The 72,089-nt window shown below is 34.2% G+C and overlaps 1 long non-coding RNA gene across 1 annotated transcript; it reads right to left on the reverse strand.

The window, feature by feature from the left end:
* Positions 1-17,535: 17,535 nt before the first annotated feature.
* LOC116550708 lies at positions 17,536-30,245 on the reverse strand. The gene is made up of 3 exons (XR_004268539.1): positions 30,167-30,245; positions 29,656-29,662; positions 17,536-17,546 (listed from the first exon to the last, which is right to left on the reverse strand). It is a non-coding gene; the product is annotated as an uncharacterized LOC116550708 (long non-coding RNA).
* Positions 30,246-72,089: the final 41,844 nt, after the last annotated feature.

The raw sequence follows: 72,089 nt of genomic DNA on the forward strand, positions 1-72,089 counted from the left end.
AGAGTGGATGGCGATGACTCCACGAGGAAGAGAGGATGGGGAAAGAGGAGGGTGACTGCCACTCAGGGTCACTCAGAGTGACCATTCCTTACCTCTAATAATCTCTCTTAACAACTTGTCATCATCAAGTATTCTGACTCTTCCAACAACTGGTTTTGTCTTAATTTTTTATTTTTTATTGCTGCTTTAAGTATTGTATGTTTTAGATTTCTGTTGGGGTTTGTCCTATTTTCTTCTCAGAGTGAGGTGTCAGTAGCAAACCAGATCTCACCAAAGCCCCCGTGCTTCCACCGCACCGTGGCTGTGGCTTCCATCACACCGGGATATCACAGTGTCCTAGTTTAGAATTCACATATTTAATGATACATTTTGACAGTGCTGCATCATATTTTTTTAAATTCAGGTATAAAATTACAAATAAATGCTCGACAAGGGCTGAAAAAGTCTGCTTAACATTAAAGCCAATTTAATTAGAGAAACAAAGTTTTCTGAAGAAAAGCAGTCTTAATTAAATCTGAAGTTTCCTTTTTAGAACATGTTCTACATTCAAAATCCTTTAAAAAACAAGTCCTTTTTCAGTATAAATAAATTTTTACTAGTTTTCCCTTTTCCTTCTTTTTCTTGTTCTGAATCGGTTGTCAATGCCTTTAAGGCATAGTTTGCCTCAAAGAACATCAGAGACAAGTATATTCATCCTTTTCTGTATTCACTAAAAAGAGAATTTTATTCAAAATGAGATATCAGTAATGATTTCTGTATGGCTATGTTGTTTCAGAGAGACCTTCTTCAAAATCACCACAGAGACATACTATTCTAATATTGATTGGTCATTGTCTTGTCTGTCTGCTGAATTAAGAATTTATCTGATTTATTCACTAGTGTTTGTTGAGTTTCTACATACCCAACACTGAACTAAATACTATAGAAGAATCAATAGAGAAATCAGACTTAACTCCAGTCTTTGAATTATTCACAAGTCTCCACTTGCTGGATCTTCCAACCCAATATTCTTCATCAATAGAAATTTTTTCCACCAGTGGCATGGGCTGGAGGGTCTGAGTTGTTTTCTTTCATGTCCATTCAAAGTCATTTTATCACAGTCAAGGTTAGTTATTTAAAATTAAGGGATAAAGATGAACCCTTTTAGGTTCTTGTAGTTCGAACAATCACATAATTTATCCTGGAAACCAGGACACTGAGAATAAAGAAGGCAATAATAAAAACTATCCCATAAAAATAGCCATAAACTAGGATTATCCTAGGCAAACTAGGACATATGGTGATTTGACTTGTACGTGGCATATTTTTAAAAAAAATCTGGAGAAGGTATTTTTCACAACCTAATATAGTTTACTATACTAACCCTTGTGCCAGTATTGTTAAATCTAAAATAAATAGGTAAAGGAGTAAGTCCTCTAAGCAGTATTCAGAAATTATAACAGCCAAGAATTGTCCAGTTGGCCAGTGTAAGGCAAAGTTCCTTCAAATGTATAATGTTTTTAGACAACTATTGTTAATCACCTACTTGTTTCTCCATTTATTTAGATATCCTTATGCCACCCCCGTGTAAGCCTGTGCATGCCAAAAAGTACTCTTTATTTTGTACTTTTAATAACTGTAAGTCTTTATTCAAAATCTGGGAAATCTTTGTTGTAAAAAGAAAATACCATGAAGCAAACAGCAACATTTTCACCTGCAATTACATTAATCAAGGTCTATTTAAAGCAAGAGCAGGGGCTGCTATTAGGTATTTTATGTGAACTATGGTTCGTATTCTGGAATATTAACCTATTACCAACCTTCTGCTGCCTAAATGACCCTGACTGTGACATAATCACTCTAATGCGGGCTTCCAATCACCTGTCCATAAATTCTAGTTCCCTTTAGCTAAAGTGATGTCATGGCCTTGCTTTCTCAAACAGATTTGATGCTTATTTCTCAGAGTTTGACTTTCTTGAAAAACAGATTTTTTGTCCCAATGGTGTGGAACCCACCAGAATTTTGCAGCCAAATATTGGTTCTTTGGTCAGGCACTTCAAATTTTCAGTTTGTAAAATATACATCACACCAGTAAAAATTAATTAAAAGCATGGTTTTCCTATAACTTTAATCTGAAATTATAAAAGGAAACTGAATTACAATAAAGCTCACAATATTTGAAAATGTGTTCTACAGGTGCCAAGATAGCCAACTGCATACAGCCAGGAAGAGCATCTTCCACCAAGAGACCAGAACGTCAGGAGACTAGCACAATCTGAGCAGATCAGATCTTTGGAAGGGAGGCACTGACAATAGATGTGGAGAGAGTGCAGACCCTGGGCTGCAGGAGGAGGAGCTGGGAACCCTGCACGGGGATGGGAACAATAAGACCCAGCTGTATCCCCCAGTGACTCCTGGGCAAGAAGTAAATTAAATAGGAGTGGTTCCCTCTTGCTACACACTGCCGGAATCCTAATTGCATGGGACTCAATGATCCCCAAAGACATTTGACGTGACACAGAGAGCTATCTAGAGAGGTAACGGGGATTGGATTCCAGCCTGTGCTGAGCTCAGATGGTTTGGTGTGGGAAGAATGCTGCAGTGGAGCATGGCCAGGGCACCGATCCCCCAAGGTTTGCCATGCTCCTCTAGGTGGCTTTGGCCCTTGTTAATTGTCAGGCCTGGACAGAGCAGGGCGTCTGGCCCTGAGATGGGGACAGTCAGATCTGCGAGTACTCCTGTCTGCTGCTGTCTCCCAAGGTCCCTGCCTGGCCACATATGCTTGCAGTGCAGCCTCAGATGCGCAACCAAGATGGTTCCCAACAGTCACCATCATAGCTCCTTCATTGAGAGATGACACTTAACCCTTCAAGAACATCTGCAGATGGTCCCCCCGCTATATGCACTCACTAAACCACAACCGATTTACACCACAGCCTCCACCCACCTCTTTGCTGTCATGTACTCACCGACAGCCCACACTGCTTTGGTAGTGCTCATGCACGGGTGGACCTTACCACCCTTCCTCCACCAGCACACATGCTCCTGCCATGAACAGACACTTCCATCTGACCTCTGCTGGTGCACACGTACATGTGGAAACTGCCTCCCCTGCCCCTACAAATGCTCTCCCACTGCCAATGTGCATGCACCCCATCATGCTCCCACTGTTGCTAGTATGTGTGCACAAGTGTCCACCCCATTGCCGCTGCTTCAGTTAAATGCTTTGGTTTACACCCCTAATTGGAGTGTTGTTGTCAGCAGACTGCAAACAAATTGTCCTCATCCAGAACAATAGGTGCTTAACCTCAAGGGACCAGAGAGCAAAGCCTTGGGCTTAGTGCCAGCCACCCAGGACTAGAACACACAACCCAGAAATGCTAAGCTAAGTCTTGGCTACCTGAAAACTTCCAGAAATGAAGCCAGTTGAATGAATTCACCTTATACAACTGTCAAACCCTCAATGACATCGAAGAATATAAAAGCAAAAAACCACATTCAAAGGACAGAAACTTCAACAATTAAAGGAACATCAGCGCAGATAGATGAGAAATGACCAGCATGGGAACTCTGGCAACTGAAAAAGCCAGAGTATCTTCTCACTCCAAACAACCACACTAGTTTCCCAGCAATGGTTTTTAACCAGACTGAAATGGCTAGCATAACAGACATAAAATTAACAATCTGTATTGGAACAATGTCTTCAAAATTCAGGAGAAAGTCAAAACTGAATTCAAACAACTTAGGAATCCAATAAAATAGTGCAAGAGCTGAAAGATGAAATAATTGTTTTAAGAAAGAATCAATCTGAGCAGATAGAGCTGAACAACTCACTGCAAGAATTTCACAATACAGTCAGAAGTACTAAAAATACAATCCTCTAAGCTGAGGTTTATTTTTAAGAAGTTTTATCTATTTGTCAGGATTGATATTTTATGACTTTAAAAAAAAAAACAAACACTTCCCAATTAACAAAGAGAATTACATTTTTAAAATTCTAAAACTCATTTCATCTTTCTGTTCCCCTATTGTCATTTGGGCCCTTTTATAAATAAAAGGTACATTATGGAAACTTGATGATATACTTTTCCTATATCAAAATATTTTGCCATTTTGTTATCTTGGATTACATAATTGCTTATTCATTTTTATAAGTTATTCTAATAAAGATGAAGATAATAAAGGAAGTACTGGTAGAATTATCTAGTAGAATGATACAAGAGTGAAATAAATGATTAACTTGGAATTATTCTTCAACTTTTTTTACTACATTGCCCAAAATATTTTATCATTCTTTGAAAAGGTCTAAGAGAAGTCTGGTGCCACTTTCTTTTTAGCATATTTGTTTATTTGTGTGTTTTAAGTTTTCATTGAAAATTGGTTATTAAAAATATTGTCTACCTATTATGGCACTGAGTAAAACATTGACAAAAGAAGACATTTAAAGGTTATTAGACAAATGAGAAAATTAATGCTGAGTAAGGGAGCAGCACTCAAGAGTCTAATAAAGATGATGAAGTTGAAATTGAAATCTCAGACTATGTATCTTCAGAGGGCCACAAATTACATGAATTTTTTTAGACTCCATGATTAATCAGTTAACAATAGTTTCTAAACACACAAAAGAGAAATACAATTTTCTCATGCAGTGTTTTATTCAACAGAAAGTACTTCATCAGGCAAGTTTTAGAATAAGTACTTAACTTGTGTTTTTTGGCATAAAGGATAAGTAACTATATACATATATTCGGATGTCTGCTTATCACAATATTCATATGCTTTACAAGTTAACAAAGGCTCAGGCTGATGTACATGCAAAGATAATTGAAAGGAAATTGATGAAATTGAAATGGAAAATAATTCATTGGCTTTGTTAACTCTAGTGCTTATAAATCTGAAAATTAAAATGTTTTAAAACTATGTAGGATAGTTGATCACCATTTTCACTTTAAAATAATTAAAAGCTGTCAAACTATTCAAAGGTCCTGTATTTTGATAAATGCAAGAAAAAAATCAAGGGCAATGACTAACTAGAACTTGTTTGAGATTCTTTTAAAACTTGGAATCAATATTTACAAGATTGGTATGTTCCAGGTTAATGCATGTAAGCTGGTGAATTGTTAGATGGGCATTCAAAGGATGTTATGGATTTGGGTACCTACCTTCAAAATCAGAAAAAATATGATCTTGAAACCATTATTTGCTATGTTTAAAAACTTATTAAAGTTTCTGCTAAAGCTGTTACCTGTTTTTCACTACATCTTCATGTGTACATTTATAACATGTTCAAAAATGAACTAAAACATATTTATTATTAAAAGTGGTTAATTGAACTTAGAAGGTAAGTGATGATGATTGATTATTCTGGCATGCTAGTGTTACCTTGTTTTAAGCAGGCCCGTAATGCTTGAGCATGTATGCATTTGATGATAAATCAGAACTGTAATTTTTATTCTCCTGATTTCTCCCTCCCTGAAAATATTAAATAGAGAAATATGTGATTATAACATTCAGGCACGGTAGATCGTGTGTACTAGAATATTTTGAGAGCTTAGGTAATGCGACAGGGCATTCACAGTACAGACTTAGTAACTTGAAGTGTGCAGGAAATTCCTCCTTGGTGAATTAATTATTGAAATATTTACATCATTTAATGTGATTGTGATTATGGCAGTGAATAAAGTTAAAATGTTTGGCATTAATATATGCATATACAGTAAAGACTTGAGACGTGTAAGTAGCAATATTTGAGTCAACAGTCTGCTGTCTGAACTAACGCATATCTTGCAGTATGCAGTCTATAGCTCTCATTCTTTTCACTCTTACAGCGACAACAGCTTTCCAGAGAAGATGCTTAAGCAAGGGTCCATTATAACTTTTGGCAGGATTTACTGTGAAACGAAGACAGCATAAGAAAATAGGGAACTGGATTTTTATTTTTTCCATGCTACCAGTAATGATATGTGTGAACAAATCAATCTCCCTTCTCTCTCTCTCTCTCTCTCTCTCTCTCTCTCTCTCTCTCTCTCTCTCTCTCTTTAGATGAAGGACTGTGATATGACCTCTAAATTCCCTTCCATCCTAGATATCTCTATATCAATATCTTAGATGACGTTTGTACCACCCAGGGATTCAATTTGGATTCCTAGTCCTTTCTAGCTCAAATCTGACCTAAATTGTACTCAGTAATTACAGAAATCACTGGAGTTGGCTGCTCTACAACTTGAGCGGCTTCGCTCATGCTTGCTCTATTCCAATTCCTTTCACTTCTCTTTCTATGAAATGACTGACTAATGTGAATATTCCCTTAATGTGTACAAATAGAACCAAATCAGATTGGTTCACTACTATAACTCTGGAGACCAGTACAACTTCAAGCATACAATGAAGATAATAAATATTGATCAAATAATATGAACGAAGGAACGAGTAAATGTAACAAGAGAATATTTGGCCTTTTATTTTATCTTGTTTTCTTCTGTGCCAGAGGAAAAAAGAGTTTCCAGAAATTCAGGTAGCACAGTAAAATATCAACTTCTAGGGTTTTTTGACAACATGTAAATATTACTCCTTTTTCCCTGCAAACTAAATCTATTTCTCATGCTTTCTTGTTTGCTTTCATACCCACACACAAACATTCGGATTTTCTTGATTTCTGACTCCAATAGAATCAGGTCAGCAGTAAGGATGGAGGCAATAAATCTCTTTATCTCCGTTGACTTTTATGGAACTGACATCTCTTAAAATATTTTTCTTGACTTTGGTGCTTTTTATATGACTGATTAGGCAGTAGGGCACAACAGTCAATTGAATCTCCTGGAATCTAATATTAAAAGCAAAACAGGAAAGACCCAAGGGGCAAGAGAATAAGTGAAGAGAACTAAAGAAGGTTCAATAATTCCTTTCCAAAAAATCAGAAATTGCATGTAAGTGTTAGCTTTTTTGTCTGCCCAAGTAACTGTTGTTGTGGCTCTGACATTCTTTGTTTTCCATCAAGACAGCATTCCACTGTTTCATGTTAGTAGGAGATTCAATTCCTAAGAACTGATTGTTGATAAATGTCTTACAAAGTAAAATGTACATACCTAATGCCAAGTAGGAAATAAAACATTTCTCCATTGTGGTGGAATAGGCAAGTTATCTAAGATAATGGAATATATGGAACAAAAATGTAAGCTCCAGAAAATTTTATTTGTGTTTTAGGATAAAGTTTTTTTTATTTGGGCATACTGACATTAGCCAAAATGAATCAGGAGTAAAAGCTGCAACAATCTACAGAAGAATATCATGAGTACTGTTTCTTTCAACTCCTAGTAAGTAGGGATATAGATGACATCAACAACAGTGATTGAATTATATTCAGGTGCTCAAAGGTATAAGTAAAACTTAAAAAGCCATACAGAGATTTTTGCTAACATATCATGTCACTTAGCTATATTTTAATAAATAATTTCCCAAGTAACTTTATTAAATCCCTTGGACAATATGAGGAGAAAAACCAAAACAAAACAATACAAAAAACTATGACAATAAGGAAAACTACTTCTCCCACAAGAAAATAACTATTTTCTCTAATTTTAAGAGCAAGTCAATATTGTACAACAATATAAATACTGTGTACTATAAGAAAGCATGCTATATCTTACTGGGAGACAATATCTAATAGCTTCTAATTTCTTATCCTATTCATGCAGTCCTTTACTCTGTAGCCTGTAGAGAGAGCTTACAGTGGAGGCTCTTAGAACAGCTAAGAGCTTCTTGTTTATTTGCCCTGAAAGGCCCCAAAAGGCTTGGAGAATAAGTATTAAATTTCAATTTCTGTATTTTTTATAGCAACAGTTTTCCAGAAATAACCAGTAGTTAACAGGAAGAGAGGTCATCAAGAAACATGACTGCAGGATAAAAAAATATTTAATTAGTCTTTTATTTTTATTCTATAACGTTTTCAATATTGCAAAATTTGCACAGTTTACATTTACCCAAAGAACTGCACAGGTTAAAGTAACTTAAAAGGTTTTATGTAAACATAGTCAAAACAAAATTCAATAGCTCTGGAGATTTGTCATTCTACTTATTCTTAGGTTGTCATAGAAATGAGTCTTCCTGGTAGAATATTTTCCCTCTCAGGTCTTTTGATAGAAAAGAAATGATATTTAATATTTGGTAATTCCCACAGTAATGAGAATTTCGTGATGAAAATTGTGTTTCTGATGTTTGAGCCACTTTCCTCTGGGTTAATTTTGTGATATGGCTCCATAATTGGTATTGAAGTATGTAAAAGAAGCTGGGCATAGTGGCTTATGCCTGTAATCTCAACACTTTGGGAGGCCGAGGCGGGCGGATCACCTGAGGTCAGGAGTTCAAGACCAGTCTGAGCAACGTGGAGAATCCCAGTCTCTACTGAAAATACAAAATTATCTGGACATGGTGGCACATGCCTGTAATCTCAACTACTTTGGAGGCTGAGGCAGGAGAATCACTTTAACCTGGGAGATGGAGGTTGCAGGAAGCTGAGATCATACCATTATACTCTAGCCTGGGCAACAGAAACAAAACTGAAACTCAAAATAACATACATACATGCATACATAATAAATATGTAAAGGAAGAATTTTGCCTAGAGGACCTCAGGATGGAAGTGGTCCGGGAAGACACATCCAGCTTTATATCTGTCCTTTGTGGTCAGCAATGCTTTAGGGTAGAACTTAAATCGTCTCAAGGATCCCAGTATGTACTGTATTCTGATTTGCTTTGACATAGATTCAGTTCCCTACTTTCCACTGGAAACCTTAAGTCAAGTTTTTAATCTCATAAATCACAATTAATTCACCAATAAAGAGAGATTTATAATGGAGAATCTTCATTCTCACTTTCTGTTCCAAAAATTATTAGATTCTTTGACTATACATATGTGACCTAGAAGTTAGAATACTGATACACAAGTTAAACTCAGAACTACAGTTAAAAGATTGTGTGGGCTGCTGCCACCCTTTTCTCATCCCATTTTCTCTCTTTCAAGTTTAATAAAGAAACGAGATTGGAAACAGACTACATGCAAAATTCTAAACTGGTCAATATTTGATTGCAAAATCCAGCAGCAAAAATACAGAAATTATTTGAAATCTAGACCATTATCTGAAAATCATTTGTTCAAATGCCTCTCTTTACTCAGTCTCTACTTTTCTGTTCTGTTCTTTAAATTGCATATTACTATCCCATTTTTTAGATTATTTGTAAAAAATAGCTTATGATAAAATGATAATGGTGATATTACATGTGGGCAGCCATTACAATGAGCTCTATCACCGCTTTTTGGGCATTTATTTGCATTTATATTTCCTTCAAAATGCAAGGTCCTATGAGAAACAATGGCAGTGTTTGCCAAACTATGAACTATAATCTTGAGGGAGGAAGGTCTATATAGTTTCAATTGCTAATGTTGACTTTTTTCTTAACTTGGAATATATATGTTAATGTTAAGATACAGGTAAGTAATATTACATTTGCTTCCAAAGTAGTTTTGAGAATTAGCTAATAAATATAAATAGCAAATTATGTTTAGAGATCATATTAAGCCAGTGAAAATAACAACTATCATTATTGGATTAATATGTTCCCTAAACATACTTGTTAACAGTTAAACAAAATTTTATTAACGCTCTTATAGCAATAGAATTTTATAAAGTTTCACACTGCCAAAGTGATTCTTACTGTCTATGTTACAGTACATATTATGGGAGTAAATATTCCACTGCCTTCTTCTGATAGATGTACTATTTTCTGCCAGGTTCTTCCCCTAGCATTGCTCATGATTGTTGTTAATTTTAGCCTGGTGGCAATTAAGAATCCTAGTTTCTTACCATCTGCAGAAGAGTTATTCATTAGGTAGGACACCATGAGAAACAGATAAGTGTCTAAGGATAGATAATTGAAAGTCACTGCAATTCCCCTTAAATACTTTGCCCACCTGTCAGGCTCTTTGGCATAACAAAATTATTTTTCTGTCAATTTTCAGTTTTTCAATAGCTCCAGAGATTCTGAGAGAATATCAACCTTTTTAATTGTTGTAAAAGAAGTCCCAGAACATCAGAGCTTTCTGTGTCTCAGGGCAAATTATTAGTTTGCTAAATATAAATAAAAACCCAATTTGCCTGATGCTTTGGAATATCTTAAAGTAAATATGCAAATTGGAAAATCTACTTCTCCAGAGCTTAGACCAAGTTTAAAAGAAAATTTTTTTAAAAAAGTAGAGGCAGTAAACCTAAAGTCATTTTAATAAGTTCTTTGTCCTCTGGTCCTCCTCCTATTCATATCAACCCTCTCTTTGCTTTCCTTTCTCCTTCAACCTTTCTCTTTTCGAAGTTCACAGCTTTGAAACACACTATTATTATCTTATCTCTTGTCTTTCCTTTCCTGCAGCTTCTTTCTATTACCTTTTTGTTAGCTATCTGGGAGAAGGTGTGTTTGCGGGTGACCTCTGAGTGGGTTTTGACTTCAGGAATATACTTTTGTTTCCTTAGCCTGGTGATCCAGGGAAGAGCGTCTGAAAACTTCATAGGTGAATATGGATAAAGTTTGGGTTCATAGACAATTTTGTCTCTTTTGATACATGTGCCAGGATATGTATACATTATTCTCCTATGACCTCTTACAACTGATAATAATTTCCCACTCTTGCACTTAGATGAAGTATGAAATAAAAATACATAAATAAAATCTTAAACTATTATCTCAAAATTCCGGCCTAACATTTTTTTTTTTTTTTTTTTTTGGAGATGGAGTTTCACTCTTGTTACCCAGGCTGGAGTGCAATGGCGTGATCCTGGCTCACTGCAACCTCCGCCTCCTGGGTTCAAGCAATTCTCCTGCCTCAGTCTCCTGAGTAGCTGGGACTACATGTGTGCGCCACCATGCCCAGCTAATTTTTTTGTATTTTTAGTAGAGACGGGGTTTCACCATGTTGATCAGGATGGTCTCGATCTCTTGACCTCATGATTCACCCGCCTTGGCCTCCCAAAGTGCTGGGAGCATAACATTTTATTAAAAAAAAAAAATACTGTGTTTGTTCTTTCTTCTAACTTCCCTCACTTTAAATCAAATAATATATTTTACCTTGTCAGATTGTTGATATAGCATATTTTTCTCTGGACATTCAGAACAGAGAAGAGGCCTCTAAAAGTGGCCAGGGCAGCCTTGCACAGTGGTGTGCCTCGCCGTCTTGCCCCATTTATCCAGGTCCTGTGCTTCACCAATTTTGATCACATTAACTTCATAGCACTGAACTTTCATATTAACCTTCTGGCTAAATATGTGTATTATTCCAGGTATACCCATACTGTACTTTCACAACTATTACTTGACTGAATTTAAATTCAACTTAAACTAAATATATTTGTAATATTCCTGTTAAACTTAATCTTGTTTGGACAAAGTTTTCTAGCCTATTGAGGTAGATTTGCATGTGATACTTTCATCTATCATCTCTCCCAACTATATGTCATTAAAAATGTGATGATTATACCTTCTGTTTCTTATTCTCATCATAAAGCTTTTCTGTAGAGAACAGGACCAAAGGCAGAATCTTTCATCAAACTGGAAGGTCTGTAATCAAGTTGACATCAATCAATATGCTCTATGTACTCTTCTGCCAGTTATAAATTTATTCCTGATCCTCAAGGATATTAATAAAGTTGTGTCAAATATCTCACCAAAATTAAAATATACTATACGGCATTTTCCAAATCAATAATACCAGCAAACCTGCTAAAAAGCAAGCTAGTCAATTTTGATGCAACTTGTTGGTGATAAATTCTTGCTGATTTTTAATTAATTTTATTTTCTAAATGTTCATAAGCTTTGTTTAATAATTCTTCATATTTCAGCATTTCATGTGACTATTATTTTAATCATTTCCACGTTAGAGATGTTTAACACAGTCTTTTACAACCTAGTTTTACGTGAAAAGAAATCTCCAATCTTATAACTGTAGGCACTAGGAGAGGGAAACTATATTATAATTAGATTTCTTGAAGTGCATCTATTCTGTTAAGTGTGGATGAGTGAACAAGTTTATTACAATACAATGGGTATATTAAAAATTATTAGTCAGGTTTTTTTTTCCCTTAGATAGAATTATTAAATCAGTCAAATGACTGCTATCTCCTGAATGCTGCACCGTAGAGAATGCAAGGCAAAAGTATGGCTTTTATACATAAAAGCATAAAAGATGTAAAATCTAGATGACAAGACCAAAGTAACATATTAGTAATAAGAATGAATATGTAAAGAATATTTTACATTCTTGCTATTTATTTGGTGGGGGACATAAATGAAAGCTATATTAAGGAAATTAAGTAATTTATTCCATCTTGTAACTTATAACTTAAGTTACTAAACAAGCTTGTTTAGTAATTTAAAATTTATATCCATGTACTTTATCTCATTTGATCAAAAGGATATATCGGGGAGAGAAGACATACTTGTAGTATAAGGCCTAAAATAGAAGTTCAGCATTATATACTGCCTTGATGCCTGGAGAGCCTCAAAAGCCAAGTTCTTTTCTCCGCTCTGCTCCTGCGTAGATACAGGTACCTTAGCCAATCAAAGTTCCTTTTCAAACAGACAAGATAAGTTTCTTGCTTATTCCAAAGTAGCAGTTTCACTTCCCTGCCAGTCCGTGGAAATATTCAGACAAGCCAATCACATCCTTCTTCAGGAACCAGGAAACAGCTCACCCTCTTGATGCTACAGTGCTGGCCTTTTTCAGCCTCTGTTTGTTCACCCTGTTTCTGAGTACAACCTCCATGTGGCATTGCTTGGCATGTGATCCCCTCCCACAGGCTGTAAGTATCTGTGACTAGTAAACTGCTGTCAAACTCATCTGTCCAAGTTGGCTATTATGTGTTCAGCCATTCCCATAACCCTAGGGCAGGAATCTTCCTTCACCAATGGGGTAAATAGGAGGTATTTGATATGGTTTTGCTGTGACTCCACCAAAATCTTGAATTGTAGTTCCCATAATTCCCATGTGTCATGGGAGGAACCCAGTGAAAGGTAATTGAATCATGGGGGCAGGCCTTTGCCATGCTGTTCTCATGATAGTGAATAAGCGTCACAAGCTCTGATGGTTTTATAAAGAGCAGCTTCCCTACACATGCTCTCATGTAAAAGGTGACTTTGCTCCTCCTTTGCCTTCAGCCATGATTGTGAGGCCTCCTCAGCCATGTGGAACTGTAAGTCCATTAAACCTTTTTTCCTTTATCAATTGGCCAGTCTCAGGTATGTCTTTATTAGCAGCCTGAGAACAAATGAATACGGTGTTTAAAACACAAAACTAGTTCTTGAAGAATGTAGGAATTAGCCAGAACTAAATAGTAGGAAGGGATTTAAAGTGAAAGCACATAAAAAACAAAAGAATGGAGGCAGGTAGACATGACTATGGCGTATCTGGGGAACAAGCCTGTTCTGGCTAGAGGAGAAAGCATTTTTCAGAGATAATACATTTAAATAGAGATCATGAGCTATATCAATCATTCAAAGGAACTTGATTCAATATGGTTTAAAGTAATGAGCTTTTGCAAAAGGAAGTGTTCTGATGGAAATGATATTTGAGGAAGATTAGAATTGAGAAAGTCATAAATCTTAGGGTTAAAGTTACAGTCCAGTGTACCTTGCAGTGCTTGTATCTACTGTCCCAGATTTCTACCAAGGGATCACCAGTATCATCTAAAATCGGATATGTACCCTGACTGCCTCTTGAGACATCCCATACCACCTTTGGTTACCTGTGATGGTTAATACTGTCAACTTGATTGGATTGAAGCATGCAAAGTATTGTTCCTGGGTGTGTCTGTGAGTGTGTTGCCAAAGGAGATTAACATTACAGTCAGTGGACTGGGAAAGGCGGACCCACCCTTAATATGTGTGGGCACAATCTAATCAGCTACTGTCTCAGCCAGAATAAAAGCAGGCAGGAAAACATGAAAAGACTAGGCTGGCTTAGCCTCCAAGCCTACATCGTTCTCCTTTTCTGGATGCTTCCTGCCCTTGAACATCAGTCTCCAAGTTCTTCAGCTTTGGGATCGGCTTTCTTGCTCCTCAGTTTGCAGGCAGCCTACTGTGGGACCCTACTTTGTGTTAGTGTGAGTTAGTAGTCCTTAATAAACTCCCCTTTGTGTGTGTGTGTATATATATATATATATATATATATATATATATATGTATATACACACATCTATACTGTTAATTCTGTCCCTCTAGAGAACCCTGACTAATTCAGTACCTCTAACTTATAGAACATTTTAACTTGAAATTAATGTTTGTACATGTTAATCCTGTCATAACAATTGAAGCCCAGAGATGCATGTTTAAGTGTTTTCCTTCCCATGGGGTATTTTTAAAATAAATTGTTTCTGTACTGCAACTGAGACTGAAATTGGCCAACTAGATTGCCCAGTATCATTGAGAAGTAAGCTGCAAAGCAGATTTCAAACTCAGTTTCTCAAATTAGAGTCTTTCCACAACACTACTGCTGTCATCAACAAAAAACAGAGAAGTTAAAATGTGTATCTATGTATTATTTTACCTTTTGCAATTGAGAAATCATGATCTAACTATAGGATGAGAAGTTTTAAAGAAAGTGATTATACATAGTGGCTGTTTGTGAGTGTGTGTGTGTGTGTGTATTTGGTTTCTTTCACTTAGTGTTGAGATATATATATATATATATATAATTGCATTTTAGGTTGTGGGGTACATGTGAAGAACATGCAGGATTGTTGCATAGTTACATACATGGCAATGTGGTTTGCTGTCTTCCTCCCCATCACCTATATCTGACATTTCTCCCCATGCTATCCGTCCACAACTCCCCACACCCTCTGCTATCCCCCCCAATTCCCCCGATAGACCCCAGTGTGTGATGTTCCCCTCCCTGTGTCCATGTGTTCTCATTGTTCAATACCCACCTATGACTGAGAACATGCGGTGTTTGATTTTCTGCTCCTGTGTCAGTTTGCTGAGAATGATGGTTTCCAGTTTCACCCATGTCCCTACAAAGGACACGAACTCTTCATTTTTTATGTCTGTGTATTATTCCATAGTGTATATGTGCCACATTTTCCCTGTCCAGTCTATCATCGATGGGCATTTGGGTTGGTTCCAAGTTTTTGCTATTGTTAACAGTGCTGCGATGAACATACATGTTTATGTGTCCTTATAATAAAATGATTTATAATCCTTTGGATATATACCCAGTAATGGGATTGCTGGGTCTCTTTTACATACACATGCTCATATCATTTTCTTGTCTTTAGAGTTGTTAGATTTTTAATATCTTGGACATATATAAAATAATAAAATTAAATAGCTGCTTTTTAAATGCAATTAAAGAAAGTTTCTTTTTTTTTTTTTTTTTTTTCTGGAGACGGAGTTTCGCTCTTGTTACCCAGGCTGGAGTGCAATGGCGCGATCTCGGCTCACCGCAACCTCCGTCTCCTGGGTTCAAGCAATTCTCCTGCCTCAGCCTCCTGAGTAGCTGGGACTACAGGCACGCGCCACCATGCCCAGCTAATTTTTTGTATTTTTAGTAGAGACGGGGTTTCACCATGTTGACCAGGATGGTCTCGATCTCTTGACCTCATGATCCACCCGCCTCGGCCTCCCAAAGTGCTGGGATTACAGGCTTGAGCCACTGCGCCCGGCCAAGAAAGTTTCTTTTCTTTTTCTTTTGAAATTACTATTACAGAAAGTCCTCTGAAAAGATGGGTGTTCTTAAACAAAGGGAATTTACTGGAAGCAATGACTCCATAAAGCACCCTGGTATTAGTTAAGTGCTCACATGGACTATATGCATTCAAAGTTTTCAAATATTTTTGATTCCTGAACTGTAGAAACTGATGTTTTATAATTGTTTTCTAAAAGTGAGCAGTATAATTATATGACAATACAGGTAAAAATCCGGAGCTGTAGCTATGGCACATGAGACTTGGTGGTGGTGGTATATTTTGTGAGATTTTTTTGTTAGTGTTATTTTGGTGTGAATAAACATAGACATTGTCATAAATCAGCCACCCCGACATATGAAAAGGCATATACCGTTTTTGTTTTCATTTGAAAAATTGCTTTATAGGTTGAGGTGTCAAAAACATTTTGGTACGTATTCAAGTGTAATTTATCTGTTTTCTTTCTGTCTATACTAGAATCATAAAGTTGAATATCACATTAAAGTCTGCATTAGTTATTCAGGTGATATGATTTCTTTTTTATACAGAAATGCCCTAGAGCATTAAATCTTTTCTGTATTCATTCTGGCAACTAGAAAAAGAACTTTGTAGTGGTTGCTTGAAAATGAAAACTGCTGGGAATGGAGGGAGAGGAGATGTGTGCACTTCTTTGTCCTTAGTCTCAGCTTGTGGGGCACACAATTCTACCATGAAGAATGAGTTCTGTGGGATTTTTATGCCTTTATTATAGAAAATAAAAGTTTGAACTTGGGGATATTTCCCCTTTTTTTATGACATTGTAATGTTCTGAACAGATAAATTCCAAACTATAAGAAGCAATCTAAAACCTTTGAAACATAAAGACTGAAAGTAACAATAAGTTACAAACAAAAGGAGCTTTGTAAACTCGGCAGTAGGAAGTCAGTTCATCACATTACCTTTCATATTTCTCTTCAAAGCAGGCAAACCTTCCCAGTCTGAGTATGTTGTTAATAAAATATAGCACCAATTCCCCTGACAATTTATTGAACTATGCTTGCCTTCTGTTATTACCAAAAGACTTTTCAAGAAACCTGAAACTCAGGTGCAGCGTGCCCATAGTGGAGGGGGTACAAGTCGGGGAGTTGACATAAAGGGAAATATGTGGGAACTAAATGAAAGCTCTGAACAAGGACATAAAGAATTTCACATAAGTTAATATTGCTCACATGTGCAAATCATAGGTCTAATAGGACATGCTAGGCTATAGGACATTCTAGGCTAGCTGCTCAGTCCAACCTAGTGTACCATTCTTATGATTGTTGGCAAAAATGGTATTAAGGGAGGTTTCAGATTTACCTCTGGAGACAGGAGAAGCAATGGGTTACAGCATAAAGAGATCTAGAGGGAAGGGATGCATGGTGTCACGGCATTGAATAGTAGGTTTTAACTAACAATTATCAATAGCTTTAGAAATGACTAGAAAGTATCTTTGACAATGCATCTGCATTCAAACAATGCATAAGATCATGATGAAGATAAGACTTATCACAGTGGTTTAACTGGAGATGAATACCAGCAGTGCAGCTAAAGCAGGAAAGGAGACGAGAGACAGCATCTACAGGTGACAGATTATTCACCTAATTTTTTAGGAATAGAAAGCATACATGTTTGAATTCCAAAATTTAACATAATGAGATTTACATTTAAAGTGTCACAGTAGTTTAGAGTATAAGGCTGCAAGAATAGGAGGGAGACAAGTGAGAAGGCGACTCCAATATTCATTTGAAGAATGTGGTGGCATGCATTAGAGGTGTTGCGGTGGATGAAGTCAAGTAACAGATTTAGGATAAATTTGAAGGTGTACTGAACATGATTGTCTGATGGATGGACATGTGACATGAGAAAATGGAGAGGCCAATATAATTTCAACTTTTTATCTATGCAGCTGGGTGAGTAAATAGAGTCATCTTATAAAAAGTTGGCGATCAATAAGAGGATATGAGTTAGGAGGAAGAAAACTAAAACATTTTGTTTTAGATATGTAAAATTGAGATGAGAATTGGAAATCCAAGAGAAGATGTAAGGAGGTTGAAATATGAATATAACATTATTCAATAGGTAGAAACTAGAAAGCGAAATCTGGTTTTATCAGTAGAAAGATATTTAGAATAATAAGGCTGTATGATGGCAGCTAGAGAGTGAGTATAGACAGAGACAGCAGGAGAGAGAGAGAGACAAACAGGGAGAGAGAGTGGGAGAGAGAGCGAGAGAGTGTATGTGTTTCAGGGGGTGGTTTCCTGACTAAGCCCTTAACGTAGAAACATTTATGGTGAAGACCTTACCTGTGAGTCAAAATCCTGCCATAAAAATCTCTGCCACAACCATGAACATTGTTACATTTCCCTAGCACCAGTCTGATAATCCTACTGCTCCTACCTCCTAACTTTCAGTGGTATATTTTGTTTTCTTAACTAAAGCAAATTTTACTCAACTGACAGTCCAAGGATTTTTTTTTTTTCTGAAACAAACAAAAACCAAATGCAAAACCAAAATGAACAGCCAGTTCTTGCTCAGGCAAAGCTTCATAAATAAACGTAGAGTATTTGTGTGTGTGCAGACTTGGTAGACTAGTGATGTGACCTTTCTAAGACATATCCATGTCTTAGAAACCATGTCACCCACAGGAATTTCAGTAACATCCAGGGCCCTGTGATTGACTTCAGAAACAATAAGCGGCTTAATATTATTTCCTTACTACCCACTCTACATGAGAAGATTGGGGACAATGGGAAAAGAGAAAGCGATGTATCTTCCAATACCTTGATTGTACAGAAATGATGCATTTCATATGAGTGGTTGATAGAGTTACTCTCTTTTCAGCCTCTGAATAGCTTTGCCTGTGTGTCCCATATTGAGAAGCCTTCTGTGAGCAATGTCAGTGATACCTGCCCAGCGTGCTGTGCTGTAGCTGTTTGGCCTACAAAATCTGCTCCCCAGAGTAAGTGCTATAGACATCTGATCATGAAATATAAGAATACCTGGCTTCAAGAATTTCACCACTTTCCTATTGTGAAGTGTATTTTGTGGTTCTGCATTTCTGTATTCTAGGGACTGGAACACCTAGGAAATTGTTCTGGTTTTCTATTCCTATATCACAAAATGCCACAAAACCTAGCTACTTAAATAACCACCATTTTTTTAAATTCAGCACAACTGAGGTTCAGGAATTTGGGAAGGCTTTTCTAGGTGGTGCTTTTCTCCACATGGCATAAACAGGTGTCATGGGGCAAGTGTGAACAGTACAGGTCACAGATTGAGAGACACTGAACCAAGAGCGAGAACTGAGTTTAATGATGGGGATTCTATACGTTAAGTTGATGTTATAAAGAGATGAGACTTCTGAGAACCTTGAGAGGCGTTACTTCCCATTTGGGAGGGAAATATAAAAATCATTAGCGGCCAGAGGGTGAATTTCGGTAGTCATTTAATATCACTTCCAATGATCCCTACCTCCTGATATTTCTGCCTCTTCTCTAATAAACAGAATGCAGCACCAGTTGGGAATGTCATTTTCCATGATTAGGTTTTAAAAGACTTCTGTCTTGCTAGTAAGCTCTCTGTATTTCTTTCTTAGCGTGTGTGTTTTGATAAAGAAATCTGCCTTGCTGGAGAAGCCCAAGTGGCAATAAACCAAGGGCAGCCTGTGGCCAATAGCCAGCAAGCAATTGAGGCTTTCAGTTCAATGACCCGTGAAGAATGGAACCCTGCCATTAACCACGTGATATTGGAAGCAAATCTTTACCCAGTTGAGATTTGAGATGGCCAAAACCCGGCCAACAACTTGTTTGCAGCCTGTGAGAGACCCTGGAGAAGAGATTCAAGATAAATTTGTCAGATTCTTGATGAAGAGAAATTATGAATAACAAATGTGTTTTTTTAAGTTGTTAAGGTTTGAGATAATTTTATATGCAGCTAAAGACAACTCATGCAGAGCCATTACTCTCTTCCATTTTTCTTCTCTCTGACTAGTGGTTTAATTTGTATTGTAGCTTGGCTTCTTCATAAGATGGAGGTCACTGTCTATATCTTATAGCTTTTGGCATCAGAGAAAGACAGACATTCTTTCTCTAACTGACTGGAATGAACATTTATATCGGTAAATCAAGTCATATCATTGACCTTAAAATCCTCACATTCAATGGCTTCGCATTATACTTAGAATAAAATACAAACTTTTCACAGGTAAAGACTTCATGGGAGCTATTGCTTCTTTCAACCCCCTCTACTGTATCTAGCGTACTACCCTCCCCCACTCTCTCCTGACCACATTCTGTTCACTCTTGTCTTATTATTACAATTTTTTTTTGAACATGCACACTCAGCTATGTTCAGCTCCACTGGGTTATTTTAACTTCTACATCTTAGCTTCAGTTGTTCTTCTCACTGGTTTTTGCTTTCATGGATCTTTTCCTTCTTCTAGTCTCGACAGAAACATTGCTTCCTTAAAGAGCCCTTCCCACATTCAGGCTAAAGAAGAACCAAGTTCTGTGGCAACCTGTGTACATTTGTCTGATTAAAATTTCCTCATAAAATTTAATTGCTATGTCGCATCATCTTAGTTGCACACAAAACTAACAAAGCTACTAATAGCCCTCTCCCATTAAACTATAAATTGCATGAGACACAGACCTAATCTTCTATATTTCATTGCTATAAATTCAGGATTTGTCAAATAAATAATGAGTTAGCCATTAATTAATTATAAGTGATATATAACCAATGTTATACAATGTTATACTTACAATAAAGGGGATTATTTCTTTATTTGCACACAAGGCTTTTAGAGAAACCAATATAAGATTGGTGGTGGCAGGCCGGGCGCGGTGGCTCAAGCCTGTAATCCCAGTACTTTGGGAGGCCGAGGCGGGTGGATCACGAGGTCAAGAGATCGAGACCATCCTGGTCAACATGGTGAAACTCCGTCTCTACTAAAAATACAAAAATTCAGCTGGGCATGGTGGTGTGTGCCTGTAATCCCAGCTACTCGGGAGGCTGAGGCAGGAGAATTGCCTGAACCCAGGAGGCAGAGGTTGCGGTGAGCCAAGATCGTGCCAGTGCACTCCAGCCTGGGTAACAAGAGTGAAACTCCGTCTCAAAAAAAAAAAAAAAAAAGATTGGTGGTGGCTTGTAATAGAGATTTGTTAAAGACAATTGATGGAGAGAAACTTTTTCTGAAATACAACTTTCATGGAGCTCATAGGAATTGCATTTGTGTTGGATACAGTTTCTTTTGAACAATGCTAAGGGCATACCAACCGAATGTCATTTTGCAATGTATGTCCAAGGAAGAAGATCATAAGTTAACTTTTGGACCGTGAACATCAAAGGGCCTTGGAGACATCTACATGTATATAACAAATGAACATTAGATATTAGATTTCTTCGTGCAATGTAACATGTTTTTATGTTTTTGTTGGTGGTGGTGTTCTTGTTTTGAGGTGGAATCTGCCTCTGTCACTCAGGCTGGTGTGCAGTGGCACGATCTTGGCTCACTGCAACCTCCGCTTCCCAGGTTCAAGTAATTCTCTTGCCTCAGTCTCCCAAATAGCTGGGACTACAGGCACGCACCACCATGCCTAGCTAATTTTTTTTTTCCCATTTATTTATTTTATTGCATTTTAGGTTTTGGGGTACATGTGAAGAACATGCAAAATTGTTGCATAGGAACACACATGGCAGTGTGATTTGCTGCCTTCCTCCCCATCACCTACATCTGGCATTTCTCCCCTTGCTATCTCTCCCCAGCTTCCCACCCCCCACCCTCCCTCCCCTATTTCCCCCCAACTGACCCCAGTGTGTAGTGCTCCCCTCCCTGTGTCCATGTGTTTTTAGTAGAGACAGGGTTTCGCCATACTGGCCAGGATGGTCTCGATCTCTTGACCTTGTGGTCCACCTGCCTTGGCCTCCCAAAGTGCTGGGATTAGAAGCATGAGCCACCACACCAGACCGTGTCTGTGTTTTATGTAGAGAATAAAACTGAAACCATGGAATGGATTGCGTCTCCTAAAGAGACAGTATAGGGAAATCAAAAATAGATTAAGGTTAAACTTTAATACACTCCATTATGTAAAGGCCTGGGAATAGGATAGGCGTCAATAAAAAACACAGAAGAGAGGCCAGACATATTGGAGGCAAATCATAAACAAATGCTAAAGAAAATAATATTTCCATAAGAAGGTAACAGCTACATATATCCACAGTTAAGTTGTCAGATAAGGTCAGGATACAATTTGTCATTTATTTTAAAGTCATCAAGATCATTCAAAACCTAATGAAAGAAATTTCCGTGAAATGGTAGGCTAAAGCCAAACTGCAATGAGTTGAAGAGAGAACAGAAAAGTCAGAACTAAAATTGTAAACCTGAAAAAAAAATAGGAAAGCTGAGATCAATTTGATGATGATGACAATATTATTTACATTATCCATATGAGCATTTTGCATATCCTTTCCTGGAGAAGGAAAGTCTGGCTATTTTGTCTAATCTCCATATGGTGAAAGCAAATTCAGCCTTTGATGTATATTTTCATCTGAATTATTTTCTTTGGTTGCATTTATTGCCCTTTGTTTGCCAACATCTGTTTCCTCTTGTTTTATTCTTTAATAATAGGCCAAGAGTAACGGAAATCAATCAGTAGTTGACACTGAATTGAAATAAACCTGAAAGTAATATTCCAGATTCAGATTTTATAACATCTATTGTGTCCCTCTGAAGAAGTTACTCACCTGTTTAATAAGCTTGTTTTACAGACTCTCTAAGCATTCTTCAATTCCCCAAATTCCATGTGACTATTTTAAGGGCACATTTTGCTTACAGCTGTTGTGAGTAATTTGCATTTTTAGTTGTGAAATATGGGCATAGATAAACAATTAACCAAATTTCTAGGGAGCTTCTTAATTTAATTATTAGAAGTCTACCCATTATTTGTTTTCCACAGAAAAGTAATCAACAAATGTTACATTTTCTACACAGATTTCAATGTTCTGCAAATAAGTTGGCATTCTATCCAAGTACACATCACAAGCATATAAAAACAATTAATTCAAATAAAACCGAAAAAGGTCATACTGCCTTTTATAAAAAATATTATATAGTTGTTATTGCATTTTAGTGTATTTAAGGCTCTCAGTTCCTACATTCAGAGTACTATAAAAGCTGTCATTTTATTTTCCAGAAACAAAACCCCCCACAAAGTTATCCTATATTCAGCTAGGGAATTTAGCCTGCATTATTAGTTTCATAAGAAAAATGATTTTTCTCTGTAAAGTATAGAGACTTTTGTGAAAATACAGTTTATTTATTTATTTTTTCTGGTAAACTACAATTTGAATTTTCCATCAGCATTTCAAAATAAGTTTGTCAGTATGATAGAAGAAAGACAATGCAGCCACCCACTCTCACTGATCCCTGCTGTGCTTTCCAAATGATGCTTTTGGCATTTGTACTTTGCTGTAGCAAATAAATAAAATAAAACTAAAGTTCAAGCAAGGTCTAATTCTATAATATTATCTAACTGTTAAGTGAGCAACATAAGGCTGAGACACATCTAAATTAATATTTTGGCACTTGCCTTATAATTTATCCCCTAAACTCAATGATATTATCTAGATGGTATATTTTAGAATAGATATTATTATTACATTTATGAACACAAATACAAGTTCACTCACATGAATTCTGAAGAAAATAAGGTGCCTTAAAAAATAAACCAAAACAAGAAAACATGCTAAAAATAAATATGGATGTTGTTATCTCTATGGCAACCTTAAAAAATTATTTTTGGTATACTAGTGCTATAGCAGACTTGCTATAATTCAATAATTTACTATGAGAAAGGTAAAATGTAGTTTTGGTGAATATTTACCCATGCTACCCAATTTTACCAACATAGCCTGAACAATTTTAACAACTGACTTTAGATCACACAGTTTTCTTTGAGCAAGCACATTCAGAACTAGCATCAAATCTGACTCTTCACTCATCAATATCATGTAACACATATCAATACTAATTGATCATCTGAATCTCATTTTTATTCCTCAGAACACAAATGTCAGAATGCCAGTCTCTTGCATTCTATTCAGTAGCCCTGTAGAGTGACAAAGTCACCTCTGTTTATGACATATAGACAGCTTAGGAAAGAACTGTTTAATATTCGAGCTTGTTTAATGTGGTCACAATAGGTCACAGGATGTTAATCTTATTTGGTGAAATAGATTTTGTTTAGGATAGTTTCATCTGTCCTTAGGGCATGTTATACATGGCATAGAATTCTCATTTCATCACTTGACAGTCAATAATTTCCTATTCTTACAGCTTTTCCTTAGCACACATATTGCTGCTAAGAAGCCTGATCCTCATTAGAAAAATCTTAGTGTGTCATAGATACATTTTATAAACGTGTGTTTACCTTTTCCTGAATATTAGCATTTCCAATGAGAAAAGTATTAAACATGTCTGGCTGATCTTTTCCTGAAATCCCAAACTATAGATGTCTAGGCACCCTTTCATAGAAAGTAGAAGGTGAAAATGTTCTTTGAACTTTGCCTTTAGTTTTCCCTATCAAATGGCCCGATTCTAACTCTGGTTCAACATTTAATATAAGGTTGATGTTGGTCTTCTCAACCTTTAGAACTATAAGAAACATTGTTTATTTGTTTGTTTGTGTACAAGCTACCCACTCTATGGTATTTTTATAGCAGTTTTGTTATAGGAAGAAAGGGCAAGGCAGCTCTAATATGACCGTGTGTGTGTGTGTGTGTGTGTGTGTGTGTGTGTGTGTGTGTGTGATTACTTAAGAGCACAGTTTTTATGTCACAAAGCCATAGGCTTGTATCTTGTCTCTGATAATGTCTAGTTTGATATTTCACTCACATTGTTTAGATTCTCTAAAGTTTCATTTCCCAATCTGTAAAATTACAATATTTATTTTAAACATTATTTTAAACATTAAACGTGAGGAATCATATGACATTGTCAACATACTTCTTAGGATATATGTCTGATTAAAACAATGATTAATTGATCAATGAGATTCCATTATTGTATGAATCAATCCGAAAGTTGAGAAAAAAATGAGTATATTAGAAGAATACTTTGATAAATAAATAAAGAGAAAGAGAAGGCTGTGGAGAAACACATAGGAATCATGGAATCCACAGACATTTCTTAATATTTTCCAGAATAATGGCAATCTCTTTTGAATATTTCATCTGCCATTCATGTACATATTATTCTGCCCAAGAGTCAAGCTTCTGAGAGGAAGGGTATGATTGGTCCACTTGGGTCATACGTAATCTGCAAGGGAAAAGGGAAGGTGCATGCAGACTGATACATCTCTGATATACAGTTCCATAAATTATACATGGAGTGTGAAAATTACTACACAAAAGAAGAAAATATTTTTTTAAGGAACAGGGATATGAGAGACTGGTTGGAAAATAGATATCTACTATATTTATCCCTTGTTTGTTTAAAAATAAAAAGAATACATTCACATGCAAATAACTTTTTCTCACTATGATTTTTAAAAGCTCCCACTCTCCCCAATTTATATAATCGTTTTATTGTACTTGCATGTGTACACATGCACACACACACACACACACACACACACTGCTTATCTTATTTCTACAAAGTGATAGCCTAAATCCATTGACAATTCCTTTACCTTGGATGATGCCTTGTGTGATTTACTTATGGTATGCCATAATATGATGTAATCGTCTATAAACTATGGACATAAATTTACCTACCTAACACTTTATATATTAGTGGAAGAAAGATTAGTTGAAAATCAGTGACACCTATGCTTTAAAATATATTTGGAATATGAAATAAAGGAATTGAATCTTTTTTCTGCAATTAGTTCGCAAGCTATAACTGATTTTTTTTCCATATGGTGTAGATCAACACAATCATTAAACCACTTTTGGGTGTCAGCTTCTTCCAGAGTAGGAAAAAAAATAAAAACCCACCCAACAAACATTCAAACAACCAACTAACAAACAAAATTCACTTATCAGATGACCTAGTAACTAGGTTTTGGGTTATGATTTAATTTCTACCAATTGTAGCACTTGTGTGAAATGCTATCTTGCATGAAATTTAAAAGATAAAATTGAGTTGAAAATGCCTTTCTACTTGTTCTCCTGACATGTTGTTCACGTCAGTCATGAAGATGCTGGGTTTTCTAATGTCAGCATGCAAAGGGGTGGTTCATGTGTCCTTGGATTGACTGCCCTCGTGGATTCAGCCGTTGACATTGCTGTTGCATCAATAACTGCAGGAATGATATTAGTTTCTGTTTATCTAAATTGAAGTTAAGAATCCTATCTTCCTGAATATAATTATCTCAAATGCTGTTTCTTGATTTCCCCACCTTGCTGATTGTGGCAAATGAAGCAACTTTCTAAGCCTGGTCTATAAGGTTATTTCGCTTTTTCACTGAGAGTACGGACAAAACCTTTTCAAGGTAATCTTAGTAATCTAACTATAACTCTGGAGGTTGTACAGAAAAGACAGCATTCTAGTCACCTGGATTCCAACTGTACTTTTCTGGGTTTCTGTCTAATAGCAGTTATCTTATTGTTCTTTATTACTGTTTTATTACTATGAAATACCCCGTCTGTATTAGTCCATTCTCATGCTGCTAATAAAGACATACCTGACACTTTATAAAGAGAAGAGGTTCAATTAATTCACAGGTAAGCATGACTGGGAGGCCTCAAGGAACTTACAAGCATGGCAGAAGAGGAAGTAAACACGTCTTTCTTGACATGGTGGCAGCAAGGAGAAGAATGAGAGCCCAGTGAAGGGGGAAGCCTTTTATAAAACCATCATATCTTATGAGAACAAATTCACTATGATGAGAACCGGATGGGAGAACTGCCCACATGATTAAAGTATCTCCGCCTGGTTCCTCCCATGACATGTGGGGATTATGAGAACTACAGTTCTAAATGAGATTTGGGTGGGGACACAGCCAAACCATATCACCAACCAACACTGAAACATCTTTTTCTCCCTAATTTTTAGTGTTGTGCATAGCATGTAGTGACCAGCTGCTAGATTCTTAACCATTTGAACTATTGTTGAGTCCACTAGTAGAAAGTGTTTATCTCTTGGACAATACAAATGTAAAAATGTATAGAATCCAAAGTCCTTGGAAAAATTAAAAATGTTATGGAAGTACGTATTTGAGTATAAACCTGAAGTCATCACCAACACCAAACACTGGTTCTGGGACCCATACATTCTATCTAAAGAGAAATTTTATTGTTAATTGTAATTTGATTCAAATCACAATCTATAGATTTGTGTCATTACACAAGTCAGTAAAATTAACTAATATGGTTTGGCTGTGTCCCCACTCAAATTTAATCTTGAACTGTTGCTCCCATAATCCTGTGTCGTGAGAGGGTAATTGAATCATGGGACAGTTACCCCTGTGCTACTGTTCTTGTGATAGTGAGTTCTCACAAGATCTGATGGTTTTATAAGGGGAGTTTCCTCCTTCTGCTTGGTGCTTCTCATTGCTGCTGCCATGTGAAGGACATGTTTGCTTTCCCTTCCACCAACAATGTAAGTTTCCTGAGCCCTCCCCAGCCATGATGAACTGTGAGTCAGTTAAACCTCTTTTCTTTATAATTGCCCAGTCTCAGGTATGTTTTATTTGTGAGAACAGACTAATGGATTAACTATTTTTAGATGATAAAGTAGAAAGTACTAGAGAATCCAAAGGGCATAAGGGTGTTGCTTTAGTTTTTTCCATTGGAAAAGCTAGCTGAGTAAAGTCAAAATTATATAAGAAAACAGGATAGTATATGAGGTTACCTGGTAAATTCATTAGTAGACGTGATAACAAAAGCATTTAGAGAAAGATGGAGCACATCATTACCAGAATAAGGTCTATCTTAGGAAGGAAAACTAACTTCAACTTTTAACAGAAAAGGTATTAACATTTAGGATGGTTGCTTGCCTTCAGAATGGTCTCTTGAAGACATGGTGCCATATTGAGACTGGAAGTTTTTTGTTGTTGTTGTTTTTACCTATTTTTCACTGCTGGAAATATACACTGTAAATCAGAGTAGTCAGGTCAGTCCCAGTGAGTAGAAATCCCTTAAAAGCCTACATCTCTGCCATCTTGGACATTTTTACGAGCTCATAAAACATGCACTGAGCTGGATGGCAAGAGTACTGATTTTTTCATTCATGGAGAAGATCATATTATCCATTTGATTATTAAGAATCTCTGATATAGAGGTGATTCTTAATAGGCTTTTAAAAGGAACATGAATATCCTTATTCTCTGAGCCCATTCCAAAGGGGTACATTTCTCATCCACTCCTTCTTCTGGCAAACAAAATGAGGCCCAGTACAATAATTTGTTTACACTCTATTTTTACTTCTCTCCTTATTCTAGATAAATTAAATGCCAAGAAGTTCTGGATAATAAGATTCTATAATTGGGAAGTAACTTGGATTTCTCAGAGTGAGAATTGGGTCACAAACGTTTTTGAGGTTCTGTTTGACCTGAAATGTAAGTATGTAAAAACTGGAAATTCCAGCTAAGTTAAGTGAGGATGAGATATGAGCAAACAATCTCAACGATGAGCATATGTCTCATTAATTTTGGTGGAGATAGATTTCCTGATGGCTTTCTAAATTTAATTCATAGTTTCACAAAACACCTCAAGAAGATATTTCTTTTGCAATGCAGACATTAATTCTAGAAGGGGTAAGGGTGGAGAGAGAAGCTACTCAAGTGAAATTTTTCTTTGAGGTATAAAAAATTATATTCACACAAAGAAACTCACAAAACACAAGTGACAGATGGTTAAAAAATCAGCACAATAACTAGATCTATTTCAATGATTTATATAATGTATTTTTAACAGATTGTGATGAAATATAAATAAAATTGGTGACAAAATTTTAAATAGATTTCCACTTACCTTAGAAAATATAACAAACATGTACAATTGACCCTCTGTATCCACTGGTTGTGAAACCTCAGATTCAGCCAACTGTGAATAAAAATACCTTAAAAATAAAATTACAAACCAATAAAAATAATACAAATAAGAAACAATACAGCATAACAATTATACATGTAGCATTTACATTGTATTCGGTATCATGAGTTTCTAGAGGTGATTTAGAGTACATATATGGGAGGATGTGGGTAGGTTATATTCAAATGTGATGCCATTTTATAAAAGAGGCTTTGGCATCTATGGACTTTGGTATCTGTTGGGGGTTCCTGGAATCAATCCCCTGCAGAAACTGAGGAACTACTGTAATGTGAAATTTGTTGGATTTAGTAGTAAATAACTGTACATTTGAACTTAGTGCACATTCTTGGTTCTGATCATGTTAATGTCAGTTGGACAGGGAATTTTAGACTAGTTTAGAGTGTCTCTTTATCCTTAAAAGTGAAAGTATGTTTATTTCCTTCAAACAAAAAATTTCCTTGCCACCTAGTCAATGAAAAAAAAGAATATTTTATAAATCAATGTGTGTCTTATATTCTTTACTTAAAGAGGCATTTCTGCAGGCTCCATAAGATCTTTAGTGGGAAAGGATTTTATAGCCATCATGAATAAATATTTGTAGTTGAGAGTTGTATAACTTGCAGTGTAACTTAAATCTCTTGAGGTCTTTGTCTGAAGCCCCCACAGTGGGCTTTCAGACTCTGTCTGAAAGTCATACAGTGACTTTGTTTCATTTGGCCATTTGAAGTTTATTTTCAATGACCCAATATGTCTTTGATGGATTGTAAGCAAGTATGTTATATCATTCCAATCAAACTTCTTAAGATTTAACAGGGAAGGGGGAAGGCCTAACATGAACACTGGCCTGCCCAAACTTTGATCTTTAAGCTTAGTTTTTGTTAATTTTCAGCAGCAATACACACTGGCTGTTGTCTTAGTTGTTGGGTACTGAGGTACTTCACAACGAGTAAGGTAGTATTTGTCATTATAAATTAAACGATTGAAGTGAATATTTAAATATATTATATATACTTTGTTATTCTTATGAATTGTTTTAAGGTTTGGATTTAGCACACACAAAACACTTTGCAAACTCTTTAACTTCTAATTAAGAAGACTTCTGATGGGGTACCGAATAGAAGCTAGAACATACCCCCATCTCTACCAATTTTCATGCCTAAAACCTCAAACACATGGCATTGAAATTAAGATATATTTCATAGAGAAGATATAACTGAAAAAAAAAGAGAAAAGGAGAGAGGAAGTGGACCACCATTTCATTTTCTGTGAGATTGTTAAGACTGTTCTGGCAGGGATTTTCCAAATTTTGATCAATTATTTATTTGTTCTATTTGAAAGTACATATATTCTACATGAAAATATGCAACGAATACATCAAGTCTTATTTATATATACCCAAACTTACCTACCTCTAATTCAAAAAGGCCTGAAACAGAGGGTGGACATCCTCCACAGGTAACTTATAGGCCATTAAAGAGGAATATCTGTCAGGAAGAAGAGTGAGATTTATCACAAAATTTCAGTGTGATAACACTGAGAAGGAATTAATAGACAAAGTGAAATATTTTTTCAAAGCGTTCTTTAAATAAAAATGCCTGATTTGATAGAGCACGAAAAAACAAGATATATGTAGGAGGTTGACTATGGAAAGGAAAATAAAGCTGTCACTCACTACTTACTTACTTTTAGGTTTTAGGTATTTTAATTCTTGCTTTGTCTTTTAAGATATGAAGAAAACAAGATGAAATAACTATAACCAAATTTCTTAAGTCACATTGCTATTTATTAGAGATTGTGTTGGAGGCTTTGAAATATAGTATGTCATTAAATCTGTAAAATAATCAAATGTGGTGAAGACACACTTCTATTTTGAAATAATGAGGCTCCAAAAACCACGTCTTAAAAGACAAGTATGTGATAAATTCTGAAGAGCATATAGCACATATATAATATAGAATAATAATAATAAACATGACAACTCAAATGAAATAATGCATATAACATTTTTAATAGTCCCCTCCCTTGCTGTGGTTCTAATACAAATGTACATAAAGCAGAGGGTAAATTGTCTAGAAGCAAGTTTTGGTTTCCCTGCATCCACAGCTTAGTTTGTTCATTAGCTAAACAAATTATTCATACAAGTATACATAAAGAATAGGAAATAGGAATTGACTTATGACTAGTAACAAAATTGAATCCGTAATCAGAATTTTCTTTACAAAAAGGCCTGGATCAGATAGCTTCAGTGAATTTTATGAAATATCCCAAAAACAATCAAGTGAGTAACTTCTCACACTCTTCTATAAAAACTAAAGAGGAGGGAATGCTTTCTAATTCATTCCATGAAATTACACTGGTACCAAAGCCAGATGAGGACACCAAATAAACAAGAATGACCACAGACCAATATCTCTTATAAATATTGATGGAAACATCTTCAGCAAAATATTAACAAAACAAATTCAGCAGAATATTAAAAGAATTGTATATCAAGACCAAGTGGGATTTATCCCTGGAATGCAAGCATAATTCAACAAACAAACATCAATCAGTATAAAATACCACATTAGCAGAATAAAAGAAAATAAATCAAAACATGTGATCATCTCAGTTGATGTAGAAAAAGCATCTAGTAAATTTTGACACATTTTTTTAATAATAGAAACTTAACAAACTAGAAATAGAAAGACTCTTTCTTAACATAATAAATGTTATATATGAGAAAAACCCACAGCTAATAACATATACCATGATGAAGGACTGAAAACTTTTCATCTATGTCCAAGACTAATACAAGAATGCCTGATTTCTCCATTTCTATATAATCTAGTATTGGAAGTTCTAGTCAGACCAATTAGCAATAAAAAGAAATAAAAGACATCCAAATTGGACAGGAAGAAGTAAAATTATCTATGCTGGCAGGTGATATAATCCTACATATATATAAAACTCTAAAAATTTCACACGCACACACACACACTCAAGCTGCTGAAACTTACACACAAATTCAGCAAAGTAGCAGAATATAAAGTGAACATATAAAATTCAGTGATATTTCTATACATTAACAATAAAGAATTTATAAAGGATATTAAGAAAACAATTATATTTACAATAACATCAAAAAGAATAAAACTCAGAAATAGACAAGAAGGTAAAGGATTGGTTTATTGTGAATTACAAAATATTGCTGAAAGAATTTTTTAAACCATAAATACATGTAAAGATATACACTGTCCATAGACTGAAAGAATTAATATTGTTCAGATTTCAATATGACCCAAAGAGATCTACAAATTCAGTGCAATACCTTTTAAAGTCCAAGTGTATTTTTGCTGAAATAGAAAAAACACTATCCTAAAATTAATATGGAATCTCATATAAATTTAAATAGTCAAATACAATCTTAGGAAAAAAAGAAAATTGGAAGACTCTCATGCCGTAATTCTAAAACTTGCTTTAAATCTACAAAATCAAAACAATGTAGTATTTGCATAAATATAAACATAGAGCAACAGAATAGAATAAAGCCCAGAAATAAACTCTCACATATATGGTCAAATGATCTTTGACAATGACAAGACAATTCAATGGGGAAAACAACTTTGTCAACAAATGTTTCTAGGAAAACTGGATATCCACATGGAAAATAATGGAACACTTACCTTACATTATATGAAAAAATTAACTTGAAATGTAAAAAAAATCTAAATATAAGAAATTTAACTGCAAAACTATTAGAATATATAGGATAAAATCTTCACGATGCTAAATTTGGCAATGATTTGTTGGATATGGCCAAAGGTACAGGCAACAAAGAAAAGAATAGAATAAAATAGACTTCATCAAAACGAAAAGTTTTTGTAACATCAGGCTCAAAACCCATAATAATAGTAAGAGTGAAAAGGCAATTCACAAAAAAGAAAATACTGTGTATAATAAATTTGAAAACAGATTAATATCTAGACTATGTGAAGAACTCCTAAAACTCAACAACTGAAAATGAAATAAACAACCCAATGAAAAATAAGCAAAATACTTAAATATAGATTTTTCCAAAGAAGATATACAGATAGCCAATGGACACATAAAAAGATCCACCCAAATGCCCATCGACGACAGACTGGATAGGAAAAATTTGGCACATATACACCATGGAATATTATGCAGCCATCAAAAACGATGAGTTTGGGTCCTTTGTAGGGACATGGATGAACCTGGAAACCATCATTCTCAGCAAATTGACACAAGAGCAGAAAATCAAACACCACATGTTCTCACTCATAGGCGAGTGTTGAACAATGAGAACACATGGACACAGGGAGGGGAGCACTACACACTGGGGTCAGTTGGGGGGAAAAAGGGGAGGGACGGTGGGGGGTGGGAAGCTGGGGAGAGATAGCAAGGGGAGAAATGCCAGATGTAGGTGATGGGGAGGAAGGCAGCAAATCACACTGCCACGTGTGTTCCTATGCAACAATTTTGCATGTTCTTCACATGTACCCCAAAACCTAAAATGCAATAAAATAAATAAATGGGGGAAAAAAAAAGATCCACATCACTAATTAATGTCACTTGTTACTAGGGAAATGTCAATCAAAAGCATAGTGAGATACTACTTCATACCCATTGGAATGGCTATTATACAAACAGAACAATATATTGGAAAGGATGTGGAAATACTGGAACCTTGTGCACACTTTTGGGAATTTAAAGGGGTGAAACTACTGTGAAAAATCATATGGTGTTTCTTCCAAGGATTAAACCTGAAATTACCATACGGTTCAGCAATTTCAATTCCAGGTAACCATCCAAAATAATTTAAAGCTATGCCTCCAACAAATTTTTGTCTACCCATGCTTGTAGTGGCATTTTTTCCCCCATTTATTTATTTTATTGCATTTTAGGTTTTGGGGTACATGTGAAGAACATGCAAAATTGTTGCATAGGAACACACGTGGCAGTGTGATTTGCTGCCTTCCTCCCCATCACCTACATCTGGCATTTCTCCCCCTGCTATCCCTCCCCAGCTCCCCACTCCCCACCGTCCCTCCCCTATTTCCCCCAAACTGACCCCAGTGTGTAGTGCTCCCCTCCCTGTGTCCATGTGTTCTCATCGTTCAACACCCTCCTATGAGCGAGAACATGCGGTGTTTGATCTTCTGCTCCTCTGTCAGTTTGCTGAGAATGATGGTTTCCAGGTTCATCCATGTACCCACAAAGGACCCAAACTCACCCAAATGCCCATCGACGATAGACTGGATAGGGAAAATGTGGCACATATACACTATAGTGGCATTTTTTATAATGCTCAAAAGATGGAAACAACCCAAATATCTATACAAAAATGAATGGATAAACAAGAGATGGTATGTACATACAATGGCATATTATTCAGCTTTTTAAAAGAATTAAATTCTAATACATCCTACAACATGGATGAACTTTTCAAATGTTATTTTAAGAGAAATATGCCAGATATAAAGACAAATATTTATTATTCCACTTATATATAGAATAATCAAATTTGTAGAAACAGAAATAGAATAGTGTTTACCAGGGATTGTAGGGAGAAAAATTACTGTTTAATGGGAAGAATGACAATTTGGAATAAGGAAAGTGTTCTGAAATTGACGGTGATCATAGTAGCACAATAATGTGAATATATTAAATGCTATTCATTGTACACATAGAAATTGTACATTAGTACATTTTGCTATGTATATTTCACAAAACTTTTTGAAAAAGTATGGGAAATACAGTCTAATCTTTGTCTGCAGTGTTGATAAAGGAAACAGAAACATTTGCTAATATTTGTTGAGATATCTAGATACTGTCTGTGTTCTTTATATAATTTTTTTCATATAATACACATAAGTCTATGCTATATATTTTGAACACTTTTTTTAGTGTAAGATGATGTTATGACTCACACTTTGACCCACAGTTACATTTTATGTAATTAGCAAATTCAAGATTTAATAAAATGTTTCTGTCTCCAATATTTATGCTCATTTTAAGCACCCTTTGACAATCTTAAAGGGATATATATTTTCCCATGTTCAAACAATAAAAGAGTTTTCTTTAACTGAAATGTTCCTTTTACAGGTAAAATGGTTATGGTCATAATAAATTAGTGTTATTATGACCTCCTGAATTGTAACAAGCAAATACATAATCACAGTTTATTTATGTTTTCAGTTTTATGTCTATCCCATGTTCCAAGTAATTTTACAAAATTTCTCAATTACAAAACTAAAATAAAATGAGCATACTTAAATTTATTTTAATTACATGTATTCAAAGGTCATTGTTATTATAACAGATACAAGAATACTATAGGTAATATGAGTTATTTAATTTAGCACTTCATGTCTCCTAGAAGCATATACAATGCAAGCTTAGAAAGTCGTAGAGGAAAGCCTTTTTGATAAATACATTACTTGTATAAACAGATATCATAAGTTAACCAACTGAATACATGAGCAGTGATTGAGCAAAGACTCATCACTTATAATTCTTAAATAGATCACAAATTATAATCCACTGGAAAATACATATTTACTAAATACTGATTAACGTGGATTTCTAAGCGGAGATATTAGAATGTGATCCACATATAAAGCTGTAGAAGCTTATGTATTTTCATTGTAAATTACTTTCTAATAAAGTTACTTAGCATGAATAGCCTATTTCCTTAGAAGGTCATGTCAAAATAGAATATCAGTGAAGAGAGGATATTTCTCAAAAGGTAAAAAAGGTAACCTAGAAGCTGACATTTAAGAATAATTTTCTTGAGGAAATGATGTTTTCTATCTCTACTAGGACCTTTAATTTTCAAATGTGTGTGATTCAATATTTCTCTCAAATTGGCAGATGGATCAGACAGATATTTGCTGCACGTTTTCATTTTTCACGCAAGGGATTCAGTAACACATAAGGATTGTACCTCTTTTTGAAAATAAGTAAAAATAACCTCTATACAGTATTCCATACTTTTAAGTTATATGCTATTTTTTATTTTCAAGTATATTTTAAATATAACTAAATATGCATTCTCACATAGCAGCTGCTGAAAAAATTTTATAACAACTTAGGATAAATATTAATTAATTATATTCATCCAAACTACCATCAACCCACCGATTGAGCAATAGAGCAAAATTGTTCTTCCCCTTGGTTTTAAACTATGATAAATAATAAAAACAAAACGAAAGGAGATCATTTCAATTACTCCCTCCAGAACAGCAGTAGTGTAATTCTTGTTTTGTTACCTCATCGTACTGGAGACCAAGTTTACATTTAAATGCTAAATTCGACATTTCTAGTTAGAAAACATTTCTATTTAATTTAAGTGACTGAATTAGTGGGAGGGGATGAAAAAATTTAGAAATAAATATGCAAAAACAACAATCAAAAATTTCATTGAGATACAAAGCATAATTTTAACTGATTAGATGTCAAGAACTATATTTAGATATCACAGACTATTTTTTCCTCCTTAGTAGAGAGGTTCTCATAACAAAATACTGATACTGTAAAGTATTTATTATTAGATAAATTATTTCACAAACAAAACCTTCACTAGACGAGGTTTTCTTTTAACAGCTTAGGTCTTTTGGCAATTCAAATATTGTTCACATGTAGAATTGGCTCTTTATTTGAAATTTTGTAATAAAAGTAAGAAAACGTCAAATGAATTTAGCGAGGAACAAAGGAACATAAAGGAACAAAGCAGTTGGTAAATGCAAGGGCAGCAGAGTGTCTTCCCTGGGAAGCAGAGAAGACAAAGTATATGAGAAATTGAAGGCAATAAGGGATACAGGCTGTGATAAGGTAGCTCATTAATGGCTAACAAAGAGGTCGCCAGCAAATACAAAATAAATGAGATGAATGACACAATATGTAGGTTGGTGAAGAAAATAAAAGTTTGCTTATATATTGATTGTGTTATTCAACTGCTAAATTTTAAACTGCTAAAGGGTATATTGTGATATTTGAGAAAATATGAGCAGTTTAAAGTGGTGTTTATATCAGACACATCATAGAATGGGATCTCTGTGTCAAATAGTAAATCACCCTGTTTCTTGTATGTATACTAATACTCTTTTTAATTGCTGAAACAAATTTTTAAATACCATAAATACATTATCCCTTTTGTAAATACTATAGCTATTGTTACTAGAATGAGACGACTAACAGCAGAAAAATAAATTATGCATCCTTTTTCACAGTATATATTCTTCTTAGATTGATATGTAAATGTTTTCCCACTATTAAAGCTACTCAAAACATGCCTATTATGTGCTTATATTTACATAAATTTATAAAGCATCATATTGATTAAAAATGTTATCATTGTTTGGTTCTAATAAAAGTAACGGTACATGCTACTAGTCTTAGAGATAGAAGCTGAAGTACACTGGTGAACTCTTGGTGAGTCTTTCCTTCATTTTACACATTGCTAGAGTTGTTTTGGACATTAATTTTACAACAAGGAATTGGATGTGTGTTCAATATGTAATAGCTTTAAGAGTTTGATACCTTCGCTTAATACAAAGAAGTTAAGGGATCAGAAGTGTGATATATATCCAGGATATACCTAGCGATGTCTGTGCATCTCTGTCATTCTTGGTCAGAGGCAAATAATAGGACGTGGGGAAATTGCTATAATCCTTTCTGAGGTTGTGGTATGGCACATTTACAGGTCTGCATGAACAGTTGGATGCTTTCTCAGTTCATCATTCATGAGTTGTTTCACCAGCCCTGTCAACAGTTATTCCTCTAAGGAGCAATCATCCACATCTTGCAATCCTTGAGGGCTACAAAGTCATCTTGAACTAGCAGTTAGATTGACGCTGCTGGCTGGAGCCTCAAAATGGCACTTGTTTTGTAACACAGCAGTTGCCAGACAAAAATAGGGTCCAGTAGTAATTGCGGAGCACCAAATGTTTGGCATAGGAGTAGTCCCTAGCTTAAGCACTTGCCGTATGGCATTTCCCTGGATTTTTTGAATATTAATGCTTATCATGAAGCATAAAAGATATACATCTTAATGAGCAAAACTGAAGAAGTATTCTAATATTCTTGAACTGACAAGCTGGAGACTGAGATGGGCTCCACACAGATGACTTTTTTTTTTTTTAATGGGAATATAATAGCCTCTGGAGATACTGATCAGGACAGATAGATGTTTCTTCAGGTCTGCATAGACACAAGAGATTTATGATATGAATCTATTAGAATATATTTCATCTGCTCCTTAAATCTGGAAAAAAGAAGTGCCCTTGATTTGAAGAGAAAAGTTTTAAAAAGCACATCAATGTGAAATAGATGATTTGGACATTTTGCTGACACTCAGGAAATTTTTGTTTGGAAAGAAACGTTCTTCTTGCTTCTAACTTGATAGCCAGACTTGGATTGAGTGACATGGAATATTAACTCAGGAAATATAATTTGAAGCTAATATTTAATTTCAAGGCCTTTATGCACTCTCTTTTCTTCCTCTATGTAAGGGTATTATTAACTAAAGTCTTTATTTTAATTCATACAAAGTACATGAACTCTCATCAATTATTGATAACACAGTAAAGAAAAATCATTAAATATTTTCATAATTGTGGTTTTGTAACTATAATTAGGCTCTGTCATTTTTACAAAAAAATATAAAGTAGCTATAATTGTTATCAGTAGTTTTTTGCTTTTGCTCATCCTAGAGCAATTATGTATTATTTTAAACATAAAATATATGTAACAAATTTCTAAATTATGACACATAATAAAAATAGATATTAATAGAACCAAAGTCATTACTGATTTCCAATTTCATTGCCATGCCTCTCATTGTAGTTGAAACTAATCTGAATATTTTAAAATTCAGGATTTTGTTTGTATGCTTTATGTGTATAACTACTGCATGTATTCATTCTTACAGAATGTATTATTAATTTTACTTCTTTGGAGCATTTAAAAGTGTTTTCACATTTTATGTAGTTTGATACTTTGATTTTATGTTTCATTATTCAACATTCTTAAGTTTCATCCTTGTTATTGCTACAACTTTTTTTCATTTAATGCCAATATCTTACAATATGTCATGCAAATATATTATGATTTATTTATGTTTTCCAATATTTTGGGGTTGTTTCCATTTTTTTGCTCATACAAATAATGCTGCTGTAAATATTCTTGTACATGTTTTCTAGAGCAAATTTGCATAAGTTTGTCTAAGCCTATAAGTGCTGTTGCTAGTTTAAGAATTTACTTGTATGACTCTGTAAAATAATGGCGTTTGTTTCTTATATGGTTATATCAATTCATCCCACTAGCAGTATATCTAACTTGATAGCCAGTCTTGGATCAGGTGAAATGGGATATTGACTCCATCATGTGTGGAATTGTTAAATAATGGCAGTCATATGAATGTAAAACCCTTCACTATACTCTTAGTTTGCATATACCTAATTAGTAATGCCAGGTCAGCATTTATTCATTAGCTTTTCTTGTTTGGTTCTTGTTTAGAGACAATCTGTAAGACTTAATGTTTCATACATTGAAAAATATACTTGATAATAATACCTTTTAAACTACATGTGCTGTAAATATCTTCTCCAAATTTTTGTTTTCCCTTTTCACATTTTTTGGTGAACATATATTCAAATTTTAATATATTTCAATTAGTAAATACTTATCGTTATGGGATATTATTTCTATCCCAAAGTTAATAAGAAATTCTTTCATCTCATCTTTTAAAGGTTGTATCATTATTATTTTATACTTGTTTATTTGAAGTAGATTGCCGTGGAACTTGTAAACTAGGGACACAATTTTATTTCTCTCTTTTTTTTCTTTTTAATGCATAATCAGTTGTCTCAGTGTCACTAATTAAACAGTCTTTCCTTTTCACCAATCATTTATTAATGACTAGAGTGAGTCTTCTATAATATGTTAAATGTCCTTTAATTCATGGAGTTATGTATTTATTTTGGAGCTGTTTTTTTCGAATTCCTAATCTAACACAATATTAATTTAAACAATTTAGTCTTTTAAAACATCTTGATATATGATAAAAGAGGATCCCTTAAAATTGCTTCTTTTCCTCAGGAGTCTTTTGGCTAATCCTGTGCCTTGCAAATCCAAAAAGATTTACAAACATCTGTTGAAAATGTTTTGAGTAATTTCATTGAACCTATAGTCAATTTGGAGAAACATGACTGAATAGATCTTTTTGATCCACAAATACTATATATTTTTATTTATTTGTGTCTTTTTAAATGTCTTACAATCATGTTTAATTTTTTGCAAACACACATTACTATAATTTAGGTTATCTAGAGATGACATGTTTTAACTACCTTGGTGAATGATGTCCAATATTTTTCTTTAGAATATATTTTCCAAGTATTGCCTTAGTTCTCCAGAAATGCAATTAATATCTTACATTACTATTATATGCAGCAACTTTCTTAATATCTGTTTTTATGACAACAATTCTAATAAATATGATTTTAGATTTTCTATGCAACCATATAATCCCTGCATAATGATGATTTTATTTCTTCTATTTTAATCCATATACATTATAGTTCTCATGTCTTATTGTATTGAACAAGTCTACAAAGAATTTAAAAAAATTACAGGCACAGTGGTGCTTACCTGTAATCCTAACTATTTGGGAGACTGGAGCAGGAGGAGCATTTGAGCCCAGGGTTTTGAGGCTGCAGTGAGCTATGCTAGTGTGACTGCACTCCAGCCTAGGTGACAGGGTGAGACCATGTCTCTATTTTTAAAAACTGAATTAAGAACTAAATAAATCTGCATTTACTAAATTAATTATTCCTTTGGCCCCTTAATGTGATGATCACACTTACTTTTTTAAAATTTTTCTTAGAAAGTACCCTTGCAACTCTGTGATAAACCAAGCATAGACATGCTGTAGTACATTTTGCTAGATTCAGTTAACTAAAATTTTGTTAACTAAATATAGAATTTTTGCATCTATATTTAGAAAGAGAATTGATCTTCAGTTTACCTTTCTCATTATATCCTTGCCTGGAGTTGATAACAAGGTTACACTAACTTCACATAATAACTTGCACTGTATTCCTTCATTTTAATTCTTTAGTAAAATTTACGTAAGACTTAATCTTTTTTTAAAGTTATAATTTATTCAGAAAACATTTAGGTCCAAGAATTTTACTTTTTGAAACATTTAAAAAAACAATTCAATCGACTTTTTTTTTTCAGGAATATTTGAATTTCATTTCTTTTTAATTGCGATACCATTGAATTTCTAAGAATTTCCATTTTTCAAAACAGCAGATGACTTGTTTTCACTTTGTTTATCAAGGCCTGATACACACACACATACTTATTTAAAAATTTCTATAGAGACTTTTTGATCTATTAAATATTAATAATTAGAAGACAGTTTCTAAGTATACATATTTACATTATTAGTAAATTTAATTACTACATAATTCATTTATATTTTATTCATTATCTAACTGACAGACTTTTTGAAATTTTGTTAATATCTATCTCATTCATAACCTAGTATTTGACCAACTTTGTGAGTGGACTTCCTTCTTGAGGAAAAATATTTTTAAATAGTTTCAGAGTGATAAATATATATATATATATATATATATATATATAAATCTAGCATAATTATTATACACAAATCTATATATAACTACCAGATGATAATTATATATATAATACTGTGTACATAGCATATAGTATAGTACTATCTATATAGTATTATATACATACTAATATTTTTGTGATTTTAACTTCTCAGTGTTTGAGAGAAGAAAGTCAAAATCTTTCATTAAGGTAGTGGTTGTCCATTTTTCCCTGCAGTTTTATCAACTTCTGCTTAATATATTTTGAGATGATTGAAGCAGAGGCTACCGGTTGTCCCCCGCAGTCTGTTCTCTACTTCAGTAGTGACAGGAGCTGTACAGATTACTATTGCCAGCCTCCTTTGCACTTAACACCTGATGTTATCACTAAGATATGGCTAATGGCCAATGGAATATAAGCAGTGTAATATGGTATCTTTTGGAAGTGATTAAAAGATAGTTGGCAGAGATCTTTTGTCTTCTTTATTGTCCCTTCCAGCTTACAGCATAGGACACAAAATTCCACCTTCTTAGACCATGATGATGAAAACTATACCGAAGTGTGACCAATGAATGAGGTATGAGAAGTCTAATCCCTGAAGAATTGAGGTGCAAATTTCTCTCACCAGCATTGGATAGTTTGCTGTTCTACTTTAAATAAACAAGAGGAAAATAAACTACTTAGCCATTAGTACTTAAGTTTTAGAACACCTGGCTTTGTCTAATCCTAACACTGCTATTTTAATAGCTGTAAACAAATATAGAACTGCCATAGGATTCCCTTTAATTAAACATTTATCATTACGTAGTGACCCTCACCTCACCTTCCTTTATATGTATTTGCACTAAATTCTTCCTTTCTGATATTAATATAGCCACCCTGGTTTCTTGTTCTAATCTGCATTTAAACAATTTCTTTATGTTTTCTGTATACTGCTTGTAAGTAACATATTGTGGAATGTTGTTTGATTTTCCACAAACAATCTATGTTTTTGTTTAACTGACAAGTATGGTCCTTTTCATGATTGATACATTTTAACACACTTCTATTTTATTTAGGTTTCTATGCTTTTTCTACCTTTTTATGACCAGGTTTCCTCCTTCCTTTCCTTTTATACATCAATGAAATGTTTCTGTTATCCACTATTTTTCATTGATTTTTACTTCATAAAATATGAAAGTTTTGAGTTCTGGCTCTTATTTTCAATTCATCCTTTAGTATTGACCTGAACCATCTGAATGATTGAAAGACCTCTGAACTCTTTCAAACTGATCAACCCTAGTCTGTTTCACAGACTAGATTTTATTATTTTAATTCCTTTTTAGTCTAACATTTTTTACATTATTTTTATTTTATTATTGTATAAAAATAACTTATTTTGATTTTCATATATTCATACCTTTTTTTGTGGCTTAAGCAACATAAATCTATTATCTCACAATCAGAACTTAGAAGTAGGAACCACATGTCAGCAAGTTGTTTCCTTCTGAGGGCTTCCGGGAAGAATCTGCTCTAGGCTTCTAGGTGTGTATATGGCATCTTCATGTTCATCTAAAACGCCTGTATTTTCAGGTCTTTACTACACTGCTTTTTTCACTGCTCTTTCTTGCAACACAGACCATCCTGGAATTTTTTTCCTTCCTGAAATATATCATTTAGAAATTTATTTGGGTAAGAAATATTTGTAGGAAAATGAACCCTAATTTATTGCAAAATATCATTATTTTAGTTTCATTATTAGTAGATAGTTTTGCTGTGCCAGGGAATCTAGGTTGATAGCTGTTTGTTTTTGTTTTTGTTTTTGTTTTCCTATCATTCTGAAGAAATCACTCCACTGTCTTTGGCTTCCATTGCTGCTGTCGACAGCTTTGCTGCTGATCTGTTTGTCTGTGATGCCATCTTTATTGCTACTACTGGGCTCTTTTTTCCATCAAATGTCTCTTGTAATTTTATTATTATATATTATAATGTTTCATAGAGATTATGGCCTCAGCAAGTTTATATCTCATCAATTCTAAGATTCTATTTATAAGATTTTCATAGGCAATAGGTTTTAGTCAATATTATTGAAATCTCAATATTACAAATAAAAACAAATGTTCTAAAGAAGGAGTAATTCCTCTCACAAAAAAGAGGCTTACTGCTCACTTTAAAAGCACATATATTAAAATTAAGATGATACAACGATTAGTACGACTCCTCTAGAAAGATGATGTGCAAATTCATGAAGCATTCTGTATATTTTATATATTTAAAATTTATTAAAGGAGTAGGTACATATTAAGTATGCTCAGCCAAAAAATAAGCAAGAAACAAACAAAGAAACAAACATCCCCTCCCCCGCCAAAAATCTATGTATGTCAAGTGATGTAGATGTTAATCACTCCGATTTTGGGAATCATTATACAAGATATACTTATATCAAAATACATCATTGTACAACCTAATTAAGTTTTTTATCAATCACACCTGAACAAAGTTGAAAAATATATAAAACTTGTTTTTTAAAAATATGTATCTTATCGGTGCTAGGTAAAGAAAATCTTTGTGGAATTTTTGTGGCATTTATATAAAACAAGGAAATCATTTTGGAGAAAACAAAGATAATTTTGCATAAGAAGAATGTTTTCCCCTTTTTAGTCTTCTAAATTAAATATTAATGAACTCTCAAGTTTGAGCAGGTGCTAAGCCATTTTACAATGCAAGCAAGATAGGACAAATAGTAACAAAATACAGAAAAAGATTACTGCTTTTCCTGTGAGCATACAGGAGGTGTTTCTGACTTATTAGTTCTAACTTAATTCTTACTTCTCCTACTTTGGGGAAACAGGTAAGATTAATGTTACAGAAAAAGTTTTTAAGTAATTTCATCAAATTATTCACAGATTTGTAGTTCAAATTTCACCTTGAAAACAACATCTCCATTTCAAAACACTGTCTTAAAATCCTGGGACCAGTTCATGCACTCATTCATTTATTGAGTAAGTGTGTATTAATTACATGATGTAGACTATGAACCTATGACTGCTTTCTTGGATTTCTTGACACCTACTGAAGAGATGAGCCATAATTATAATAGAGAATCACCTTCAATTAAGGAAAAAAAAGTAAAGAAAATGATAGTTTTATTACATGACTATAATATAAAGCAATTATTTGGAAAATACCTACAGTTGGGGAAATCGTTGTAAATGTATATATAATGGTATTCTATGTTTTTAAACTCTCATATTTAGATTTTTTTGGAAACCAGGAGTAGGTTAAGCAGAATTAAATGGCTTCCTTGAAGTATTGATCTGGTAGTTGCAAATTACTGCTAAGTTAAAACTTACCCAAAGTCATTTTTGCTAACGCTTATAGGTTCATGTCAGGCTGCGTTTCTATTGTACTAAGCTCAGAAATAACCCAATTTCCTATTGAGAATCCTTTATAATGAGAGCAATTTTAATCTTCAGCCTCCCACTGTAAGCTGTTCTTACTGTGAATTTGTTTCATTGATAATATTTTAGCTTATCTTTTTAAAAAGTAACACTTATTTCATCTTTTGAAATATCTTTGATATTTTTGAAGGATTGCACTAAGCAAAGCAATTATTCATAATTTTATTGGTGCATTAAAAATTGGAAATTATCATGCTTAAAGATATTTAATACTCCTATGTGTTGGTATTTTGAAGTTGAGTTAAATAGCATAAAGTTGCTGTGCAAATAGTGTAAAAAATATTTATTATGTATGAATTTTCATTCAAGATATCAAAGTTTAACTCAGAAACCAATGTATATACTTCCACCATTGGTTAATGAAGGGACGTAACTGCGAGTTACGGAGAATAAATACAATCATTTTCATTGACCGTTTCTCTTTTAAAATAAGGATCTATGTGCAAAGGGTCAGAAAACCCTTAAATTCGTTTACTGAAAAGAAGGGATTTTCACTTCCAAAGTTTGGGTTTTAGTGTTACCCAGAATCACTTTCAAATCTCAACCCAACTTGCAAAGCCTTTGGGTAACTTTCCTCATCTTTTTAAGCCTCAGTCTCCCTATCTCCCCTAAGATTTTCTTTTTATAACACGTAGTTAATGATATTATTCCTAGCACAGCCCCTGGCACGTGTCTCAGCTACTTTCAAAGATTTCATTCCCCCCACATCTTTATTTCAGACAGGAATATTTTAGAGACTAATAAATTGGAGTAGTGAGTTAAAAATAGGTGAAAAAAGTCAGTAAATCACCCCAGGCTAATTTTACTTTGCTTCTACGTGGCAGAAAAACTGGAGATAGTTACCTTTTTATTTTAAGTGGTATTTATCTTTCTCTATCTTCTTCCCGGGGATCATGTCTCCAAGCAAATACATGCATTCAAGTGAGAGGGCTCCTGGACGCTTAGGGCTGTCATTTCACTCAAGCTATGACACGTTAGGAATCACACGGATTTGATTTTGAATCATAGTTTTCCTCCTAGAACTTGTGGGTTCTGTTTTTTTTATACTATAAATTAAGATAATAATATTTAAATTATGAGGTCATCATGAGGATTGAATTATAAAATAGATAAAAGTTTCCAGGCAAGTGGAAACAATGCAAGAGATGCCATCAATTTTAAGTGTATATTATAGTTTAAAGTAAGGTGGGGAGATTACACCTATATATAAACAGGGGGAAAAATAAACTGTCGTTTACTCTTCTGAGCTTTTATCTGGACCCTTATAACAAAGGACAAATTAACAAGAGAAAAACAAGAGTTTTGTTGATAATAATTTTTTATATATATGGGAGATACCCAGGCAATAAGCAATTCTCAAAGACCTGGCCTAGAATGTCAGCTTATATACCATCTTCAACAAAAGACAATTCAATTTTAGAGATGTGACAAGACAAAGGCAAACGACCTTGAGCTTTAGGGGCAACAAATTGTGGCAAGACCTATATAAGGAGAACTAATGGTAGATAAAGGATAATCAGGTTTGTTCCACAGATTCCTCTGGTTAAATAAGTCTTCAGGATAATAAGGGTCTAGGGTTGTCTTTGCTGATGAAATTTTGTCCTTCTTAGTATAAAGGGAAGAAGGGACACCATTGTAAATTTGTGCCCTTCTTTTAAGCAAATGGGGTTGGGGGAGAAGAGCTTTTTTTTTTTTTTTTTTTTTTTTTTTTTGTATTTGCTTCTTTTCAATTATCTTCAGCTCAAAGTAATCCTTATGCCAAAAGGTATGCTTTGGGTGGCATATTCAGCTACTATTCATTCAGAAGTGGTTTTAAGATAAACATTTATTTTCATGATTTATAAACGACTAGAAATAAAAACGAAGTTAGAATAACTGATTTTCATTTTTAGAATCTATTACTCTTTGCAGAGCAAAAGTATGCATTAAATATCAAAGTTGTGTCGACATATACAGATAAATATATATATTATGATGAAATGTGCAATAATTTGCATGATTGCCCTTACATAATATATTTCATTGTCTGTATTAATTCATTCTCACGCTGCTTATAAAGAAAGACATACACAACACTGGGCAATTTACAAAAGTAAGAGGTTTAATGGATTCCCAGTTCCACGTGGTTGAGGAGGCCTCACAATTGTGGCAAAAGGTGAAGGCACCTCTCACTTGGCAGCAGGCAAGGAAAGAGAGCTTGTGAGGTAAATTCCCCTTTTTAAATCCATTAGACCTTGCAAGACTTATTCACCAACACAAGAACAGCACAGGAAATACCTGCCCTCACGATTCAATTACCTCCCACCTGCTCCCTCCCACAATTCATGGGAATTTAAGTTGAGATTTGGGTGTTTGAAGATGAATTAACAGTTTCATAATTTTCAGCAAAAGTGAGAATTACATGGTAATAGGGCTAACGTTTATTGAGTGCTTACTATGCTTATCCGTTCAAAATACTATACACGTACTGTCTGATTTGATTCAAATGACACACATACGTGTTAGAGAAAAAGAAGAATAAAGAAGGTAGAGAAACCGAGGGACAGAGAGTTTAATTAAATTGCCTGTGATCGAAAGCAAGGAAATAGAAGTGGGAAGATAAATGCAGGCAGTCTGATTCAGACCTGCTAGCCCATTGAAATACTGCCACCTTTTCTAAAAATATTTATAGAAAAAAGTGAGTAATTATCCTTGTAACTAGGCAATGTCAGCTTTCAAAACTTGAATTCTCTTTATTATTTATCTACATTAACCAATTGTTGCAAATATTCGATTAACCCTTCTCTTCGTATACCTTAAATTATGTGAACTCAGAAGAAGTCTTTAAAATAAACTTTTTATTCCCCTCTAGGTTAAAGCAGAACAAAAAACATTAAATATTAACTTTGCCTTATTTTTACAATATTTGGTAAAAATTACATATCTGAAAGACAAATAGAAAACAGCTTATGAAATATATGTGGAATTTTAGCATAAATACTAGCTGAAATAATGTATCAGTGGTGATTTCAATTCACTATCTGATTGGACAGTGAGGAGAATAAAAGTTGAAACTGCAGAGGAACATTTCAGTTCACTCTTTTAAGCTGTATTTAGATCTATCGCAATTATAGTTTTAAACATTCTCTTTATTTGGTTGTTTTCTTATAAGAATGAATATGGCAGGTAAGTTTTAGAAATTATGCGTTTGATAGGAAAATGGGCTATTTGAGATGCTTCACAATAGATGAGTGAGAAATGTAGGAATAAAGATGATTACTATTAAAGAAAATAAACCTTATTAGTGCATAAGTACCATTGGTTGTATTCTTTATGCTTAGAAGAAAAAAACTCCATGACCTTCTTTGGATTTGCAACATGTTTTACTAATTAGCATATAAATAAATTACAATCTAATGTCGCTTAATACATTTTCTTTTAGGAATTAGACCTACATTCTTCATATTAAAAATTCTTCCAGTTTAACCACAGAGCTTGAACTTACAACAGAAACTAAACAACTCCAGTTTTGGACAGGATCCAAAAGCCTTTAGCGTCACTCAGTCCATTTAACACTTGAAAAGTAAACCTGATTGAAGTCACCATGTGGCCATGCTCTGAGTGAATAACATTCTCTCTATGGACTTGGGTAATTCTCTCTAGGTTTAATACCAGTTATGACTTTGCCTCAGTAGAATTCCCCAGGGCATAGATGCATGGTAGGTGTAATCTGGCTTACTTTTAAAATATTAATATATATGAAATAAGCCTCCATATATGCAAATGAATAATAATGAGATGTCAGAGATTCACAAGGAGGGCAAAACAAAGCAAAACTTTGGTAGATAAAGCATTTTCATTAGAAACCAAAGAACTTGCTGGCTCAAAACCAGTAGTAAAAAGGATGCTTTCTTTAGCATAATAAAATATTTTGAGTGCAGAGGTCATGAAGAAGGGCATAGAATTCAATCAGCTGCTCTCAGTTATACAGCACACAGGAACATAAGAGTGTTTGTTCAGTAATGAGGAGATTTTGTGTAAAGGGAAGTACTCTGTTGAATTCAGTTCTTCAGCAGAAGCCCTATTTGGCTTTTTATATGCTTCATTATAATTTTACTCAAAGTTTTAGGAAAATCAAGATGAAATAATCTTTTTTTTTTTTTCTTAACTGTTATACTGCTAGAATTCCACACAAAATGTGATAAACATTTAAAATTGATTGAAGTATATATACTGGAAAATTAGGATGAGAATTTTTAAAAAGTTATTGTAAATAATAGATTTAGGGGATAAAAGTACAGTTTTGTTACATGGATATATTGTTAAAGGGTGAAGCCTGGGCTTCAATGTAGTCACCACCCAAATGCTGTACAATGGACCCATTAAGTAATTTCTGATCCCTCCCCTGACACCTCTCCACCTTTTTAAGTTGGCAATGTCTATTATTCTACTTTTTAAGTCCATTAGGATGACAGCATTTTAAGGGACACTTTCCTGATAGCATACATACATAGACAGCATTTCCAAGGACCAATGGGTCTCGGTCAGGGACCATTTATTTCCTAGAAGATATTTGTTTTCGTGGAGACATATTTGGTAGCCACAACCTATTGGGAGGGGTTGATAGTAACATCTAGAGGCCAAAGATGTTGCTAATCATTCTACAATACTCAAGACACTTCTCCACCGCAAAGAATTATCCAGCCCAGTATGTCAATAGTGTTGACATTGAGAAATCCAACAATAGATTATTTTATAAGCATGCAAGTTACTTTTATAACTTAAACCATTTAATGATTTGAGGTTATTATATATCCATACTTTTGGTATATAATGTATATATGTTGAAAACTAGTGACTCATATAGCTTTGAATTAGAAGCCTCCAAATAGCAAAAATCATTGCCTTTTTTAATAAATAAGTTCATAAGTGACTTATTTTTCTAGGCAGGTGGAGAATTCACTCATATTTCTAGATAACTGATGTATGTAGCTTAACTAAACCTACAGTTTGTTTATTCTTCCTTTAAAATACAATATAATCACATTCAAGAGTGCAAATATTGAGAAACAAGAATAACATTTTGGTTGCATTCTCTGTGCTTTTAGGAAAACAAGCACAGAATGTTCACTCTACAGGGGCCTTTAGAGATCACCTATTCTAATGCTCATATTTTACAGTTGGGAAAAATAATACTCAAAAAGGGGAAGCATCAATCCCTGATTGTACAACTAGTCAGCAGTAAAACCAGGTCTACAGTTACTTTATATATCGCTATCAAAATGAGGTCACGATTTGATGACTTTGTAAAATTGATTCTATGTATATTGAGATGTTATATTGAGATGATTCATAATGGAATTTTGCTCAGCCGCTAGTTTGGAATTGTCCTTCATGACTGACATGACCTCTTTTGCCATCTAGATAAGATGGAACTCACTACATAATGATTTGTTTCCCTTCTCCAGAATGTACTTTATTTGTGCTAGCATTACATTGCTACTGGAAACATCATTTTCAAGTCACAATGTGCCATATATAATCTTCTACTTTAAACCATGTTATTCCTTTAAAATTGTACAAGTGTGTGTCTATATGCCAGAGAGACTAGGAAGAGAGTCTCTAGAATTTCTTTCATACCTACAAACACATTAATCTTTTACATTTATTTGTAAGGGAAAAAAGTCTGCTTTCTATTCTTGAACAATATTCTGCATATAGATGTGCAATTACTGTAAGCTAATTCTGTTGAATTTTATAACTTCATATATTAATAGGACCATAAGACCAAATTTTTTGCCAGTTAAACTGCTGGTGCTATCTTTAAGTAGAGATTATAAAAGTGTTCAGAACTACCCACTTTTCTCCAGAGGAGATTGTAAGATAATGTAGCATATCAGTTTGAAGTGAAAGACATTAGAGAAATTTGACCAAATTATTTATAAAATTATACTTCTAATTGTGCTGAGAGTATCACTCCTTTATATAATTTTAAATAATATTATTTTATTAATGCTTTCATTGAAGCTTTTTCGTAAATTAAAGCCTCGTCTGCAGGAAGCCACAGTATGATATCTTTTGACAAAATGAATTCTTCTATTCGCATAGCCTAAACTGAAATATGTTATCAAAAGATTCATTTCATGATCTAGTAACTAAAATTTATTAGAAAAGATTCAACATGCTAATGTTACATTGGCCTAATAAGAAGGCCTTAACATTTAAACAGCTCCTTCATCAAGGAAAAAATTGTCATATCAGCTGACTGTACTGTTATTTTAAAACTATCTCCTGCTTAAAGATAATTTTAGAACAAGCTACTAGTTAAATAATTTGATAACATGTAAATTTTCTCTGATATTTTGATTTACTCAAAATGAGGTATTTCAAACAAATTATTTCAAATTGATACCATACTTAGCAGCAGAGCAGTTACCAAAATGTCTTCAATTACTCTAGGGATTGAGGGTGTCAGTCTATATACAGCACTTCTTTCCTTCCTTTCTAAATAAAAGACTAATTGAGAAATAAGACACAAGAACCAGTTAGATAAGTATAAATGTATAAATACAAAACTGTATAAGTCACTTTAGATTTATATTTCAAAGAGGTTGAGTATTATTCTTTCCTTTTCCTACATTGTCCCCATTTCTACACTTGTGAATACCTTGGAACTACCCGTCTATCTGAGGAAAAGACTGCAAAACAATTCAAGTTTTCAAGGCAGCTGCCTCATCTGGTTGAGGTAGGAAAAAAAAAAAAAAAGCAAAGGGTCTGCAATTGAAAACTTTCAACGCTTAATTCTACAAATTCAAGAAATAGGAACCCATCAGTGAATGACTGGAACTTGTTATCCACCAGTCAAGTAATCAGTAAATAGAGAAATAAAAGCTGGGGAGAGTCATAAGGGGCAGTGTTCTAACACAAGCACCTTCATATGAAATCAGGGAGAGGGAGTGTTCCAAACACCACAATATATTCCAATAAAACGTTTTCACTTAATTGATTGGCTATTCCCTGATAAGATACTTTTATCCTCCTGGTAGTAACTCATAAAATTTTTATCCCCTCAACATGAGGAAAAAAATGTCAATGTGTTTTCAGGGATTCTACAGCTCTGCTGTTCAAGAATGGTTACGTGCTTGTGAGGGATATGGAATTACACAGACAAGAGAAATTAGCAAAAAATTGAGTTGATTATGATGTGAAAAATATTTACATGAAAGCGCTGATTTTTCTCTCTGTTTAACGTTTATAAAAGGAATCAAGAGTGTCTTGATTAAAGGCTTACTTTTGTTTAGATCTTAAAACATTTTTTGTTAACTTCTGTGCTATTCAATTATGCTAATGAAAATCCCCATTATGAGGTGCTTTGGGATTTTTGGAATCCTATGCTCATTTGTGTAATGAGTCTCACTGAGGTGAATTCAGACAGATTGTAGAAGCGTACAAACCACATCCTATGTATTTTCCCCTAAATTAGTGAACCTACATACAGAAAGATAAAGAGAATAAAACTGAAAAGATGAATTTAAGTATTTGTGTTTTATTTTGAGTAATTTCAGTAGAATATTAGTTAACTATTTCATTATCTTTTTTATTTCTATATGATACCGAATTATAATGTTGCTAGACTATCTTAAAGGAAAATAACTGATAACAAACAATTATTAAAGAGTATGGGATCCATCGTTTATAGTAACATTTTCCCAAACACGCATAGCTGGTAAAATAATGCCTACATGCATTTATCCAGTTAATGGACAATTTCTGACATAACACAAAAAAGCAACATTTAGTCTAATGAAATGTATGTTTTCTCAATTCATCTCAATTATTTATTTGTAGTACTTTGACGATATAAAAGGACTGAAGGTGCTTCATGTTTCTGTGTATCACTACAGAAGTATATGTAATTTAGATTTCAAGACATTAACTAACATACTCTGCTTCCCAGGCTAAAGATAAAACATAAAAACAAGCTAGCCATCAGACCTTTCTGATTCTAAGCCAGAATATTCTGGAATACTGGGAAGTATTCTCTACATTTATCTACAAGAGCTAAAAGGCACACAGGAGATTCTGTAAATTTCTGTCCATTCCAGGAGTGATGCCAGGCCTTCCTTTTGGCACCAGACACACATTTCCTTGGTCAAATGGAGCTCTGTGTAAGATTTCATGACTAGAGTTTAGGTGTGCGGTGGGGGGACTTCTGTTCTGAATCATGGAAGACGGCAGTCAAGTATAAAAGTTTATATTCTTCAGCTTTGAAAACAGATATAAAGTGAATTAATATTTTTATCTTTATTGATATTTGCTTGGTAAATAAACTTCTGGTGAAGCTCAATATGCTTCCTAGGAGAAATAGAATGAGAAGCATAGAGAGCATCCATCCCGATCCTCTCTCTCTGTGTGTGTCTCCTCTCTCTCTCCCCACTCTCCTTGGCAAAGATCTCCCTGTCATGCTTTTGTGTAGGACAGTGAAGGCTCTGACCAGGCTAAATAAGTGTGGCTTGGCAAGGCCATGACCTTATTAGAAAAGCCTCTCTCTGAAGTCTCAAATGACCCTAATACCAAGGTTGAATTTGCCTGAGCCTGTCCTTTCTGATTTCCCCCAACACATTACATAGGAGCTCTCTGTCAAATTTGGTGCTGTCAGTAATGTGCCAGTCTCTCAGACTTTTGTATTAAATGCAAGTTCTCCAGGAAACTTTTGAAAGTGCACAGGAAAAATACAGAGAAAATTGAAGACTAAAGGGAATATGTTTTGTTCTACAGCAATACATTTGCTCTGCAAAGGAACGTGTTTATCTATACATATCCTTTTTGCTTCCATTCTACATTAACCTCATCTGATTTATGCTAATTTTTGCCCAAGATGACAACAGGAGCAGAGTTATAGACACACAGAGGATTTGCTTTACTATTACTCCACCTACTGGAATTGCCCTTCACTGACCGGATTCCTAGGACAGAGACTTGAAAAATGTGAAGAAAATAAATTAGAATTATGTACATGCACGGACAAAACTGTTTTCTTAATATTGGCTTATTCAGTATGTGAGTAATTTGACATGAGATGAATAATTTCGTAGTTTGAGACTGCATAGTAACAAGAGACACTGGTTTTATCATTTTATATTCTTAGCTTCTAAGTCCTAATTGCACCATGTAAAGAGTCTTATTTTGATATTAAAATGCTGAATTATGCATTATACAATATATATCATTTGCTCATCAAACAGGTATGCATGGTTTAGTTATAAAAATAAAATGGGAATATAATATGTATTCCTTGACGTTTCAGAAATGTATTTACATAAAACAATTCTGAAGGAACATAATATTTTATGCAGTCTAGTCCTATATATCAAGAGAATTAAAATAACTTTTTAAATCAACACAATATATAACATTTTGAAGTACTACAAAGTATAGATTCTAACTGAATATGTTGTCTACTTTATTTAGATTATATCATGGAAACCCTCTATCTATAGATATATTTGCATTCATTTTTAGAAACAATTCTCCTAATTTTCAATCCTGGAGTATCTGAAGAATACAATATAATTTTATTGCATTTAATTAAAAGTTAATTGGACCTAGTCTCAAATATGATGTGTGTATGGAGCATCTAATTGAGCAGGTAATTTGTCCATGGTCATACATATTTAAATTTGCATCTTAATGTGGTAAGGTAAAATATTCTGGGGTATTGTCAGTTATTTAGCTCCCTCTACTTTACATTTTATTTATAAATGAATCAAAGTCAGCTGAACTTATGTATAAAGTCAATTTAAAAATGATATCTATTTTCAATAATGTGGAAACAAATTGACTGATACTTAACTAATGCTGAATTGTGTGTGTGTACCTGTGCCTGTGTGTATTTATATATGTGAATTCATATGTTGTCAATCTCCACATTTTCATTATTGTTTCTTTAATGCACATAAATAAATATAAAGGGCTAGATGACTTTATAATAGAATATAATGTTGTTTTGGGCATCTTTCAACCTATTCTTCTAACCAATGACTTAAGGAAGAGACTGTTAATTTGATATTTTAAATTATTACATAATAAAACAGATTAAAGGCTTGTATTTTTATATTCTAGTAAGGAAAAATGTCTATTTCAAATTGGTTTTGGACTATCATAAAAGATGCAAATTGTGTGATCATTCATTACTGTCATATGAAGTGTCCCAAAAATCAGAGATGGTTCTATGTTGTTTTTGACTGAAAAATATCCTTGTTTGAGCACATAATAAAATCAAATTATTTTCCTCTGCAACCCCAAAAAACGTGTACTAAACGCAAGTGAATCAACATAGCTAGTTGCTAGCGTTATGACTGGGGATGCACTAGTTTGGATAAAATAAGAACTGGCAGGTCGGGCGCGGTGGCCCACGCCTATAATCCCAGCACTTTGGGAGGCCGAGATGGAGATAGAGACCATCCTGGTCAACATGGTGAAACCCCGTCTCTACTAAAAATACACAAATTAGCTGGACATGGTGGCGCGTGCCTGTAGTCCCAGCTACACGGGAGGCTGAGGCAGGAGAATTGCCTGAGCCCAGGAGGCGGAGGTTGCGGTGAGCCGAGATCGCGCCATTGCACTCCAGCCTGGGTAACATGAGTGAAACTCCGTTTCAAAAAAAATATGTATATATATGTATAAGAACTGGCCTGAATCTCTGCCCCAAACTAGAAATAAAAGAACACTGAGAAAAATTCAAATCCTTTGTGAAACTTATTTTTTCTTCTAATTTCATATGCCCCTTTTTTGCAGTGAAAACTTGGGGGCATTATGTTACTTGATTAACTTAAATAGGAAGTACTAAAAAAAATCTAATAAAACATACACCAAAATTTAATAATCCAAACTTAAAACCCTAAATTGGATGAGTTTTACTGTATTAAGTGAATTCACTTTGGGGTCTTTTTCTCTTTTTCCCTAAGTAAACATAAAAAAATTAATTGACAAAATACAAGAAAACCCATAAACATTGAAGTTTTCAACAAGATTTTTGGGGAACAGTATTGGATGTTTTATTGCACGACAATGTACATTTTGTATTATTTCACACTTCAGTGATCATTACAGCATTGTTTAGAGGAGTCGTGTTCTGAGTAGATCGAATAATATGAAGGTGCCTATTCTGCAATATGCATTAAAGTAGGGGTAAGGATCTTAATGAAAAGAAATGTGGTTTCAGGTTGTACATTAGTGTCAGAAACTCAGCTGCCAAAAGAAAAATTAATACAGATCAATAATCTAGAGGAATTCACATTACAGATTTAATTATTAAGGTTCTAACACTGTCACTTGTACTATCATTCTCTTAAATTGGGACTCAGCAATAAATTATGAACCAGGTCATAACATGTCAGTGTTCTTCCACCTACTGACCAGTATCTCAGAATAGTCACATGAATTAAAGCCAATCAGCAGTTATTGGAAATAAAGATTTTTAAATAGTGCATGTAGAGAACCTCTGAGCAGCATATTGCTCCTTGGACCAGAACAGGCTGAAAACATGGAGCACAGCTCTTCCTTTTTTTATGGGAGGTGGTCAGCAATGTCCTAGAAGAGAGAATGAAGAAAATCTTAAAACGTTAATTAAATTAAAATAGAAAAGGAGGTGGGCTGGAGAGAGAAAAAGAGACTAAGGAAGAAAAAAAAAAAAAAAACAGAAAAAGGAAAAGGAGAAACAGGAAAAGCCGAGGAAGAGAGGAAAAGAGAAAAATAGTAAAAAGGTAATGAAGGGAGAATGAAAAAGACAGGATGAAGAGTGATAAGTAGGTAGCAAAAATAAGGGAGAAGAAAGAGCAAGTGAAGCTCAAGGAGAAAGAAGTGGGAGGAGGAATAAATCGTAGAGGTTTCTCCAGCTTCTTTGATTTTTAGTTAAATATCTGTCCAAGGCTGCAAGACAATCCTGACCTGAGAGAGGTCTCGCTGTTCCTCCTAACCCAGACTCCAGCTTCTGGGGTGAGCTCTCAGAGCCCTCCTCACTGGCCACAGCCACAGATCTGCTGCCTGTGGAAATGCTTTCTACCATGTCTTCAAAACGTATGTCTGCCGCTGTTTTATCTCTTCTGAGCACTTTTTTTTACTCTATGTTGTGACTGAATATTTGCTTTTCCACAAAATGTATGTGTTGAAGCTCTGATCTCCAATGTGATTGTGATGACATTAGAAGTAGATACTTTGAGTGGCAATTCAGTTTAAATGAAGCCATGACATGGGAGTCCCCATGGATCAGTGTCCTTATAACAAGCTAAGAGATCAGAGCTCTTTCTGTATCTCTGCCATGTAAGGACACAGTAAAAATGTAGCCATTGGCAAGCCAGGAAGATAGTTCTCACAGGAACCAAATTGGCTAACACCTTGATCTTGCACTTCCACCATCTGGAACTGTGAGATAAAAATTTCTGTTGTTTCAGCCACCCAAGCTAAGATATGTTGTTATAGCAGACTGGGCTGGTTCACACCCTGTCCCACCAGATCCTCCATGTCTCAAAACACATGACTTCACTTTCTAATTTTCATGTAAAAGAGAAATACAGAGAATGTTTCCTGCCGTTCATATCTATCTTTTATTTGTATGCACCTCAAAAGGTGAGACTCATCTTTTGATGAGTCATACTTCAATTCGTTTTAATGCCATACCAACTCTACTGTCTAAGTATATCATAAATACTTTTTTCTCTTTGAAACATCTTACTATTGACTTAGTGAAGCCCCATATTACTGTTGGACAGCATTAATGAAGCATGGACTTTAAAATAAAATTGGATTAGGCCAGACTCATGCCTGTAATTCCAGCACTTTGGGAGGCTGAGGCAGGAGGGTTACTTGAAGGTAGGAGTTTGAGACTAGCCTGAGCCACAGAGCAAGGCCGTTTCTCTACAGAATGTTAAAAAAATTAGTCAGGTATGGTGTTGTGTGCCTGTAGTCCCAGCTACTCTGGGAGGCTAACGTGTGAGGATCACTTTAGCTAAGGAGGTTGAGGCTTCAGTGAGCCATGTTCATGCCACTGCACTCCATCCATTGTGACAAAGTGAGACCTTGGATCTCAAAAATAAATTAATAAATAAAAAAAATAAAATTGAGTTAATTCTGATGCTCAACAGAATGGAGTAAAAGCAAAAAAAATATTTTAAATATATATATATATATATACATATATATTTTTTTCTTGACAGCAATTAATTTGCAATAGAATAATAAATGTTTAATTTCTTCTGAATAAATGTTATATGTATCTGTTCTAAATATATAGTTAACACTAAGTGGACATAGTCAATGTATTTACTTGCTCTTTTAAAATCTTGATTATTTTATGTGGACTCTAAATATGTATTTACATATGAAGATTCTAGAATTTTTCATGCCAATTACTTTATGAAAATAGCTACTGTTTCACCCTGTTGTTGATTCACTTACCAGAATTTGCGTACTATTCAATAGTACATTCACTAGTTGCTACAAACTCTAAATTCTTTGCAGGCTGATACAAAATCTAAATCTGGAATAGTTCACATTTATCCCAAAAAATATTAAAGTGAATACAGCAATTAGTTTTAGAATCCAGGAAAATAATATAGAAATTTACAGTATTCTTCCTAGACAACTGCTTTTACAAATACTGAATTCACTTGAAAGTTTTCAATTCAACAACAAAAGAATAATATTAACCACTCCATGTTCTATGTGTTGTAGCATACAAAACTTGGTATTCTGAAACACAAGCATGTGCATCCAATAAATAATGATTAGAGATACACTAAAGATCTTTCTATTATTTGTATTCTCCTAGTAGTTATGACACATCTGAGCTGAGCTTGAAAGTAAGGTCAGGAAATGTAAATGAATGTCAAAAAAGTCAAAGAAAATGCCTGGATATTTAAGAATGAAAAAAAGAAGAAAAGTGTTTTAGAGAGAAGGGATACAAGGAGCCAAAAAGAAAAAAAAGATATGTGATTGGGACTCTGTGGGAAAAAAATTTATATATATATCTGTATGTACATATACGTGTGTATATATATACCTATATCTATACATACATATATACGTATGTATATATAGATACGTATAAATATATGTATGTAACTATATATAAATTTATATATATAATTTTATATGTATATAATTATATATATATATTTATGTTTATATATAATTTATATTTATATATATATTTATAAAATTATATATATTTTATATTTATAAATTTTATATATATAATTTATATATATATGCATATATATACATATATATGCATATATATACACATATATATACATAATAGTACATGACATAGTCCCTTAATTAAGATAGCGTAGAGATCCATTTTAACAGGAAAAACCTCATACACATGTAACAAAATTTATCATGTACCTTATGCATATATATACACACACACATACATATATCCCAGTGTTGGAATATCTAAAAAGATGTTAAAGTGGTTATTTCTATTTTTTTTAAAGCTGTTTCATTTTTGTATTCTAAACTAGTTTCATTGACATAAGCCCAAAACAAGATCTATTACAAACACAAGTGTTTTGTGTCATTTTCTGTGTGTGTGTGTGTTTTTTTTAATTTAGGAAATGGGGCACATTTCATGTATAGACAAAATTAGGAATAGGATTAGCATTCAGAAAAAGGAGAGGCAGTCTATTAAGTGGGATAATACAAAGCAGAATATCAAAAATTTAGGCAACATGGAAATTCATATCTCTCATAAAGAGGGTTGTAAATTTTTCAGATTTAGCCTACCTTTCACAGATCTGAAGGGCGAAGATAACCCAGCTGACATCAGAGTTATGCATCAAAATAAAGAATACATTTTCAACTGTAAATACTTGTCCTTTTAAAATAATAATTAATAATTCATTCAACAAATGTCTACAGAACATTGCTGTCTGCTAAAGCCTGTGAATGAAAAGCTAATGAAAACAGTATCTTATCCTCCACATCTCAACAAGGAAGAAGCATGTGGAAAGATAGTGACAGTTGTGACAGGTGCTAAATTATGGACATGCCTGAGGGTCAGAGAAGCTCTGAAAATTTATAATTTGGAAAAAATCAGAGTTTTTATTAAGGTATTAGCTTTTGAGTTTGGTAATGAAGAATTAGCAGGGATTCTTTAAGAATATAATACAGGAGGGGCAATTCAAGAAGAAGAAATGTCGTGCAAAAACACAAAGGAGCCCGGCACGGTGGCTCATGCCTGTAATCCCAGCACTTTGGGAGGCCAAGGCCAGTGGATCATGAGATCAGGAGATCGAGACCATATCCTAGTTAACACAGTGAAACCTCACCTCTACAAAAAAAAAAAAATAAAATAAAATAAAATAAAATTAGCCGGGCGTGGTGGCACGCGCCTGTAGTTTCAGCTACTTGGAAGGCTGAGGCAGGAGAATGGCTTGAACTCAGGAGGCAGAGGTTGCAATGAACTGAGATTCAACCATTGCACGCCAGCCTAGGTGACAGAGTAAGACTCTGTCTCAAAAAAAAAAAAAAACACAAAGGAATGAAAAAAAAATACAACGATATGTTAAAGATGAGCTAACGTTTGCTGTAACTGGGGTAAGCTGTACATTTGGCACAGAGGCTGGAGATAACTGTAAGCAATGCTGCCCAATAGAAACCTAACGCAAGCCACACAGGTATGTGTTAACTAGAAGCCATATGTAAAAAGTAAAACCAATAAATTTCATTTTAAGAATATATTTCATTCACCCAATATTCCCAAAATATTGTCATTTCAACAGAGTCAATACACAAATTATTAATGAAACAAAATGCACTTTTGGGATTTCAGTCTTTGAAATCTGACTGTAGTTTCTATTTACAGCACATCTTGATTCTGCCCAGCTGTATTTCCGTGCCCTTTAGACGTGGTGTTAATGATTGCCTCATTGGGCAGTTCTGTTAATAGTACATGACATAGTCTCTTAATTAAGATAGCATAGAGATCCATTTTAACAGAAAAAACATCATATACATGTAACAAAATTTCTCATGTACCCTATAAATGTGTATAAGTGTTTAAATAAATAAAAGAAAAAATATTCTCTGGAGTCCCCCATTTGGACAAATTATTTTTAGATTTGATTAATTTTATGTACATTATTAAATATGTGTGGCATAAACCTAGTTGCACATTTCTCAATCTTGTAGCTCTTATACGTTTATGAGAACCACACAAGTGCACAATTGTATAAAAACACTTACGTGCCTATAATCAACATACATTTGATATGATGAATATGTTTAGCTTAAACTTAACCAGTATTTGATGCATGAATAAAAACTTGGCTTCTCCAAGCATGTTACTTTCATTTCAACATCTGGAACATACTGATTTAAACTACTACATGGCTGCTAGTAAACCTCATAGTGATATCATTTGTTCTTTCTAGGCAAGAATGGATTTTTTTCTATATGGAGTCACCACTTTTATTTAATCAGTTATCTGCAAGTTATAATAGTTCAATAAAGCGTCAGGGTGATTTTTAACAAATTCAAGCAACGAACTTGTCAGTTGGTTCTTGGCTGTATAAGCAATTACTAGGAAGGTCCAGATCTATTAAATCATGTAGATTATATCAAAATGAAAACAGAATATTTGTAAAATATAATAGGGAAGCTTTGAATTTCCTGTGACTTAGTTTGCAGATGCTCCTGCATGGGCAATGTTGCTGGGCCCTACACTAGACTCTTTCTATGATATCTGAGTGACAACAAGGAGTCATTTAAAGTCCTTGGAGGTTTACAAAGTCAGCTTTTAGTTTTAAGAAGAGAATTGCCTGTGAATGTAGATAGAGTTTGCACATATATGTAAAAAACATAATTCTAAACTCATGATATATTTGATGGATAATACATAATTTAAATATCGAAGTAGTTGTTAGCTGATTCACCGTGGGAGAGTAGCACCATTAAATACTGTTATTCAAGCCACATTATTATATCCTTTTTTTTGCAGAATTGCCTTTAAAATGGCTTACAGTTGCGAGAGAAGATAAATTCCATTATTTATAATCCCCAAACTTTTGTTAACAAATTATCTTCAAAAAACGAAAACGCTCACTTCAGTACTGAGCATGATCAGCAGAGCAGTGAAATTTGAATGAGTCTGCAGTCACTCTATTTTGAGAAAACAATATTCACTTGAATATATATGACTGGGAGCACTTTTTTTTCCATGTTAAACACAGTTTTTTAGTAAGGATTTGTGTAGCTCTTTTTTCAAATTTCTGGTTCTTGCTGAGTACTTAAAAAATTGGTTATCAACCCTACTCTCAGTAAAATTTATAAATTTATTATACTTGATTATATACAGCGTATTTGCTTGTGGAAAAAGAGGTCTAGAAAATGATTCAGTAGCAGCTACTAGATAGAATTCTCTTGCTAAATATTGATATATTTTTTGTGTGCACATATATGTGAGCATAAATTTAACTTGGTACACATCCACTCAGAAATGATATATTGATTTCCTTTTCCTTTTAAAAAAACAAACAAATCCATTCAAAAGTGGGCAAAGCATATAAACAGATACTTTCCAAAAGAAGACAAATATGTAGCCAACAAACATGAAAAAATGCTCATCATCATTGGTCATTAGAGAAATGCAAATCAAAACCACGCTGAGATACCATCTCATGCCAGTTAGAATGGCTATCATTAAAAAATCTGGAGACAACAGATGCTGGAGAGGATGTGGAGAAATAGGAACACATTTACACTGTTGGTGGGAGTTTCAATTAGTTAAACCATTATGGAAGACAGTGTGGCGATTCCTCAAGGACCTAGAAATAGAAATTCCATTTGACCCAGCAATCCCATTACTGAGTATATACCCAAAGGATTATAAATAATTCTATTATAAAGACACATGCACACATATGTTCATTGTGGCACTGTTTATGATAGCAAAGACCTGGAACCAACCTAAATACCCATGGATGATATAGACTGGACAAGGAAAATGTGGCACACATATACCGTGGAATACTATGCAGCCATAAAAAATGATGAGTTTGTGTCCTTTGTAGAGACATGGATGAACCTAGAAACCATCATTCTAAGCAAACTGACACAAGAGCAGAAAACCAAATGCGGCATGTCCTCACTCACAGTCGGGTGATGAACAATGAGAACACTTGGGCACAGGGAAGGGAACAACACTTACAGGGTTAGGTGGGGGGTGGAGGGGAGGGGAGGGGCAGTTGGGTGGGGGCGGGGAGGATGAGGAGGGATAACACCGGGAGAAATGCCTAACATAGGCGACGGCGGGGGCAGGGGTGGGGGGGATGGGGACGGCAAACCACCATGGCATGTATGTACCTATGCAACAATCCTGCAGTGTGCAGGAAGTGCACATGAACCCCAGATCCCAAATACAAAAAAAAAAAAAAAAGTTATTCAGAAACTGTTATGTATGTTATTGAAAATGGGAGAGTTCCCTGATCCCGCTTGCAGGAGGTGAGACAGGGGTGTGTCTCCTCTGTTAGGCAGCCGTGAGCACTCACACCCCTTACAGGAGGGGTAGCACTCAGATGAGCAGGTGCAGGAGCCAAGGGACTGGGGTTTGTATGGGTAAAGGATAAGGGGGTGTGGCGGGCCAACAGGCAAATTTTGGGCATGAAAACAAGAATACCTATTCTCATTGAGGGCTATGGGTTTCTAGGTTTGAGGGTGGGGCTTCTGCCAGGGAAGTGGCCTCTTCTACCAAGTATTTCCCTGCTTCCTGTCCATATCATTAATAACTAACATATTAACAAATTCACAGTCTCCACGATAAAATGCTAACTATTACAAAAATTATGACTCCCTGAACATGATATTGATGGCACATTCTGCTCTAAAATAATTTTCTCATCTAGCTGTTTCTTGAAGTTTATACTGAATACAAATTCCTCAATGTAGGAAACAAATCAATAACATATCCCTGTGTGTTCAATAGACTTTTAAGTCTATGGTATATCAACTAGTTTTATGAAAGTAAAAAAGTTCCAGGTTCAAATGTTTTCAGGAAATTATAAATTAAACCCCATTAAATAGATAAATACTGAATATCTTTATTCTCATATTATTATAATTTGTTTTGTGTCTTTTGAACAGGAGTCTATATAATGCAGAGTTTTACAATGTTTTGACTAAGCTACCTCTTTATTTTTCTACAGGATCACATATAAAGACCACTTAAAAAATAATTCCCGGCCGGGCGCGGTGGCTCACGCCTGTAATCCCAGCACTTTGGGAGGCCGAGGCGGGTGGATCACGAGGTCAAGAGATCGATACCATCCTGGTCAACATGGTGAAACCCCGTCTCTACTAAAAATACAAAAAATCAGCTGGGCATGGTGGCGCGTGCCTGTAATCCCAGCTACTCAGGAGGCTGGGGCAGGAGAATTGCCTGAACCCAGGAGGCGGAGGTTGTGGTGAGCCGAGATCGCGCCATTGCACTCCAGCCTGCGGAACAAGAGCGAATCTCAATAAAAAATATATAATAATAATAATAATAATTCCCTTTTTTTTTTAACTTTTAATATTACTACCTGCTGTTAATATGGATATTTACTGCATAGGTAGGAGATTTTCTCAATGTTCATTTAAAGTGTTTTTATGTTTGTACCAAGAACAAACATAAAATTAAATGGTAATATGTCTGTAATATATCTGGTTTTATGTTGTATAACTTAATAACTATCATTAAATGACCTAAAAACAAATATTAGATCCTCAGCAGAACATGAAGTCCCAATGATAAAATAAATCTACTTATTATTGATTGAGCAAACTAATGCTTTTGAATTTAAACTATTGATATTAATAATAAAACAGAATCTTTTAATAACTAAGATTATTTTATTACATATACGAGTATCTGTGACTGGTTTATATTTTTCTTTAGCTTGGTTGTCTAAAATAATAAGTTGATTACCTACTTTGTTTGCCCTTTAATACAGTTGAAAAAGTTTGTCTCGGGTCTGATAGAACGGGATCAATTTATACAGCTAGTGTTTGACTTACAACCACGATTGGTTCCAACAGACTGGTCGTAACATGATTTGGTCATAAGTTGAGTAGGCTATATGTACAGTACTGTGAAATGATGTTATAAAAATTTTTAAGTCATATTTTATCATAATTTTCTTTCATTATTTTTATATATCATAATTTTCTTTGTTCCTTTTATGCCATTTGTATCATCTCTACACCATTTTGTTTCTTATTTTTACATTCGTCAGGTTTAAGTAAAACACTGCATTTCCAGTATAACTGGTTTAATATTTGCAAAACATACAAAATTACAAAATACAGGTGCATACAAAAATACAAGATACAGGTGTAATAAATACCATAGGAAACATTTTCCCAATTGCAAAACATATCAAAATATATAAACATGTATGAAACATTTTATTGGCGGTTTTTGAATTTGATCTTCCATCCAAATATATAGCAATTTCTCCATTTCGTGGATGGGCCCGCTTCGTTGCTTTGTTATAACTGTTGATTGCATGGGTGCAGAACCTTTCACAGCTTCACGAATTCTTTATCTTTCAAAATCGTCGACACAGTCGAGTGTGATAAATTCGTATCACATGCGATCACATCCACTTTCTTTCCTCCTTCGTACTGCTTAATTACCTTCATTTTTGTGTCGAGATCGATGGCCTTTCTTTCCTTCCTGGCAGGCTGAGGCGTAGACAAAGACAATTTCCTCTTGGTAGACATCTTGGGAGGGGTTTGATGAAAAATATCCAAGACACAAAACACAAATTGCTATACCGAGTTTGGGATAACAGTTGAAATGGTGCACGCAGAGATGGTAGTGCTGCCAGAAGCTGGTCCACACTGTCATACGCCCAGCTGGGCAACGTTTGTGCTGCCAGATGCGGAGCAGTAGTGGCTAGCGATTGTGGTTGTAAAGTCGACTGGTCGTAAGTTGCATAGGTCGTAAGCTGATCAATACCTGTACATTAATTCAAGAAATATTTATTAAAAATCTATGATTTCCAAGCATATCCTAAATGCTGAGCATAGAATGGGAAATAAAATAAAGTCATTATATTATAAAGTGAGTATTTTGCGTGTTACAGAATTGGATTATAAAGAAGTAATCAGGTATTTCTGATAGTGATAAATATTTTGGAAAAAGATAAAGCAGAGAAGAGGACAAGGAAGTTCCAGAGTAGGGTACAATGCTAAGTAGAATTGCTGGGGAAGTTGTCAATTAGAAGGTAGAATTTGAGCAAAGTGCTGGAATAGATAAGAAAACAAGCATTTATATGTCTCTGTAGTGGAAGAATATTTCCAGGGAGCAGATAAGAAAGGACAAAGTTACCCAGGAGGAAATTTGTCCAGTGTTCTCAATCAGCAGCAGGTATGAACTGTGTAAGGGGAAGAGTAGTTGGGGAACAGATCAGAACAGTGATAAAAAGGAAAATAGATCATGTGGGCCCTGTAGGGCATTTCCAAACAAATAAACAAACAAAAATCAAACAAACAACAATAAAAACTTGGCTTTGGCTGTTACTGTGAGTTGGGAAGCCATTGGAGGGTTTGGGGCAGAGAAATAACTTTATCTGACTTATATGAAAACAATTTGAACATTGTTGACAATAGGCAGTAGAGGAGAAAAGACAACTAGAAAGACAAATTGGAATCTATTTCAGTCATCCAGATAAGCAGTAACAATGGTTGGAACCAGGGTGCTCATGGCAGAGACAATGTGAAATGGTCAGTTTCTGGGCATGTTTGAAAATAGAGACAACAATATTTTCTGACAGACTGGCTGTGGGGTATGACAAAAATATTTTAGCTTAATCACTGAGATCTACAGGTAGTTTCCATTAAAAAAAAAAAAAACACACACACACCCAAAGCAAAGACTGGAGAAGGGGGAAGGGCCATGGGGGATGACTATGAGACTTCTAAATGGAAATATTGAATTGATAACCAGAACTCAATATGAGTTCAGAAGAGAAGTCTGAAGCAGTGATGCATGTATGGGAGTTGTCAGCATGGAGTAGGTCTTAAGGAAACGACACTGAATAAAATTAACAAGCCAGTGAAGACAGAGAATTAAAGAGGAGAAAAAATTAATTTCTAAAGCCCTCCAATGGCAAGATGAGAGAATAAAGAAGTAAGTACCCAAGAAGAAAACAAAATAGCCAGGGAGGTAGGAGAAAACTTTAAGAAGAAAAGTCAACTTGGAAGCAAAGCCAAGAGCATGTTAAGATAGGCCAGACCATAAGAGAATCGAGAACTGGTGATAGGTAGCTGACTTTCATAAAAATAATCTTAAATGAAGTGGTGCAGACAACTAGCTGAACACAATGAATTCCAGAGAAAATGGAAGAAAACAAAAGTAGAGAAACAGTAAAGGGAACTAACATTGAGATTTTTGGCTGGAAAAATACAGCAAGAAAGTGGAGTATTGTCACAAAGAGTTATGGAGCCAAGATGTTTGTATTTTGATTTTATTTTTTGAAATAGGGAGATTTACAGATAATTGACATGTGTTGAAGGTAATTCAATATATATTAATAAATAATTTTGTTACAGAAGGAGAAAAGAATTGCTAAAGTCATGCCTTTTTGTGGATGAGAAAGAATAGAGTGAAATATGTGTGGGAAGGATTGATCTCAGAACATAATTCACACATAATAGTAGAAGGGAAGGAGCATGGAGCAAGTGGATTGGTTGCCTGCCACTGGTGGAAATTCTTTCCCGATTGCTCTTTTCCTTCTCAGTGAAATAGGAAAGAAGGTTATCAGCTGGGAGTGATGACTGGGATATAGACCTAGACGTCTGAAGAGAAAATGAAAAACAACAACAACAACAACAACAAAAAACCTAGCTTTCTGAGAGCATGGAGTTTTAATTGGATTTAGGAAAATGTGGTTTGATTGTTTAGCCCACTAAAGTGCACACTGGAAGTTTAGTGATTATGAATTTACAGTGAGCCCAGCACTATGATTGGATATTTTTCTTCAGGCATATTCAGCTGTATTAATACAGACATAGAATAAGCAGGGAGTTGTGTTTAACTAGAGGTGGGGTTTTACTAAGTGAGTATGATGAGTAATAGCAGGAATAGAGAATGAAAGGTCAGTGATCAATTTTCCACATGCATAACTTATCCACTCAGCACCGTTCGTTCTAGTATTATTATTCTTTAAATAGTATTCATAGTGAAATTCAGCACTATAAAGGGCTATAAGGTAGAATAAACAAATTCACATTAAAACCCATTCTAATTCCAGGTTTCAGAGGAAGCCACTATAAACAGTTTTGTGTCTATCCTTCTAGACATTTTCTATGAATACATAAACAGGTAGTTTTTTTAGGCCAAATATTGCTTCACACTATTCATATTATTCTGGTACTTACTTTTTTCACTCAGCAATATATCACAGGCACAAACTCCATGCTAGCACTTAAAGATCTATCTCATTCTACAGCGACATAATATTCTACTGTTTTTGTGAGGCATAATTTATTTAAATAATCACTTTTTGATTTAGGTGATTTCCAGTTTTTGCTATTATGAGTAATGCAAAAGTGAACATCCTTACTCACAGAAGTTTATTTATTTGTCCTGGTATTATTTCTCTAATGTAGATTACTTGAGGAAGGATTGTTTAGTCAAAGAATATGCACTATTTTACCATTTCTACTAAAGGAATAGCCAAAAAGCATAAGAATTTATTCTCTTCCACATTCACATCAACACTAGATATTTTAAAAAATGATAATTCATTTAAGTACATATTTATTGTTATAAAGAGTTTGAGCACCACTTTTGTTTTACATTTTTAAACTATGAAATATTTTAAATATACAAAAAATTATATGAAATACATGTAGGTACTGATAAGCTTGAAATGATTCTAATAGTTAACCATTGCTGTTTTAGGTCTCTAGTTATTTTTTTTTAATTTAATGTCCTTTGAAAAATAGAATTTCCATGTGCACCTTAATTCTCACCATACATTTTCTACTTTCTTTTTGCTACAGGTAAACGTTATCCTAAATTTTTTTTTTTCTGTTTAACACATATGTATCTTACAGTTATCTTTTTGTCTTCATTCTCCACTAGTATGTGAGCACCATTATGGCAGTGATTCATGCTCACTTTGAATCCCCAGTACCTACGATGAGAATGGCATATTGTAGATACTCAGTAAATAAATGTCAAAAGAATAATTAATGCTTTAATGGAGGTATGTATTCATACTCATGTACTTTTACCAGAAACATAAGTATCTGTAACAATAATATTTTGTATATTCTACACAAAATTATAAATGTAATCATACTGTATGCTTATTTTTGCAAAATTTTTTGATGTTAGGTTTTTGAAACCTAGCTGTGTTAATACTTTTTCATATAGTTAATTCATATAAAATTTTAGTTACTATTACAATATTTATTCTCATTAGAATGATTTATTCATTTCCATACTAAGGAGTAGTTCGGTATTTCTATTTAGGTTGTTACTTAATATTTGACTTATAAATGAGATAGCCAATAAACAATTGCCAAGCCATAGAATAATTACACTAGTAGTGCTCATTCTTCTTTATTGTTTTTGTATCAATTTATATCCTTACAGAATTTGCTTGCCTCTGTATCTTCATCAACTCTTTTAATCCAAATTGTGCCAAACTAGTGAGACTGGACTGCACATAAGTATTATTTTTTGCTTAATTGGCTGTCAGATTGAGGGTCTTTCAAATTTGTATTGGTCATTTGGATACACTGTTATTTTTAGGTGCCCGTTTATATTTCTTGTCTTCTTTCCCCACATCATTTTCTTTTCCTTCCTAATTGAAAATATATCACATATAGTAAATATATGCATATACGTGTGTGTATGTGTGTGTGTGTATTGCATACTATTCCTCTATCTAGAAATAGTCTTTATTGGTGATAGAACTTTCGACGCAAAATGATCATTTTTCAGAATTTTCTCTTTTCTTTTTTAAAGCTATTTATTTTTTCTTGCCCAAGGACATAAATGTCTTGCTTTATTTTCATCTAAAAAGTTTTATATGCTTGCAATAAACCTTTATTATTGATAAATGTACATTTCCCTTATTTTCATAAACAAAGTGAAGAGGTACCTGAAGAAGATGAAGATCTGACGGTTTCTTCATCTGTCCTAGAATGTTCACGGATCAGTCCATCTTTTGTCATCTGATCTGTAATGCTCCCAAGATTACATACAAAGCACCCACATATTTCTGAATTAGTTACTCACTGATATGGCAACAGAATACCACAAATCCTAGAGTTTTAAAGAATACACACTGTCTGACAGCTCCACAAACAGAAGTGCTAAATCAGTTTCACCATCTAAAGTCAGAGTAATGGCAGGCTGGTTTCTCTTGGAAGCTCTGGTAGGAGAGACCATTTCCTTGCCTTTCTTTTAGCTTTAAGTGACTGCCTGTGTTCTTTGGCTTGTGGTATCTTTCTCCATCTCCATCGCCAAAATACAACATTCCAGTTGCTACTTTCATCATCATATTATCTTCCTTTTTATGGTGATAAAGTCTTCTGCTTCCCTCTTACGAGGATAGTTCTGTTTACATACAAGACCCACTTGATAATCTTGATCATTTCCCCATCTCAAAATGTGTCATTTAATCACTTTTGCAAAATTTTTTCTTCCATAAAAGGTATAATTCATAGATTCCAGAAATGAGGATGTGAATAACTTTGGAACTATTATTTGACCTACCATAATTACATTTATAAAATATTTTTTGTTAATCAAAAAGAAATGTTGACTATTATAAAACAGAAGAGTTGTCCTCTAATGAGTCAATAGTACCCTTTGTCTCTTAAATATTTTTAATATAAAATAATGTATTCCTCAAATAATTCTTAGTGACAATTTGCTAATATTTATTTGTTTATATTATATCTGCATAAAAGTTTTATACCTGTATTTTTACATAAAACTCATCTGCGATTTTTCTTAAAATGTCCTTATCTAGTTTTCATATCAAAGCAAGAATTAGTTGGGTATATTTCCTTTTGTTTTCTAATGTCTGAGGCAGTTTGAATAAGACAAATATATTTTTCTAAAAGAATTTAAGATACTTCCTTGTAAAATGGCTGCATTTAGATATTTTTGAAATATTTACTGTAGAAGATATATAAGAAAGCATGAAGAATTATAAACAATGACTTGAGTTTTTTAATGGCACAGGGCTGCTGAGAGTTTCCTATAGCTTTTTAAGTAAGTTGTGGATAATTCTATTTTGTTCAGGAAATCATTAACTTCTGCTATTTCCAACGTTATTTGTACTTGCTTTTTATAAGCCCTATTTTATTTGCCTTTATAAACCATTTGGTTTTAAGCCAATATTATTTCTGAACCATTCCTACCATAGCTTTCCATGTATTCTTTATTTGCATTTTACAGGCATTGATGTGTAGAGATTTCATGATTGAGTTCTGAGTATTTTTAACGTACATTAAGATAAATTATCATAGAATTATTTAGCATTATCAGTATTATTGTTATTGATTTCTTAATTTTCTGGTGTCAGATAATGAGGCCTATTTGATGATTCTTTACCATTTATTGAGATGTGGGTTTTGGCAGTCAATTTTTATTACTTTTTAAGTGGAATACTTGATTTAGCAAAGAATAAGCTTAGAATCTCTAAAATTAACTCAAAAATACAAGGATATTATAATGATGTTAATTCTTCTTCAATCTTACATGTTACTCTTGACCCATGTTTTAATTTCATCTTCTTTTTAGAATCGAAATATTTGTTATTATAATATTCCTGCTTTATTCAGTCAGTTACAGATTCATTTTTAACTAAATGCTTGACAATTTATAAAATTAACTTTTTTCTCCTGCCTCATTCTGTTATTCACATAGAAACCATCACAAGATTGGAACATCAGTAGATTTCCAACTAATATGGGATTTTTTCAGTATTCTAACAAGTATACAATTTTTCTGATATGTACCTGTTGAATAGCAGGCCAGGATCCAGAAACGGTAAATATTACACAGTTACCATTTGAAACTACATTTCAATCTCAGATTTTTAGTGGGTTTCCCAGATTATAGACTTCTCCATTTACATTTTTTTTTCACTTAGTTAGTAGAAGATTTTTTTTGTCTTCATCTTTTAATGTTGTAATTGAGGTTCAAGTTTGAATCTAAGTGTGACTTTTTAAAAATCAAATAAGTGGTCTTATTCTCTCGTGGCTTCAATAG

The sequence above is a fragment of the Sapajus apella genome, unplaced genomic scaffold, assembly GCF_009761245.1.
Source record: "Sapajus apella isolate SASKATOON/1434 unplaced genomic scaffold, GSC_monkey_1.0 scaffold8, whole genome shotgun sequence".
Classification (NCBI taxonomy): Eukaryota; Metazoa; Chordata; class Mammalia; order Primates; family Cebidae; genus Sapajus; species Sapajus apella.